Genomic DNA, 52,408 nt, shown 5'->3' on the forward strand with positions numbered 1-52,408 from the left:
GGAGTGAGATAATATGTGTTTGGAATACAAAGGAAATATTTGTGCTAGATGTATAAATCTGGGAGTTGTCAGCACAAAAGTAATGTTTAAAACCATAAAAATAAATACAGTCACCTAGGGAGAAAATGTTTCCAAAGAGTGCTCAATAAGTGGTTTTTTTTGTTTTTTGTTTTTTTGCTCAGTCATGTCGGACTCTTTGCGACCCTATGGATGGTAGCCCGCGAGGCTCCTCTGTCCACGGGATTTTCCAGGCAAGAATACTGGAGTGGGTTGCCATTTCCTTCTCCTGAATTTAGAGAGTATATACTTGTAAAAACTGTGAAACAACCATCCAAAACAGAAAACTATGTAACAACTCTGCCTTCAAAGGAATGAAAAGGAATCAACCCAAACCCCTGTAAACACTAACGCAATGAAAATCTATAATCCATCACTTTCCAAATATACTCTTAGCTATAAACTTCTATAAAAGGATAGAGGAGAGAAAATTTTGTTTTTTGTTAAGTAGTAACAAATTGTGCCATAATTTATTCAACAAGTCCCTTTTATTTTTTAAACATGTATTTCCCCAAAGTTTTGTGTAATTCATAAATAATTTTTATATCCTCCATAAATATTCAACACTTTTTTCTTCACTTTTTTTAAAGTTTTAATTTTACATTGGAGCATAGCCGATTAACAATTTGTGATAATTTCAGGTGGACAGCAAAGGGACTCAGCCATACATGTACATGTATCCATTCTCCTCCACACTGCGCTCCCATCCAGGCTGCCACATAACATTGAGCACAGTTCCCTGTGCTACACAGTAGGACCTTGTTGGCTATCCATTTTAAATATAGCAGTGTATTCCAGGGAAGAATGGGGGGAAGAAATAGTTAGGGACACTTTTTTTTTCCTAATAGAAACCAGCTTTCCAGAGAAGAGGCCTGCTCAGAATAGACTTTGATTCCCAAAGTCAAACAGAAAAAGTAACTCAGAACAGTAAAAGTGAGAAGAAGAGAAGCAGCAGGTCTAAGTGCTAGATGGGGAAGGGATCCCTGCTCAGCACTGTGGAGAAAGCAGAGATACCTAAGGAGCATTTATCAAGTTTACTGGATGTTTGTCAATCTATTTTTAAAGTCTTTTTTTCCATCTCCCCTACATAATCTTTAGCAAACTCACCATTACTAACTAAATGATTTTCATGCAGGGAGCTCTCCACAGTGAATTAAATGCCAAGTCGTGACTCAGGTGGGCTGGTGACATGAAGAGAAACTACACAGCCAGTTTCTGGGCTACATTTTTTTTTTTTTAATGGCAATGCAATGAACACTTTTGGAGTTACATCTCTGCATATGTTCGGAATTACTTCCTTGGCACAAATTTCTAGATACTGCATTAAAAAGAATAAACCATTTTTAAGGCTTTTTATACACACTGCCAAAATGTCCTCCAGAAAAACTGAACTAATGTATCACTAGCAGAATACTAGAGTGTTCGTTTCCTCACACCTACATTCTAATCTTCAAGGAATTAGTGAGAAAGGATGGTAATTCCCTGTTTTAACATGACTTTATCACCATCTACTAAATTTTTTTAACATCACCCTAACTGGTCTCCTTGTTTCTGATCTTTCTCCGTGTCAGTTCATTCTGTATGTCACCGTATGATTAATCTTTTTATAGTAGGATTCCTATGCCAGTATTCCCCTGTTCAAAAATCTTCAATGACTCCTCACTATCTACTTAATTAAGTATAAACTCATCAGTCTGTCATCTAAAATGCTGCTCAATCTGGCCTCATCACAAATTTCCAATCTTGTTTCAGTCTCAACTTTCCTACACATACCTTATGATCTGGTCAAAATCATATAGTCATTGTTTTCAGAACATGACCCATAATTTCTCATCTTCAGAGTGTAATAGTCCCGGGATGAAAATTCATATCACAAGGTCTTCAAATCTCCCCTCCCTTGCCCATGGCAGAGTTTGCTAATTACTCATCATTCTCTTTCCCATTGAGCTGGCCCAGAGTATCTCCACACAGAGCTACAGATAGTCACTACCAATGAACTGGAATCGGCACTTGATATAAAACTAACTTGCCATTCCTGTAATAGTCCTTTCACCTAGTTGGCTTTCACCCAAGCTCCTCTCTTGAACTTGTTCCTATAAATTAAGGCTCATTTCTAATGAGCCTTTCCCAAATCTACTCTCCACCTCCAATCCTCTTAACCCATTACATGGCACTTAGACTTCTTCATTTCATCTTGTTTTATTACTTGTGAGCTATCTTTTGCCCTTTTTGAATCATATGTGTCAAGGCAATAGTAGCAAAGAGTTCAGAGTCTACGACCAGACTGCCATGGTTCAAATCCTGGATCTGTCTCAACTAGCTCTGGATATTTGAGCAAGCTTTTTAACATCTTTGGGTTGTAGTGCCCTCATCTGTAAAATGGACATAATAACTGGACCAACCACAGAAACTTGTGAGGATTCAATGAGAAAATGCAAGTCAACTGCTTAGCTAAGTGCCACACACATATTAAGTCTTCAGAAATGTTATATATTTTTAAAAATTGAAATGTAGGGTTACCATGCTGCTAAGTCACTTCAGTCATGTCCGACTCTGTGCGACCCCATAGACAGCAGCCCACCAGGCTCCGCTGTCCCTGGGATTCTCTAGGCAAGAACACTGGAGTGGGTTGCCATTTCCTTCTCCAATGCATGAAAGTGAAAAGTGAAAGTGAAGTTGCTCAGTCGTGTCCGACTCTTATCGACCCCATGGACTGCAGCCTACCAGGCTCCTCCGTCCATGGGATTTTCCAGGCAAGAGTACTGGAGTGGGGTGCCATAGCCTTCTCCGAGAAGGGTTACCATATGACTTAGCAATTCCATTTCTAGGTGTAAATCCAAGAGAATTTTGTTCACATATGTTCATGTAAAAACTTATACAGTAAATGAATGTTTCTAGTAGCATTATTTTTTGAGTCAAAATTGGAAGTAGCCCAAATTCCGTCAATTGATGAATAAATAATATGTGGTATATTCACACAATGGAATATTCAGCCATAAAAGTGAATGCAGTATTGATGCAAACTACAACAGAGATGAATCTTGAAAACATGCTAAATGAAAGAAGTCAGTCACAAATGACCATATAATATTGTATGGTTCCATTTATATGAAATATCCAGAATAAGCAAACCCATAGAGACAGAAGTAGATTAGCGGTTGCCAGCAGAGGATAAGGGGGAAAGGAGAGGGATTGATTAAGTTGAGGTATGAGGCTTCTCTTTTGAGTGATGAAAATGTTCTAGAATTAGATGGTGGTGATGGCTGCACACTATTGTGATTATACTAAAACCCAAGGAATTGTGCATTTTAACATGGTTAAAATGATAAATGTTATGTGAATATCTCATTATTGAAAAATGTTGTTTATATTACTATTCATCTTTGTATCCCCTTGAGTGTCTCAGTTAAGTTCAGTCACTCAGTCGTGTCCGACTCTTTGTGACCCCACGAACCGCAGCACGCCAGGCCTCCCTGTCCATCACCGGAGTCCACCCAAACCCACGTCCATCGAGTCGATGATGCCATCCAATCATCTCATCCTCTGTCGCCCCTTCTCCTCCTGCCCTCAATCTTTCCCAGTGTCAGGGTCTTTTCCAATGAGTCAGCTCTTCGCATCAGTTGGCCAAAGTACTGGAGTTTCAGCTTCAATATCAGTCCTTCCAATGAACACCCAGGACTGATCTCCTTTAGGATGGACTGGTTGGATCTCCTTGCAGTCCAAGGGACTCTCAAGAGTCTTCTCCAACACCACAGTTCAAAAGCATCAATTCTTCAGCCCTCAGCTTTCTTTATAGTCCAACTCTCACATCCATACTCGAGTGTCTAAAGAGATATTATTAAGGACGTATGTTTTTTTAAGGTAAAGATACTTAATATGACCTTAAATGCTAAGGTGAAATGATTTGAGCAACTTCTATAAATTATATTATTATAATTTGCATGCAGAAAAAATCATAGATAGATGATCATTTATTGCTCTGTAGAAATTCCAAGAATAGACTAGGCCCAACTAAAACAAAACAGTTCCAACAATCCTGGGATTACACTCAGCTAAAATACAAGCCAGCAAAAAATATTAATGGGGAACTAAAGAAGATCTATAAATATTCACTGATTATTTTTTAAAAACTTAATTAAAACAAAAAGATTATTTTTTAAACCACTTAAAATCATTTTTTACATATTAATATACACATTGACAAGGGGAAATGATCTCGTTTGTCATTTCCCACTATATGTAGATGGGCATACACATTTATAAGCTTTCCAAAGGTTAACTTGACAATATGTTATACCATATACATGGGCCTCCCTGGTGGCTCAGTGTAAAAGAATCCTGCAAGGCAAGAGAAGCAGGTTCGAAGAAGATCCCCTGGGTTGTGAAGATACCCCAGAGAAGGAAATGGCAACCCACTCTAATATTCTTGCCTTGGAAATTTCATAGACAGTGGAGTCTGGTGGGCTGCAGTCCATGGGATCAAAAGAGTTGGAGATGACTTGGCAACTAAACCACCACCATCATACTACATACATATATTTATGGCTAGAAAAAGGTCTAGAACGATGTCCTCCAAGTGGTATACTTGGATGTAGAATGAGGCAACTTTGTCCCCTGTCCTCATCACCTAAAATTTTCTACCATAAACATAAATGTTGCTTTTGTAATAGAAAATAGTAAAAGTTTTTTGAACTTTTACTTAAGTTTTTTGAAAAGTGGAGGCAGGAGGAACCAGTTCACTTTGTTGCAGTCAACTTGTCAATTTTTTTACTTTTATGAGTAAATCAGGACACTATTAAGCTTATTAGTGGTATATCTAGAAAATTATAAATAGGTAAAATATAGAAGTAATTGAGGAGATATTAGATCTACAATTAGATGGATGATCCATGAGATATTACCTTTACAAACCAGTAATGCAAAAGTGCAATGATTAGGTTCATGAAAATAGCCAAGGCAATAATCTCTCATGATGTTTAAGAATAGAATCTCCATGATGTTTAAGAGTAGAAATAAGATTGAATTAAGAATTCAATCTTAATGAAGCAAATAACTAAATTGCTGTCTAAAATGATTATTCCAATAGTGAACAGAGACAGCCTTTTTATACCCTTCTCAGTACTGAATGTAACTAACAAAAATTTACTTTTCATCTCTTACATTATTAGTAGATTTATTTATTGCTGTTCAGATTTCTTCTTTTAACTTTAATGGTGTCTTATAAGGTCTAAAAATGTTAAATTTTATGAGGTCAAATGTATCAATCTTGTTCTTTATCATTTTTCCTTTGCTTTTATTATCAGAGAGTTCTTCACTCTAGGAGAAGATATTCTCCACCTGTCTTGTCTTCTAACTCTTTTGTGGGGTCATTTTTTTTTTTAATTCTTAAAGCCATCTGGAGTTTATTTTGGAAATAGATGTAAGAGAGACAACTCTTAAACACATTTTTAAGACATTACACATTATAACAGAGTCTGTACAAAGAAAATAATTGCAATATTAAATGTGTCCAAGGAGTCATCACTTAACAAAATTTCCTATGACATAAGCTTTTAAACAGTTTCTTCAGAGTTCACTCAAAAAGGATTGGGCTATGTGGAAACTAACTTTTAACAGTTTTCTTTCGGTACAGTTGTCTTTTTACTAATTACCTTTTATATCGTTTGGATGTTTTACAAAGAGGGCTTCCCAGGTGGTGCTAGTGGTAAAGAACCTGCTTGCCAATGCAGGAGACATAAGAGACGAAGGTTTGATTCCTGGGTCAGGAAGATCCCCTGGAGGACAGCATGGCAACCCACTCCAATATTCTTGCCTGGAGAATCCTATGGACAGAAGAGCCTAGAGGGCTAAAGTCCATGGGGTCACAAAGAGTCAGATACAACAAGCAACTCAGCAGCAGCACATATTGCTTTGCTATTAACTGGAAATTTATTTTAAAAGAAAAAAAGAAAGAAAAAGTGTGGTCTTCATTGAATGAGATGCTGGTATCACATGTCAGAGACATCTTGAATTTCACCTTTTCATGACTAAAAGAAAAGAAAAGAAACTTCATGATTCATAGGGTGTGAATCATAAACAAATTACTGAATGATGAAGTGAATTCTAATGACAATGGAGTGAAGTGGAAATCCTATTGGGTAGAAACCAGAAATCCTAGTTTCAGTGCTCCCCCTGATTCACTTGGTAAATTTCCTCAGATAAATTTCTTAAAATATCTGCACCTGTTTGCCAGTGCATGAAATAAGGATCTTAGAAAAGATGGGCTTATGAGTTAACATGTTAAATATTAAAAGCATCTTAAACTAAAAATCTTCATGAATAAGGTCAGCCATTCTAGTCATCACAGCTTAGGAAGCCTAAAATATTTCCTTATTTAATGTCTACTCTTCAAGGCTCAGCAGTTATTTCAGTGTGCATAAATTCTCAAAGGCTTATTGAGGGTTGTAGAACATTAGAGGTGAATGTTTTAGGAATAACAGATATCTCATGTTACTGCTAATGAGACTGAAACAGTATTTTAAGAAATCTAAGACTTCCCTGATAGCTCACAGGTAAACAATCCACCGGCCAATGTAGGAGACACGGGTTCAATCTCTGGTCTGGGAAGATTCCCCATGCTGTAGACTAAACCCGTGGGCCACAACAATTGAGCCTGTTAGAACCTGTGAGCCATAACAACTGAGCCCACGTGACGCAACTACTGAAGCCCGCTCTCCCTAGAGCCTGTGCTCACAACAAAAAAAGCTACTGTAATAAGAAGCCCTAGAGAGTAGCTCCCATTTACCGCAACTAGAGAAAAACCCTCATAGCAATGAAGCCCCAGCACAACCAAAATAAATAAAATTACATATATGTATAAAAGAAATCTAACCTTCCTCTCAATTTCTGCTACTTCTCTTTTAAGATATTTCACCTTTTGATTTGCTAATCACATTGTCGTTGTTCAGTCGCCAAGTCATGTCCAACTCTCCGTGACCCCATGGACTGCAGCACCCCAGGCTTCCCTGTCCTTCACTCTCTCCCAGAGTTTACCTAAGTTCATATTCATTGCATCAGTGATGCCATCCAACCATTTCATCCTCTGTTGCCCTCTTCTCCTTCTGCCTTCAATCTTTCCCATTATCAGGGTCTATTCTAAGACCCTAAACACATAGATGTCCAAAAAAGCTCACAAAAAGACATATGCTCCAGAAATTTATGTTTACTAACACTCATGCAAATATGTGTATAATAACATTATATATGTAACCACATGCTTGCTCACAAGCATATCCTCAGATTTATCTTTCACACATTAATGAAAAGAACTAATAAAACCAGGTAGTGAGCAAATCAGTAAGATTATTGATGACTAAAAACTTCTGAATCCACAACTGGTAAAACATTCTCTGCTTAATGTTATCCAGGCCCTCAGAAAAACCAATGAAAAGGAAAATTTATTTCTTAATTAATTCAGCAGATATAAATTGAGCATCTGCCAACCATTGTGCTAGACAACCACATGAAATGGCTGATAGTCAAACTTTTTTTTTTTTTTTACTTACAACAGTGGCAATTTCATGTAGTTCAACCCAAGAAAATTACAGAGGTTCCTTAGGTAGGGAAAGAAGATAAGAGAGTTGAAAATCATAAGAAAAATAGAAGTTTCCAAAATAACAGAAGAAATAAGAGGGAATGAAAGGAAAGGGAAAGAACATTGAATCAGGAAATGAGAAAAAAGGAATATATAAACAAAACAGAACAATAAAACCATATGGCAATAAAAACTTAAAAATTATTAAAAAATTTTTAAATTGAAGTATAGTTGACATACTACATTATATTAGTTTACTAGCACCACCTAGGAAGCACATAATCGACATGCAACATTACATTAGTTTCAAGTATGAGACCCAGGTTCGGTCCCTGGGTTGGGAAGATCCCCTGGAGAAGGAAATGGCAATCCACTCCAGCACTATTGCCTGGAAAATCCCACGGACAGAGGAGCCTGGTAGGCTACAGTCCATGGGGTTGCAAAGAGTTGGACACAACTGAGCGATTTCACTTCACTTCACTTCATACACATAATGATTCAATATTTGTATATACTATAGCGAAATGATTACCATTACAAATTTCATTAGCATCCATCACCATACATATTTTTTTTTAATTTTCTTATAAGGACTTTTAAGATCTACTCAGCAACTTTCAAACATGCAATACAGTATTATTAACTATAGTCGCCATGCTGTACATTACATCCCCATTACTTATTTATTTTAGAACCGGAAGTTTGCATCTTTTGACCCTCTTCACCCATTTCTCCCACTCCCCATCCCCCACCTCTAGCTACCTACTCTGTTCCCTGCATCTATGAGCTTGAGTTTCTGTTTTTCTGTTGAAAAACTAATAAATTCTTAAGAATTTAATTCACTCAATAAATATTGAGTCTCTAACACTATATAGATAATTTCAGAGTAGGTACAAAAGAAAGAGAAAACATTATTCTCCTTAGAGAAGAAAGATCAATGTGCCCCCCTGCTTTTAAATTCTAAATTTAGAGGATAAAAGAGAAAATGAAAAAAAAAAATATTGAGGCACTGGGAGAGCTAAAACAGGGAAAACGGTAGTAGAATTAAAAAAAAATAAAAAGGTATAAATTCAACCAATACAAATCCAAGAAAAAGACATCAAAGTTGGAAAGAAATAAAATAGGAGAACTGATAATAGGGAAAAGATTCTGTGTCAGTGTCACCTGTTAGCACAAGAATGAAAAGTATAAATCAAATTATCAGAGAAGCCAAAGAAAGTAAATTTTTCAAAACGTTTTAAAATCTCTTTTGCCACATAGAAAGTTATATTTACTTTCAATTTTGTATAATTAAAGGCAAACAAATAATAAAATAGATAATTTGTATATATAGGTAAATTCCAAATATGTGTAAATATAATTATTTTTGGCTCCACTACAAGGCATGGGGGAATCTTACTTCCCCAACCAAGGATGGAACCTGTACCTCCTGCATTGGAAATACAGAGTCTTAACCACTGGACCTCCAGTGAGTTCCCCTCAAGTTTTATATTTTGATGTAATGATTTCCTTTTAATAAATTACACGAAAACAAATAATCCAAGACTATCCAGATAGAAAATAAAATTAGAAAATTACTTAAATAGAGCCCTCTATAGGTGGCTCAGATGGTAAAGAATCTGCCTGCAATGCAGGAGACACAAGAAACTCGGGTTCGATCCCTGGCACGGGAAGATCCCCTGGAGTAGGAAATGACAACTCACTCCCATGTTCTTGCCTGGAGAATCCCCATGGACAGATGAGCCTGGCAGGCTACAGTCCGTGGGGTCGCAGAGTCAGACACAACTGAGTGACCAAAACTTTCACTTGCACTTTCACTTTACACTTTTATCATTAAGAATAACCTAAGACACATAACATTTTAGCACAGAAAGGAGTCAGAATTCATTCAGACCAAACCCTCAATGTCTCAGGGCTTCCTTGGTGGCTCAATTGGTAAAGAATACACCTGCAATGCAGGAGACCTGGGTTTGATCCCAGGACTGAGACAATCCCCTGGAGAACGAAATGACAATCCCCTCCAGTATGTTTGCCTGGTAAATCCCATGGACAAAGGAGCCTGGCAGGTTATAGTCCATGGAGTTGCAAGAGTTGGACATGACTTAGCAACTAAATCACCACCACCTCAGTGTCTCAAGAGGTAGAGAGAGTGATGAGAAATGATCTGTTCAAAGCTAGAGAGAAACAGACCTAGGAATAGAACTTACCCTTTTATTCACTTCATGGTCAGGAGATCCTGCCATGTGCCTTACAAAGTACAAAAACTGGTAAACTTTGCTTCTGGCTCTCAAGTTGATATCAGAATAGCAGTGCCAAGGGTGGGTAAAGGAGACCTATTTTTGTTATTGTTATTGTTTAATAACCAAGTCATGTCCGACTCTTTGTGATTTCATGGCCTGTAGCCTGTCAGGCCCTTCTGTCCATGGGATTTCCCAAGCAAGAATACTGGAGTAGGTTGCCATCTCCTCTACCAGGGGATCTTCCCAACTCAGGGATTGAACCTGCACCTCCTGCATTAGCAGGTGGATTCTTTACTGCTAAGCCACCAAGGAAGCAAAGGAGACCCATAAACTCTACTAAAGCTATTAGTGTGCATCAGTAAAATAAACAGTGTTTTAAAACCCTCAATGTATATGTCAAAACTTAGTCATTGAGAACTCTCATTTTGAGAGCTTGAAGCCAGGGTGGTACATAAAATAACAAAGGAGAATTCTACACCAATGAAGGATAAACAGGATCCTAAGTTGTGGATTTCCTAACAGGTCTTCTATACAATGTTGTGCCTTTAATCAGTACCAGCATCATCAATACTTCATTATTATCCTTCTTTGATGCAGAATAAATGAATGATTCTTAAACACGGTCAGTTGCATAGCTAAAAGTATGTGATTTGTCTAAACTCTCTCTTCAGACATTGTGCATGAAAGTATGGTTTTGAAACTGATGCCAAATAAACTTGTGTATGAAAAAAAATCTGTTTGGTTAGAACACTATGATTACCTGAACATGGATTTACAAAAAAAAAAAAAAGGTCAAAAAAACTGTGCAGCAATCAGAGAATAAGATTATGATGATAAAATGAGTCCAGTGAGGGAAAGAAATAGCTGTAAAAACGCCAAGGTCTAAACAAAGAGTGAGAGTTTTCTGACCGTGTCACAGGCCCCAGAGAGCATCTCAGAACCATACTGATTCAAGTTTCCTATGTGCTCCATTCGGACTCTAAGGATTGCTGGTTTTTTACCATGATGTGGTTCCTGTTACCACCCACAGCACGACACAAAATCAAGTGATCAGGAAGCCAGATAACCTCTCATACTGTTTTTTATTTTATCTTGTTATTAACAGTCATTATTCTTAAATGATAGAATTAAATGGGAGCTCTAGTCAAAAGCTTTAGAGAGCTTTAAGTAAATGTTTAAAACAAAGTCTTTAACCCTTCTGACTATCTGTTGAATCTGAAAATACTTGCATACAGATATATAATCAGCCTTGAAGCGTAGGAGTCTTTTATCTTCCACCTACTGATTTTACTGGGATAAATTAAAACAGGAAAAATCTGATGATGAAATACCAAGGCTAAAATGTCACCAACACCTAAGTTCCACAAAGTCATTTCTTCTGCTCCAAGTAGTCTAGTGACACAGCTATCATTGTGCCTTATAATGTGGATGTGACCCTAACATTGCAGAGCTTTGAGGCTGCAGCCTTAACACTTCCTGTCACAGTCTTTGAGTCAATCCTCATGCCCACACAATACAGCGAGTTTCCATTTCATTCTTGAGTTGACACAGGTAAGCGGATGGGTATGTGCTCAAACTCAGAGATGTTTTATCACATTAATCCAAGTCCATTAATCTCATTGCTCTACTTTTTTTCTTTCTTTTGAAATTAAACAATTCTTACCTCTTGCCCTTCACTGCTTGATAATAAAAGGCACTGGGAAGAGTCAAGAGCTGGGCTACCACTTGGTCAATGACTCTCTAAGACCCTTCAAACTTCATGCTTCAGTATTCTCTGTAAAGAGAGAATCATAATGTTTAGCCCAGTTCTGCAAATGACCAGAAAAAAAGCACTTAAAATGTTATGGGAGAAAAAGCATAAGAATACTGACTTTAAAAAAGCAAGTGGCACAAAATAAGAAATAAATAGAGCAAAGAAATAGCAGAAGAAATCAACAATCTTAAACAATGTTGTTACTATTTTCTCTCTTTGCTACCTAATTTCAAAATACCTTGCAGCTCCACAGTGGTTGAAGTCTGTGTTCATACTGCCAAGTGCTGTGATATTCTCCGGAAGCCAATATGATCACAGGGAAATGTGCAGGGCTGTCATTCACCACTGAGAAACAGAATTTTATTTCTGTATCTGACTCCCCTCTTAGACTATAAACTCTGATATTTGATGTGAACACAAAGCCACATTTGTTTTGGTCCAGATACAATGACTATTTGTATCTCCAAATACAGTGTAATGCACTTTTTCTACCTGAAAACAAATTACTTTCATCCCTCCAAAAAAAGTGTATTGAAGGAATTCCATGGTATTCCAGTGTTTAGGGCTCCATGCTTTCACAGCTGAGGGCCTGGGTTCGATTCTTGGTCAGAGAACTAAGACCCCACAAGCCACAGGGCACAGCCAAAACATAAAATAAAATAGAAAATGAAATAGTATTTTAAAAATTCAAAATAAAAATGTACTGAGCATGAACATAAAAGAACTCTGTCAGGTTCTCTGGAGGCTAAAGATGAGTAAGTCTGTTCTTTCCTTTGATAAGAACTTTACTCAGCCCACATTCTTAGATATAGCTTAGATTAAATTCTCCCCCAGAACAGAGACTGTGGTGTTTCTCTCTGTATCCTCAGGGCTAAATGAATGAATAAATAGAAGAATGAGTGTTCCAGTAGAGATGTTCCCTGTTTAAGACGTAAACTACAAGAAATCATTTCTAGCCTCTTCACAGTGTAATCAAAATTGCTTAAGAACAATAAAAGGATTGAGGAGATATCTATTATAGAAACAGTTTAAAGAACAAGGTGGACAAATGGAAATCGAGGAAAGACTGGGAGAACGAAAAAGAAAAAGCACTGTCTAGAAGGAATCAGTGGAAACAGAGGCTGACTTTATTTGGAGGGGGGGCTCCAAAATCACTGCAGATGTTGACTGTAGCCATGAAATAAAAAGACACTTACTCCTTGGAAGGAAAGTTATGACCAACTTAGACAGCATATTAAAAAGCAGAGACACTACTTTGCCAACAAAGGTCCATCTAGTCAAAGCTATGGTTTTTCCAGTAGTCATGCATGGATGTGAGAGTTGGACTATAAAGAAAGCTGAACGCCAAAGAATTGATGCTTTTGAACTGTGGTATTGGAGAAGACTCTTGAGAGTCCCTTGGACTGCAAAAAGATCCAACCAGTCCATCCTAAAGGAGATCAGTCCTGAGTGTTCATTTGAAGGACTGATGTTGAAGCTCAGATTCCAATATTTGGCCATCTGATACGAAGAGCTGACTCATTTGAAAAGACTCTGATGCTGAGAAAGATTGAAGGCAGGAGAAGGGGACACCAGAGGATGAGATGACTGGATGGCATCACCAACTCAATGGACATGAGTTTGAGTAAACTCTGGGAGTTGGTGATGGACAGGGAGGCCTGGCGTGCTGCAGTCCATGAGGTCACAAAGAGTCGAACACGACTGAGTGACTGATCTGAACTGCACTGAGAAGGAATCAGTGAAGACAAAATTTCTGCAGAAAACAGCAAGAATTCAGTTGATTCTAAATATTCAGAATAAAGTAGGCAATTACCTTTGCAGGAAAAAATAAAATTTGGTGGAAATTGAATTAATCAACGATTAGAAAGGGGGAAAAACATTTCTTCTGGCTTCTACCAAATGTTGAGCCACTTTGGCCAAAGCATGGAACCTTAAGTAATGTTCCAAAGAGTTGTTACCAGTGTTGTTTGGACAAGGCAGTGTGTGAACTCCCACTATGTGCTCTGTCCACCTGCTGCCTTCATCACTTGAGGTGGTAATTCTCAAACTCTTTGGTCTCAGGACCTCTTCACATTTTTAAACATTATTAAGGATCTCCAAAGAGCTCTTACTTACATGAATTATATCTAATGATATATACTATGCTGTGCTGTGCTAAGTCAGTCGGTGGTATCCCACTCTTTGAGATCCCATGGTCTGTAGCTCACCAGGCTCCTCTGTCCATGGGATTCTCCAGGCAAGAATACTGCAGTGGATTGCCATGCCCTCCTCCAGGGGATCTTCCCAACCCAGGGATCAAATCCAGGTCTCCCCCATTGCAGGTGGATTCTTTACTGTTTGAGCCACCAGGGAAGCCCAAAATACTGGAGAGGGTGGCCCATCCCTTCTCCAGGGAATCTTCCTGACCCAGGAATCGAACTGGGATCTCCTGAATTGCAGGTGGATTCTTTATCAGCTGAGCTACCAGGGAAGCCCTGATATTTATCATATTATCTGTTAAACTGAGAAATTTTCATATTATTTCAAATCAACAAAGTGTACTTACTTTTGGCTATATTTCTGCATAGGCTCAAGATTTCAGACGACTATTTATAAAAAAAAAAAAAAAAAAAGAGGTTATAGCTATCCTGCCAAGTATGACTAAAGCTAGCTAATAAAAGTACAGGAAAAAAAAAAAAAAACTAAGAACAGGCAAATTTTATTAATCTCTATAAAAAACGTACGTGCTGATACTTAAATCTACTACCATAGAAAATAATGGAAAACACAAAACACATGCAAGCACTCTATTAGCTGGGTGATGACATCGTTACCCGTCGAATGGCCTCTGGAAATTTCCGCTGTACATTCAGGAGGCAACGACAGCGAAAAAGGCAAATTATGTCTTTGTACCATAAAGGAAATAGTTTTGACCACGGAGACCCCTTGAAAGGATCTTGGAGACGGCCCAGACATGGCGAGCCGCGATTTGAAATCCAATGTAATCAACTGATTTTTAAGGTCACTTCCCATTTCATATGCTCTGATAAAGATTTTGTTCTCCTTCGCGGACCACCCTTTGAGACCTAAGATCTTAAGATAGAGCTCGTCGCCTAGTGAAACACAAATCGAAAATCCCTGGACGCGCCAGAGGGAGGGTTCAGCAGGTGGTTTCTGTTTAGCGCTGGGAGGTGAACTCACGCTGCCCTGAGTCGGCGGAGGACGCGGGGTCTAGAAACCAGTCCCAAACCCGCCACCCGCGCGCCAAGGCGGGGCCAGAACTGGCTGCAGGCGGCCGGACTCGCCCAGGGCTTAGCGCAGAAAGAGGTGGCGGCAGCTGCGAGGCGCGGCTCCCGGAGACGCCAGTCAACCGCCCGCCCGCCGCAGGTGCGCCGGCCCCCATGGGGAGGAGCGCGGCAGGGTGCTCCTAGGTAGCTGCTTCCTCCGGTTCTCACCGCTCTACTCTGCGGCCTCCCGGGATCCAGGCAGGACTCGCACTGAGAGTGCTGGAGCCGGCCAGGGCGCCCCCTCCGCGGACCCCAAGCTCTTCCTCGGCCCGAGCGAGGGGGCCCTTCCCGCCCTGCGGAGAGCAAGGCGCGGATTTGGGGGGCGCCGAGACCGAGGGTCTGGCGGCCACAGGGACGACCGAAGCACGGGACTCCGGCCCGGCTGCTGCTGGAACATGCGCCCGGAGCTGCAGGTGCGAGGGCCCGGAAGCTCGGCCCCGGCCGGGAATGGGTGGCTGGGAGGGGCCCTTCTCGGCGGACCGGGTCCGATTGCAACGCAGAGGGTCGAAAGGCGCCCGCTCAGCCGGCCGCAGAGTCCAGAGGGTGGGGGCTAGGGAGGTGGGGACAGGGATGGTGGGCGGGTGGATGGAGGGGAGGCGGCATTTGTCCCCCGGAGCTCTCCGGGCCGCTTTCCGGGCGCGGGTCGGACCCTGGCGACCGAAACCGCGCGCGGGGTGCAGTCACGCGATGACTTTGAACACAACAGGTCGGTGACTCGTTCCCATAGGAATTTAAACTGCTGAGCTGGGGGCACTTTTGACCTGTGTTTTTGGTTGGTTGGTTATTTTGTTTGTTTCAGTTTGTTTGACAGTTGCCGGACTATGTTTCCACTCCTGGTGCTACTCAGCCAACTGCCCGTAGTTACCTTCGCGTTTCCTCATTGCACAAGAAGTCCCTCGGAGGAGTCTAGGCATGCGAGAGAAGAAGGTGAGCCTGGCTGCAGATCCCAAGAAACCCGTGCTGAAAACTCGAGCCTGTATTCCAGGGCTCAAACGAGAAAGTGTAGTCTTTGAGGTTAAATGCCCTCATCAATCCTAGAAGCGCTAAAATGCGCTTTAATTTGTGGTTTATTTGGTAATGTTGTGGTTTGCTATGTTAACTGCAATTTTTAATTCTGAGAGTTACTTTTGTAAATATGTATTTAAGACCAGGCGGGTAGTTAACTGAATGGAAAACCTGTTTCAACTTCTGAAAATCAGTGAGTGCCGTTTTTCTAGATGAGGCTGTGTGGTAATTCTGATGAGCATAATTAATTATTCTTCCTGGAAAGATGGACCTAGTCTGGATTTGTTAGCAGACAAATCTGGCAAGTTACTTAACCCCCTTTCAGCTTTTAAAATGATGAGGGAATGAGGAGTGGAGTGATCTCTGAGGTCCTTTTTTACTTTTAAATGTCTGGTTATGTGGGTAAAGTTAGATGGTGTGAGAAGATTAGGTTTGGGGCTTGCTAACCTAGAATGGCACACCTTGTGGTCTCCAGGTCATAAACAGATTCCTGCCCACATTCTGAAAGCCTAACCTAGAAAACACAGGAAAGAAAAAAAACTTGGCTTTCTCCCTGCCAAGTCACTGTGCTTCCCTGCTACTGCTACTGCTGCTAAGTCGCTTCAGTCGTGTCCGACTCTATGCGACCCCACCAGGCTCTCCCGTTCCTGGGATTCTCCAGGCAAGAACACTGGAGTGGGTTGCCATTGCCTTCTCCAGTGCATGAAAGGAAAAGTGAAAGTGAAGTCGCTCAGTCATGTCTGACTCTTAGGGACCCCATGGACTGCAGCCTACGAGGCTCCTCTGTCCATGGGATTTTCCAGGCGAGAGTACTGGAGTGGGTTGCCATTGCCTTCTCTGTGGACTTCCCTACCTGGTGCCAATGCTTTGGATCCACCTCCCCTCACATATCTGTCCCACATTCATTCTCATCAGGTCCTACTCTCATTCTCTTTTGAGAAGGATCTGTTACACTAAAACTCCTAATCTTTACGCTAATAATAGTTAATACAGTTTAGTGTCTCAAGCCTTCTGGGAGACTGTGTGTTTGTTAAAATAGGGCAATATCTTAACCTTAAGGAATCAAACACTGACCACAGAATCCTAAGCAACTGGATAAAGTAGTTAGTGGAACAGAGATTTGCAAGGAGATCCTTCCTGGTGCCTTCCACGTTGCACCATATATGTAAGTCCATTCATATATAAGGTTGATGATCCATACTCAGCGGGACCAGATGCTGGGTCCAGAATGTTTATGAGTACATTCGTTCATTCACAAGATATAGGCATAAAAGACACTCTCCAGGACATCATAAACTGTGGAAGGAATTTAGAGATCACATTTGAGTGCAGAAGGCTGGAGATATCTGTGGGAAATGTAAATGAGGAAGAGTGTGTATTTAAAAGGCTTCTCTGGTGGTTCGATTGATAAAGAATCTGCCTGCAGGAACTCAAACAGGGGCTCTGTATCAACCTAGAAGGGTGGGATTGGGAAGGAAGCTGGGAGGGAAGTTCAAGACGGAGGGGGCATATGTATAGCTATGGCTGATTCATGTTGACGTTTGACAAAAACAAAATTCTGTAAAGCAATTATCCTTCAATTAAAAAATAAATAATTTTTTTTTTAATGAAAAAAAAAAAAAGAGTCTGCCTGCAGTTCAGGAGACCTGGGTTTAATCTCCAGGTCAGGAAGATCTGGGGAAGGAAATGGCAACCTACTCCAGTATTCTTGCCTGGAAATCTGCATAGACTGCTTCATCTAGTGGGCGAGGCAGGGTGTAAACTGATACTCTCCGTAAACTCTATGACAGAAGTAGAAACAGAGAGTTCAAGAGCAGAGGTATTGGTTAGCAGTATTAGTTAGCATTAGTTAGGTATTAGTTAGCATAGTAGCTATGTCTCTGGAGAGTACAGAAGCCAGTGCTCTCTGCAAATGAGATAACAAATGGAGATACGAAAAGTAACTAGGAAAACAAAGGACCTTCAGTTGTGTTCTGATAAAGCCAAGAGGTGGGATTTAAATGACTCAAGGGAAACTTATTTAGAAAGCATGGAGAGACAGGAGAGAGGAGAAGAATAGGATATCTCGATAGGTTTAAAACAGGGAAATAGACAGCCTCTTAGGATGGTCTCAGTCAGTTCAGTTCAGTTCAGTCGCTCAGTTGTGTCGGTGGTCTAAGTCTGGAGAAATAAAGATGAGAAGATAATCTGAGGCAGCAGATACAAAAGTGCAAAGGCCAGTGTATCCTCTGGCAATGGTCAGAGGGGAAACAGGAACCATTGCTGCAAGTTCAGGATGCTCCAGGGCATGGAAGTTTGCCTCTTTTGATTAAAAGCAAGTCCAGGCTACTTAGAACCCAAATAACAAAGGACAGTATTTCTCCTGAGATCATAAGGGAAGCAAGAAGAAGTTTGATAAGGCATTGAAAGTCTAAGATGAACCATGGACTGAATTAGAACTTTCAACCTCAGGGAAGTGGTGGACACCAGTCCCACCCAGAAGGCATGTTTTATACAGCAGTCAAGACTTTCATTGGCATAAATATCATTTCAGGAACAATAAAAGTGTTTGTGACTCACTTTTTTCCTTTTAAGTTGAAGGTCCCATTTGGAGGTTAGGGGTGTTTTGTAACTCAGATTACAAAGGAGGCTGACAATGACAAAATTTGGCACTGCTTTTCTAGCCAGTAAAATGTAAAGATCTGGGCATATCTGAGAAGTAGCAATACAAAGGCAGATTTCTAATTCTCTGCTCTGAAATCAGATTTTACATATTGTAAGTAAGTACAGTACAGCTAAGTTAAGCAGACTCAAAGTTACTTCATCACTGGTTTAGTATTATAAACCTGTGCCAAGATGAATAACAGACCATACCTCTGAATTGCCTCAACTCTGAGAATTCAGGTCCAAGAGGAAAGTCAAGTTCATTCATTTATTATTGTAAGTAATTTGGGGGGCACCTCTATGTGTCAACATCCCTGCTTTAATGGAATTTTCCTTCTAGCTGGGGGAACAGAGTGGTAACAGATAAGTAAATAAAGCATATAGAACACTAGATGGAAAGTGCCATGAAAAAACACAGTGTGGGATGGGGATTGCCAGAGGTGAGTAGGGATGGGGTTCAAGGTAACACTGAACAAAATGTGGAAGCAAGTGAGAATGCAGACTGAAAGAGGAAAGTTCTATTCAGTGGAAAGCAAGTTCAAAGGCAGGAGAGATCCAGGCACATTGGCAATGTGCTGTCACTGTCGTGGACAGGGAGATGACTTCGAGGGCCATTATAAGAATCCCAATGAGAAATGATGGCGACTTGGAAAATTTTTCATTCTGTTTCATGGTTGTGTAAAATCCACAAGAACAAAGAAGAGGAAAGAACAAACATTTTGTCACAGGACAGAATGGTCTACCTTTTTAGAATATTTCTCAAAACAACTAGCACTAATGAACCCATTCTGTCTCCCCTCCTTGGTTTAAATAGCTCATAAATCTTATTTATAACTTAGAAATGAAGATGCTAGAATAGTACTGGCCAGTAGAAATAGAATATGCACCACATAAATAATTTAAAATTTTCTAGCAGCCACATTTTAAAAAGTAAAAAGAAATAGGTGCAACTAATTTTGATAAAGTAATTTAACCCAATATATTCCAAATATTTAACCTAACATTATAAATATAAGCAATATAAAACATTGAGATACTTTACATTTTTCTTAACCATGTCTTTGAAGTCCCTTTCTACACTTAGTGTGCAGTTCAGTTCAATTGCTCAGTCATATCTGAGTCTTTGTGACCCTGTGGACCACAGCACGCCTCCCTGTCGATCACCAACTCCCAGAGTCTACTCAAACTCATCTCCATTGAGTCTGAGATGCCAACCAACCATCTCATCCTCTGTCGTCCCCTTCTCCTCCTGCCTTCAGTCTTTCCCAGCATCAGGGTCTTTTCAAGTGAGTCAGCTCTTCACATCAGGTGGCCTAAAAGTATTGGAGTTTGAGCTTCAACATCAGTCCTTCCAATGAACACTCAGGACTGATCTCCTTTAGGATGGACTGGTTGGATCTCTTTGCAGTCCAAGGGACTCTCAAGAGTCTTCTCCAACACCACAGTTCAAAAGCATCAATTCTTCAGCACTCAGCTTTCTTTATAGTCCAATTCTCCCATCCATACGTGACTACTGGAAAAACCATAGCCTTGACTAGATGGACCTTTGTTGGCAAAGTAATGTCTCTGCTTTCTAATATCCTATTTAGGTTGGTCATAACTTTCCTTCCAGGGAGCAAGCGTCTTTTAATTTCATGGCTGCAATCACCATCTGGAGTGATTATGGAGCCCCCAAAAATAAAGTCAGCCACTGTTTGCCCATCTATTTGCCATGAAGTGATGGGACCAGATGCCATTATCTTCATTTTCTGAATGTAGAGCTTTAAGCCAACTTTTTCACTCTCCTCTTTCACTTTCATCAAGAGGCTCTTTAGTTCTTCACTTTCTTCCATAAAAGTGGTGTCATCTGCTTATCTGAGGTTATTGATATTTCTCCTGGCAATCTTGATTCCAGCTTGTGCTTCTTCCAGCCCAGCGTTTCTCATGATGTACTCTGCATGTAAGTTAAATAAGCAGGGCAACAATATACAGCCTTGATGTACTCCTTTTCCTATTTGGAAGCAGTCTGTTGTTCCATGTCCAGTTCTAACTTGCTTCCTGACTTGCATATAGGTCTCTCAAGAGGCAGGTCAGGTGGTCTGGTATTCCCATCTCTTTCAGAATTTTCCACAGTTTATTGTGATCCACACAGTCAAAGGCTTTGGCATAGTCAATTAATCAGAAATAGATGTTTTTCTGGAACTCTCTTGCTTTTTTGATGATCCAGCGGATGTTGGCAATTTGATCTCTGGTTCCTCTGCCTTTTCTAAAACCAGCTTGAACCTCTGGAAGTTCACGGTTCATGTACTGCTGAAGACTGGCTTGGAGAATTTTAAGCATTACTTTACTAGCGTGTGAGATGAGTGCAATTGTACGGTAGTTTGAGCATTCTTTGGCATTGCCTTTCTTTGGGATTGGAATGAAAACTGACCTTTTCCAGTCCTGTGGCCACTGCTGAGTTTTCCAAATTTGCTGGCATATTGAGTGCAGCCCTTTCACAGCATCATCTTTCAGGATTTGAAATAGCTCAACTGGAATTCCATCAACTCCACTAATTTTGTTCATAGTGGTGCTTCCTAAGGCCCACTTGACTTCACATTCCAGGATGTCTGGCTCTAGGTGAGTGATCACACCATCGTGATTATCTTGGTCATGAAGATCTTTTTTGTACAGTTCTTCTGTGCATTCTTGCCACCTCTTCTTAATATCTTCTGCTTCTGTTAGGTCCATACCATTTCTGTCCTTTATCGAGCCCATCTTTGCATGAAATGTTCCCTTGGTATCTCTAATTTTCTTGAAGGGATCTCTAGTCTTTCCCATTCTGTTGTTTTCCTCTATTTCTTTGCACTGATCACTGAGGAAGGCTTTGTTATCTCTCCTTGCTATTCTTTGGAACTCTGCATTCAGATGGGCATATCTTTCCTTTTCTCCTTAGCTTTTCACTTCTCTTCTTTTCACAGCTATTTGTAAGGCCTCCTCAGACAGCCATTTTGCTTTTTTCCATTTCTTTTTCTTGGGGATGGTCTTGATCCCTGTCTCCAATACGATGTTAATGAACCTCTGTCCATTGTTCATCGGGCACTCTGTCTATCAGATCTAGTCCCTTAAATCTATTTCTCACTTCCACTGTATAATCATAAGGGATTTGATTTAGGTCATAGTCTAGTGGTTTTCCCCACTGTCTTCAATTTAAGTCTGAATTCTACACTTACAGCACATTCAATTCACACTAGCCACATTTCAGGTTCTCTGTGCCACATGTGACTAGTGGCTGCTATATTGGACAAAACAGCTGTGTGAAGACTCACACCTGGGACTTCCTTGGTGGTCCGGCAGCCTTGGTCAGGACTCTGCTACTAATGCAGGGGGCATGGGTTTGGTCCTGGTTGGGAACTAAGATCCTGCATGCCACACAGCGCTGCCGAAAAAAAAAGTGATTTAGGAAATGGCAACCCAGAGATGTAAATGACTTATCCCGGGATATACAGCTGATAGCTAAGCCAAATCAGTAAAGAAAAATCTGTGTCTTCTGTGTCTAACACTCTGCCACTACACCAGACTAATTTTTCTCAGTCAAAATAATAGGAAACCAGTGCTTTAGAAATAGCGTAGTCTGGCCTGTCGTTTATTGGAAAAATAACTGTCTAGAGGAAAAAAATGAAACTCAATTTTTTTTCACTTATGCTGAGAACTTTGGACATAATCTACTCAAGTATGTCCTGGAATTGATTAATATCTGTATTGCATCTTTGGCAGGAATTATTTTTACTGATGATATTTCTTTTTGTCAGATTTTAAAACCACAGAAGAAAGTTGGGCATAATTTAACCACATCAAAGGAACTATGTGCTCTTCTCATAATTAAAACAGGAATTTTCTGCCTTATTTTTATCAATGTTTGAAATCTTTCTGTTTCTTTGTTAGTTTTTACATCAAAAGAAGAAGCAAACCTGTTCATACATAGACACCTCCTATATAATAGATTTGATTTGGAGCTCTTCACTCCCGGTGACCTAGAAAGAGAATGCATAGAAGAACTTTGTAATTATGAGGAAGCCAGAGAGATTTTTGTGGATGAAGATAAAACGGTAATTTTGTTGATGATGTTAATTGGCTAGACATTTATTAAATTGTACTTTAAAAAGTGATACTTTTCAGGCATTAGAAATTATATGCCTTAAATAAATTTAGGATTGTATACCTGTTATCTCTTTCTACTTTCTTAAAATGCTAATTAACCCATTTAGATTTTACTTTATACTTTCCTGGGTTTACAGTAATTAGAAAATTATCAATTATGTTATAATTTTGTGTTTAACATTTATGATATTCAAAGACAGTCTTAAAGCACATTGAATTAAACTTCAGGATATTGAGTTAGTTCTCTGACTCAGGCTTCAATCAGTCAAAACTCAGAGAAATTTTTCCTATCAAGACTTAGCTTTTTGATGACTATATTTATATTTCAAGTACTTATTGATAATCTACTATGTGTCATATGCTCCCCTAGAAACTGAGGATAAAATATATATTCCCTGCATTCAGGAGTTTATTGCTTGGCAATAAACTTTTAGAATTTCTCCCTTAAAATATAATTAACTTCTGTCTGTTAATCCTGAAAAATACAAAGCAAAGAGCCAGCACTGTCCCTGTAATAATCTGGCATATTCTTTAAGAATATCAAGTGACCCAGATTCTTTACTTTTGTAAATAACCCCAAGGTTAAATAACCCCAGCTCTTTTTCCCCTTCCTCAAGAATCCCATTTTACTCTTTAGTCAATAAGAACCTCTTTAGGTGTTCTTCAAATGAAGGCGTTACTGAAACTCAGCTCTTTTTCTTCCCAAATTCTCCCCGGCCTCCCATTGCCTGCTATTATCTGGTGCATCAATTAGAGAAAGGAAGCAAAGACTGCTCCGCCTTGGAGTTGTGTCTGTTGAAATTCTATTCTGTTTCTCACAAATCCATTTTCTACTTTTATCACAGTTCCTTAAAAACAGCTTCCACTCTCTCAAGTAACACTGAACTTAAAAAGTCTCAGGGATGTCTTTCCAAATCAATAAATACCTTTTAATAAAATCTCTGAGCAAGGGCTTCCTTGGTGGTCCAGTGGTTGAAAGCCTGCCTCCAATGCAGAGGACACGGGTTAGATCCCTGGCCCCGGAAGATCCCATGTGCCTCGGGGCAAGTGCACGGAGGCCACAACTTCTGAGTCCACGCTCCACAGCAAGAAAAGACTCCACAATGGAAAGCCCTTGCACTGCAACTAGAAAGCAGCTGCCGATTGCCACACCTAGAGAAAACCTACCTGCAAACATAGACCCAGCACAACCAAAAATAAATTAATTTTTTAAAAAACCTATAAAAATGTCCTAGCAAACTGAAGGCTCACCTAGTGTAGAAAAAAGTCAGACTCCGATCATGAGTCCTCTGCTTCAACTTCCACCTCTGCTGTTTTCATCAACTCTCTAATTCGATAGTGTCCCTGGATACCTGAGTGAGGGCCCTGGGCCAATGAAGGAAGAATATCAGGGTCCAGTGGTGAAGAGCTGGCACTAGCATAAATCCCTGGCCAATTTCAGAGTTGGAAGAAACGGTGGTGGGTGGCAATACGTTAATTATTTAATAGAGTGAGTCACTTGCTCCAGCGTGAATGAACTGGTTGTCCTATCTGTGGCCCATGCCAAGCGTTTATCACCCCCTAGTCTAGGTCCTTGAGACCAAATGAAATGATGTTAAAGAAATTAAATAAACTTGGACATTTTTACCTTTCTCTTAGATGAAATTTTGGCAAGAATATTCAGTTAGAGGACCAACCACAAAATCAGGTAAGGCGATCAATTTTAATGTTTTTTTTTCCCAACCTCTATCATAGTAAATTTTAATTTCATTGTTTGAGTTTGGTTGTTGCACAACATACATATCTTGTAAATCCGGGAAAGATTTCTCAATTATACACAGGGCTATCTAAGACAGAGAAGGCCGTGTTCGTCTATTTACACACTGAAAATCAAGTTTGGTGAGATACTAGGGAAATGAGATAATAGGCTTAATTCGCTCTTTTAAACAGCTCAGCTAAGTCAGGACTTGCACAGAATAAAAGTAAGACTGTTACTTTCAAGCAGTAAGCTATTTTAATTTTTTTTCTTTTTTACCATTACAAGTGAATGGAATACTTGTGCTACTAAGTAAATTAAGATTGTTAGAATTAAGTAACTTCTAGAGAGGGGAGATCCTTCGTCTTATCTGCATTGATCATCTCTAGCTGCTCTTTAGTCAGGTTTGTTTTGTTTTTGCCAGTGATTTTTTTATTCCTCCTAGGCAGGGCTCCAGCTGTAAGGAGACTGTATTACATAGCACTCTGGAGTTGCTTAGTAAATTTCTCTCAGTAGCTAGTATCAAAATGTGTATAGTTGAACAAAGAATATGTTTATCCTGCTTAGTCTTGACTTTTATTCATTTAAGAAGACATTTAAAATAAATCAGGGACTTCCTCTGGTGGTCCAGTGGCTAAGTCTCTGAACTCCCAGTGCAGGGAACCTGGGTTCCACCCCTGGCCAGGGATCTAGAACCCACATGCCACGACTAAGACCCAGCACAGCCAAAATGAATAAATAATTTTAATTAAAATAATAAAAATAAATGAAGCCATACCTAGGGCTTTTAGAAGTATATCTTTTTTTTGGTCATGTCTCTGGCACAGACTTTTAAAAATAACCAATATTAATTATTAGATGCTTAATAATGTGCTTACACTCAATGTTAAATTTATTGAAATCATAGGTGGTGCTTTTCAGTTGTTATATTTATGTTAGTTTAATGATTTCTCTTAAGATGCTAACAGAGAGAAAATCGACGTTATGGGCCTTCTGACTGGATTAATTGCTGCTGGAGTATTTTTGGTTATTTTGGGATTAGTTGGTTACTATCTTTGTATCACCAAGTGTCACAGGCAACAATATCCAGGGTAAGTATCAAGTGAAAATATTGAATTCACGATTATACTTTCTATACTATTATTTTTAAATGGCTAAAAAAATGACTGCCTATGTTTTGAAGTACATTTTTTATTTTGGAATCATTTCAGCTATACAGGAAAGTTACAAAGAAAGCACAGAGAGTTCCTATGTGTCCTTCGCCAGTTCCCTCATTGCTAACCTCTTATATTACCATATTACATTTGTAAAACTAACAAGCCAACTTTGGGCTTCCCTGGTGGCTCAGATGGTAAAGATGTCAGCAACGCAGGAAACCTGGGTTCAATCCCTAGTTTAGGAAGATTCCCCTGGAGAAGGGAAGGGGTAGCCACTTCAGTATTCTTGCCTGGAGGATTCAATGTTCAGAAAAGACTGGTGGGCTCCCATCCGTGGGGTCACAAAGAGTCGGACATGACTGAGCGACTAACACAAGCCGATGTTAATACATTGCTATTAACTGAATTCCAGCATATTAGTAAAGCTTCCTAAAGCCCATAATTGTTTGCATAATAAATCTCAACATCGTTAGAATAAAGAGTTATTATCATTCATATTCTTATCTGTGCTACTGCTACTGCTGCTAAGTCATTTCAGTCGTGTCCGACTCTGTGCGACCCCATAGACGGCAGCCCACCAGGCTCCTCTGTCCCTGGGATTCTCCAGGCAAGAACACTGGAGCGGGTTGCCATTTCCTTCTCCAATGCATGAAAGTGAAAAGTGAAAGTGAAGTCGCTCAGTCGAGTCCGACTTTTAGTGACCCCATGGACTGCAGCCTACCAGGCTCCTCTGTCCCTGGGATTTTCCAGGCAAGAGTACTGGAGTGGGGTGCCATCTTATCTGTAAGTATAGATAAAAGTGTAGAACTACCTTATTTTTAAAAAAAGCAACACATGCAAAACAGGCAATCAGAATTATTTCTTGTATATCCTTATTTACCCTATTTGCGGTTCCAAATTCTATAAAGATGCTCATTATTGACCAGGTGATAAAACGATTATGGAAATAGATAGTGGTGATGGCTGTACAACATTGTGAATATAATTAATACTATTAATTGTACACCTAAAAATGGTTATAATGACAAATTTTACGTTATGCATATTTTACCATAATAAAAATTTTTTCTTTATTGTTAAGGTAAGAGTTTAGGGCAATAGAGGTGGAATTAGGATGAATCCATTGGAAGATAAAAGCTGAAGCCAAGTTTTCTGAGTGTGATGAAAGGACAGAGGCAAGGGCAGAGGCAAGTCTGAAAGGATGCCCGTAGTAAGAGTGCAGAGGAAGTTGGTTGTTGCTGTTGTTTTAGTCTCTTAGTTGTATCCAGCTCTTTTGTGATCCCATGGACTGTAGCCCACCAGGCTCCACTGTCCATGGAATTTCTCTAGCAGGCATAGTGGAGTGAGTTGCCATTTCCTTCTCCAGGGAATCCTTCCAACCCAGGGATTGAACTTGTGTCCTCTGCATTGCAGGCAAATTGTTTACCACTGCTTCCTGGGAAGCCCCTGCAGAGGAGGACATGCCAGCAAAGGGGGCAGAGGACGAGGGCAAAGTAAAGTGTAATTCTATCCACCAGCTGGAATTCCTAAGCAGTCCCCTGAGGCATTATGTGATCACGGGCAGGAACTAAGGAGATTGTCTGAGAGTTCTATAAATCCTCTAAAAGTTTGAAAAGTGAAAGAAAGTAAGGAAAAATTTGTGCAATTGTTCTTAAACCACTATCTTTAATGTGAGGTTTCTATTAATTTCACCTACTTAACAGAGAATCAGCAAGTTCTCCCCATTTTCAAGGGCTTACTAAGATCTTATTTAATATGGCTTTCTCCACAAGCTGCAGGATACCTGGAAATTCATGGGTTAATGAAGAAATTGGAATATTTATCTTTAAAGACTCTCCTTGTCTTTTATCTTTCCTTCTTTTCTATCCCATTTACAATATTTTCCCCTAAAGTCCATGTGTATGCTCTCAGTATTTAATAATTTCCCTGAAGATCTGTGAAGACAGTCATTATTCAGTGTCATGCTCAACATCGTTCTCTTCTCTTTCCTGTTTTTTTCCATTTCTCTGCTTTTCTACACTACTACACCTTCTTACCTTATGCCTTTTTTTCTCTGAAGCCTTCTAGCTTCTTTCCTGCATAAGTTCAGAAGCAGAATTCAAAGACACAAGGAGTAAAGAGGTGCCATTATTATACATGTTTTCTGTGTATGTTATTATTAAATTTTGAAAACCCAGATATCTCCTATTTTAAAAGTAAGATTAGTTATCCTTAGTACAGTAGAATGCTGTCCCATTTACAGGTCATTTTTACATCTACTGTCTCACTTTGATTCTCAGAGCAACCCTTTATAGGGCACATTTCAAACTAGGTTAACCAGACATTCCTTTGTGTTAAGATTAACTTTTAAATACTTACTGACTAAAGTACTTTTTATCAATTGTCCCAAGAAATTCTTCCAACAGAGTTACATGTTCTCTTTCTACATTTTGCAAGTCTGAAAGTGGGGGAAGGGTGAGGAATATTTTGAAAAAGAAAGGAGTAAAAAATGAGATCATTGTTAGAATAGTTTGTGTCATTCTTTTGTAAAAACATGCCAAGAAATGGGAAACAAGATCTTTTCATTTCTTAGTCCCTATATTTTATGGAGGAAAATAGGCATAATATAATGTTGTCAGCTTATCTGAGATGTTCTTGGTGTGTACTTTCTGATTTCAGTCATGTAAGGTTGTATGTAAGAAATCACTGTGAAAACACTTAATGATTTTAGTATCATTATACTGTTCCTGTAACAGATTTTGAAGGTCAACATGGAAAAATTTCTTTGTTCAAGTAAAACATCTGTCTCTCCTGTTTCCTATAAGCAAGCAAGTAGTACTTTTCATCACAAGCTAATGAATGTGGCAAGTGACAAGCCTACCATGCATACATTCCAGATTTCCCACAGAGGAGGAATTATATTGAGCCCTGTAAGTAAACTTCTGAGGCTCTCAGGCACCTCTCAACTATTGAAGAGCAGATTATCCAATTCCTCGATTTACATAGACCTTTTTCTCTTCTTCTCTCTCTGCTATTTTCCTCTCTCTTTCCTTTCAATTTCAGATCTCATTATAACTTCCAACAGAAAAGGTATTCTAAGAGTCAAGTTGATATTAATTTAGTTTGCAAAGGTGTACAGTATTTTGGGTCTGCTAAACTCTCTTATTAGGAAGAATACTATTATAAATATTGACTATAGGTTCAGGATCATCTATATATTTTAATTATCTTATTAACCATACTATAGGAGGTTAATTTCTGCATAGATGCTTCATAGACAGCCAACCTCACAGTCTAAGTGGATCAATTTCTTATGTTTAAATTATAATTTGTAATTTACAAGTGAGAAGGGGAAATGTAGTTTTGGAACACCAGACCAGTATTGCATTTCAGTTTTCATTGGCTGGTGTAGGTGACAAAACTTTGTGAAAAATGGTGGAACTTGAACTAAGCCATTTTTTTTTAATTAAAAAAAATTTTTTTTTTCCTAATTGTTAGGCTTGCATCCATGGAGATCAATGGGGAGTAAAGACGCTGCCTTGGCAAGGGCAGAGAGCTATAAAATAAAGCAAGGCTAGATGAAGGGAGGCCTTGAAAAGTAGGCACAGGAGTTGGAAGTTGATTCAGTAGAAAGTAGACTTCAAGTTAGACTTTTGTGGAGAAGAATGATGGGATGGAAGTCCTGCTGAGGAGGGATGGACCAGCCAGCAGGCTGCTGGGGTAACAGAGGAAAGAGATGGGCATCCACTGATGTTATTACCTCTGTGGCATCAATTTCTTTAGCTTTGAGTTGTAGCGCCTTTCAACAAAGCCTGGATTTGGTTTAACACTATACTTTGAGGAAATTTTAATTCAGGAATAGGAGAAAAAAAGAATTCATGTGTTTTGAGTCCTTGTTACAGTATTCCAGACTCTGCTTAGATGCCTTACATAATCTTTCTCAATCCATAAAGAAAATCTCTGTTGATGTAGCTATTATTATTCCCATTTTACAGAGGAAGAAACCTGAGTTAGGGTACCTTGCCTTTGGTCACATTGCTATGAAATGATAGGATCCTGTTTCATACCCATGACTGACTTCAAAGCTCTTGGTCTTCCCACTAAACCAAGACTCATTCAGAGTTTATGGGTAAAATAAAACTTGTTATATTAATAAAGAAGGTTCAGCTTTGATCTAAATAGTTGGATTCTTAATATTGCTGTCTTAACCTAAAATATTGCCTTTCCTAAACCTCAATGCTCTATTTAGTTCTTCAGACATCTGTGTAAGAAGGGGCAGACATACTCCTTCCATCATCTTCAGAAGACCAGAGGAGGCTGTCTTGTCTCCATCGCCACCTTCATTGGAAGATACAGGATTACCTTCTTATGAACAGGCAGTGGCATTGACCAGAAAACAGAGTGTTTCACCACCACCACCTTATCCTGGGCCAGCAAATGATTTTAGGGTATTTAAAAAGTCTATGTCACTCCCATCTCACTAAGCCCTCATTGTCTTGGTGATATAGGACATTCACATTATTTAAGTGGTTCTTTTCCCTGAACCAAAAAAGACAGGTCAATTCAGCCATTTATGGCAAACTGTAGAGAATAAAGGAGAAATAAGCATATGTTCTCTGCCACGGGAGTTCTGTCAGCATCTTTAACCTGAATTTTATCATTATCAGCTGGATAAGGAATTTCGTATCTTGCAGTTAAGAAGAGAGCACTGTTCTGTTCAAAAGAATCTGTTACGGATGTCACAGCTAGAACTGGTGAACTGTCTGTATCCTTTGTACAGAAAAGGTTGTAGATTTGTTGTTGTTGTTGTGTTAGTCGCTCAGTTATGTCCGATTCTTTGTGACCCTATGCACTGTAGTTCGCCAGGCTTCTCTGTCCATGGAATTCTCCAGGCAAGAATACTGGAGTGGGTAACCATTCCTTTCTCTAGGGGATCTTCCGGATCCAGGGATCGACCCAGGGTCTCCTGCATTGCAGTCAGATTCTTTACTGTCTGAGCCACCAGGGAAGCCCCATAGACTTTTTGTATTGAACACTAAAAAAAAAGAAAAAGAATTTCTAATTGTTAGATTATTCCAAGTTATAATATTGGACCTACTCTTTTTTAGGATTTCTTTTTGGTTGGAAATAATTCACAGAATCTGACATGTATATATCATAAATCATGTTATAAATCATAACCTTAATAAAATCAGTTTATCTTTATTGCATAGCATTCACTATATTTTGCACATTTTAGTCATGAACTGTTCTATCAGTCATACTTTATTATGGGGGGCAGTCAATAGTTTTCTTTAAAAAATAAACACTAGGGAGTTACTTCTTCAGAGAGAACATGGTTGCAATGGAAAGGATTTGCAAGGGTTATTATACCACGAAGTAGATTATAGGCTTCAAATCTAGGAGTGGAGCTTGATAAATTTGTGCATGTTACCGACGAGTAGACATACCCATTTTCATTGCTAAGTTATCTGTATCTGACTATGCATAACTATTAATCTGGAAAAATTTTCAAAGTTTATAAATAATAGTTTGAGAACCTAGAAGTAACTTACTTTTCTGCTATCAAAATAATATTGATTAAAGTTACCAGCAATCCCTTGCATCTTTTAATGTCTGGATACAGAAGATCATAGGTAATAATTTTGACCTATAGTTTGTATCTTCTTCTAATTCTGTATGTGACCAATCTCCCCTTACAAACATAATAGAGTATAAGCTATAAACTTCTGGAATGAATGTGTGTGCACAAATTTATTTAAGTGTATGTGTATGTGAATTTGTTTCCTCTTTGCAGGAACTCAAAAAATAACATACTCCTGAGAAATAGAAAATTCTGTTCTTTAAGCTTTTGCCAGGCATTGCTTTTTTCTATGTAATACCATTTATAAAATTGTATTTTGTTTTATAATTTTTAGAGAGATGAGATTAAAACTCACATGCATTTTGTAGTTCCTTCCAAATTAAATGTTTAAAAAGTATAAATCATATTACACTGTTTGAGTGTATATCTGTCTTTTAAGACTGTGATCTTAATGCAGATGAAAGAAAGATCTTAATCATTACAGACTGCTAAAGACTTTATGTTTGATATTTTCAGAGTCTCTTTGGTTACTTGTTGCAAAGAAATCATCTGGCAAAATTTTTTGTTGTTTGATATTTCATTTTGTTTTAAATTAGTTTTTATTGGAGTATAGTTGCTTTACATTGTTGTTTCAGCTTCCGCTGTGCAGCAAAATGAATCAGCCATACATACATACAGACAGACAGACATACATACATACATACATACATACATATCCCTTCTCTCTTGAACTTCTTTCCCATTCAGGTCACCATAGTACCTTAAGTAGAGTTCTCTTACAGTGTTCTCATTAGTTATCTAAGTGGCAACCCACTCCAGTGTTCTTGCCTGGAGAATCCCAGGGATGACGGAGCCCGGTGGGCTGCCGTCTATGGGGTCGCACAGAGTCGGACACGACTGAAGCGACTTAGCAGCAACATTTAGATATAATTAGAAAAAGTGGTCTTTTTAATGCCACCTACATAACCTATAAAAATTTTACTATTAGTCATATATTGGGTTTACATAAGCACTTTTCCTCATATAACTTTGCCCTTATTTTAATCCTCTTTAAAAGATCAGAGGCAGGACTTCCCTGGTGATCTAGGGCAGGGAACTAAGATTCCACGTGTCACACAGCCAATAAATAAATAAAGCAAGCAAGTACCTAATGCTGGTTCTGAGGCTAATTAGGAAACATAAAAAAAAAAAGATTGGAAGCAAACTCTATCATTTTAGCAATCACTCTAAGGCATGCAAGGATAACTTGCCCCAAATCTAACATGTTGGTAAGAGCTAGGTTTAGAATGAGCAAGCACACTTTTCTCAACCCCATCTTATACCTATAGAATTACACTGTCTCAAATTATAAAGTATAGACAATTCTAAGTCTGTATGAGAAATGTATAGACATTTGTCATTTATACATAAATGTATATAAGAGCATATATTGCATATCTATGTTTTCTCACACATTTTTTTCTTAGGATGGATAAAAATATAAGATACAATTTATCTTTTATTGAATCACAATCTAAAATATTCCATGAAAAATAAATAAATAAAATAAAATATTCCATGAACTTGTTTACTCCAATTGACTCACAGAAATCTTACTGTAAATCCAGCTTCAGGGTCTGTGACAACCCATCACCCAGCAGCAGCAGAGATTTGTCATATGCCATCACTTACTGTAAAACTATTGCTCTAACCTGAACAAATCTGGAATTCATCAAGATTATGAAATAACTGGTGTTTGTAGAGAATCCAGTGTTGAGAATCTAATCCATAATACTTTAAATATAAAACAGAAAATGTGATAGAATCATAACCAAAAATGATAATTAAAAGGAAAATATTAATATAAAATTATTGACATGTATTTCTGTCCCATTCTCCCTTTTCTATTCCTGTTGTATTTTTGGTAGTGGGTTTTTTGGTTTGGTTAATTTGTTTTTGTTTGTGCTTCTTCCCTGAGTAACTGATTAGTGTTAACCATTAAATCTATCTTGACACAAACTTTATAGTTAATTAGACAGTTTTCCCCTCTATTACAATCAGGAAATGAATGTAATATGGGTATGAAAAGGGAAAGCCACACAGTCGTGTCCAACTCTTTGTGACCCCGATTGTAGCCTGCCAGGCTTCTCGGTTCATGGAATTTTCCAAACAAGAATACTGGAGTGGATTGCCATTTCCTTCTCCAAGGGATCTTCCCAACCCAGGGATCAAACCAGGTCTTCCACATTGCAGGCAGATTCTTTATCATCCGAGAATAAGACTAGAAAAAGACAAAAAAACATTTATAGGGTTCTGCCTTCAATAGGATAGATAATTCTACACAGAATATTCTCTTTTTAAGAAGAAAAAAATCAAAAAGAGCACAAACTGTGTGTCAGAGTTTTGCATCTATTAATATTATGCCCTCTGAGTAAATACACAGAGTTCAGTGAAAATTCTCAGAACAATTAAAAACTAGAGCAATAGTGTTCTCTGTATCTGGGTTCCTGTTTGCCTATAAAATTCTAAGAGTTTTTTTCTATTTCTCAGATAAGTCATGTGTATGAGTACTTTTCCTATACGTACAAGTGAATTTTTTAATGAGAAGAAGTTTGTCAGTGCTGTTTGAAAGCTTAATTTCATGTTATTCGTACTGTTTTTATTCTAACTGAATGTGAAATGTTTGTATTAGTTACTGGTTGATTTGAAATATTGTATGTGGCATTTATACTACTAGAAGAATGTCTAGAATTTCTGTAATTTTTTAAAAACTAGATTCTTTTGTAAATCCTGCCTGTGTAGCATTTTGGAACATGTATGACATATATTGATACCTTTAACCTTCCGTATTGTGTTTCCTTCAGCATTTTTTTGTTGTTTAAAAATGTTTCCCTAACAGTTAAAAGTTTAAGGCAATTCAGTACTTATCAGCATTTTCGTTCATCTGGAAAAAGCAACTCACTTTTGAATGCATTTTTTCCTACATGCTTGATTATATTTTGGCTTTAATGGATTTCCTATTACAGATATTTTTTATAAATGTGAATAAACTTTATGCTAAGTAAATATTTGTTGCTTGTTTCACTGTTTATTTGAAGAATGTTTAATTCTTATTCTTCATATAATGGCATTTAATTATGTGAACAATGCATTGTATGTTTTCAAAACAGTGTTTACAGCATGGTATTGCTGTATCTGTCTTTCACCTGGGGGTGGTAACTTTCTATTTAAACAGTTTAATTGCAATTGTGAAAGTGCTATTTTCCTTAACACAGTTTTAATATTTAATATATTGTTTGAGGCAAATTTATAATATATTACTGCTTAAAACTGAATTTACTTCTGTGACCTTTATCTATACATAAATTGTAAAAAATTTAATATAGTAAGGTTATACTAAATTATAGGAGTAACAGTACCTCCAAAATAAGAGAAACACATTAAGTAATACTATGTATCATACAGATAAATGAACTCTGTTTTTTATTAAATATTACATTATGTTCAACATTTAGTCCTCCTTAAATTTTTTATCCAGTTGATTAATACATAAATGTTAATACATTTACTCCTTAAAATTACTTTAGTCAAAGGAATGAGAAGCCGAGCCAGTGACTAGGAGAAAACATTTGCAAAAGATACATCTGATAAAAGACTGTTATCCAAGTTATACAAAGAACCCTCAGAATTCAACAACAAGAAAAGGAACAACCTGATTTAAAATATGGGCAAAAGACTTGAACAGATACCTCACCAAAAAAGATGATTAGGTAACAAGCATATGAAAACATGTCCAACAGCATATCATTAAACACTTGCAAGTCAAAACAACAAAGAGATACACACCTATTAAAATGGCCCAAATCCAGAACTCTGACAACATTAAATGTTGGTTAGGATGTGGAGCGAAATGAACTCTCATTTACTGCTCATTGGAATGCAAGATGGTGCAGCCACTTTGGAAGACAGTTTGGCAGTTCCTCGTAAAACTAAACGTATTTTTACCGTTTGATCCAGCAGTCATGCTCCCTGGTACTTACCCAAATGGGTTGGAAACTTAGGTTCACACAGAAACCTGCATATGGAGGTTTATAACAGCCTTACTTATAATAGCCAGAACTTGAAAGCAACCAAGTTGTCCTTCAGAAAGGAAATAGATAAATAGGGGTAAATTTAGATAATGGAATATTATTCACCACTAAAAAGAAATGAGCTATCAAACCATAAAAAGACATAATGGAAACTTAAATGAACATTACTAAGCCAAAAGAGCCAATCTCAAAAGGCTACAAGCTGTATGATTACAACTATATGACTTTCTGGAAATGGCAAAATTAGGAAGATGTAAGAAGATCAGGGATTGGGTGAGTGAATGGGTGTGGAGGAGGAATAGATGGAGAATAGAAGATTTTTAGAGCAGTGAAAGTACTCTATATGACATGGTCGTGGTGGATACAAATCATTATACATTTGTTAAAATGCACAGACAACTCCAAGAGTGAACCATAATATAATAGACTATGGACTTCAGGTAATAAAGATGTATTAATGTCAGTTTATCAGTTATAATGATCGTGTACCTCTATGACATGGGACATTGTTAGTGGGTGAGGTTGTTCATTTGTGAGGATGGGTTATATATGAGCTTTCTATATTTCCCATTCAATTTTGCTCCAAACTGCTCTAAAAAGAAAGATTATTAATTTAAAAAATACTTTTAAGACTAAAAGTTTCCTTAGGACTACTTGAAAGTTTTTTTTTAAAACACTTCCTTATATTCTGTTGAAGAGTAGCAGGAAAAAGTGAATTATTTTACTTAACGCTTTTATGTTATAATTAACGGTGAAATCTATAAGTAAAATTTCAAGGAATTAAAAAAATATACCCTAGACTTGACTGCTGTGACAAGATAGTGAAACAGACACAAACTCTAAAAAACAAGGTGAAATAGCCACATTTCATCTAAAGATAGAAACTTTCCTAACAGCTTAAGAAAGAGGACTTTGAGGGCCAAGATCATAGAGATTTGGAAGGTAAGGGTGATTAGAAATGCCCTTACAAAGTTAATGCAGGATTGTCAAGTCCATTGCTGACTCAGCATATTTTTCTCACTCTTGGGCAAACTCCGGGAGACGGTGAGGGACAGGGAGGCCTGGAGTGCTGTAGTCCATGGGGTTGCAAAGAGTCGGATACGAGTTGGCAAGTGAACAACACGATAACAAAATGAGCTGGAGGTTAGAGGCCAACCTCAGCAGCAGGAGTCACTTGCAGCTCCTAGAAGCAGCCCACAATTCCTAGAAGCTGCCTGCAGTTCTGGCCACATGGGATTGTTGCTTACTTCATCAAGCCAACAGAGAGATCTATAGAGGGTGTCTGCTAGCAAATAAAGCCTTATATAATGTAACATAAACACAAGAGAGACATCCCATTATCTTTGCTACATTCTGTGGGTTAGAACAAAGTCACAGTTTCCACCTGCACTCAAAGGAAAGAGATTCTACAAAGATGTGAATACCAGGAGAGGTCACTGCGGATCACTTTAGGGTCTTTCCACCATAAGCACCTATCAAACACCAATTCCTAGGCCAAACGCTTTCTCTACAATCTTTCATTTTGTACAACCACGTTAAAAGTCTCTCAGTTATAAAGTGTTAGGTTAACATGAGTTAACATCTAATCGGCTTCCCTGATAGCTCAGTTGGTAAAGAATACTCCTGCAATGCAGGAGACCCTGGTTTGATTCCTGCAGAAGGGAAGGCTACCCACTCCAGTATTCTTGGGCTTCCCTTGTGGCTCAGCTGGTAAAGAATCTACCTGCAATGAGGGAGACCTGGGTTCGATCCCCTGAGACCCTCTGGAGAAGGGAACAGCTACCTACTCCAGTATTGTGGCCTGGAGAATTCCATGGACTGTATAGTCCATGGGGTCGCAAAGAGTTGGACACGACTGAGTGACTTCCACTTTCACTTCCACTGATTTTATTCTTGCTTTTGAAAACTTTGTAACATCTCATTATTTACCATTTTCATTGATCTTTTTCATTTTCCAACAATTCCTAGCATTATATAGTTTTAAACAAATTATCAAAGGTAATAAGAATGAGAACAATTTGAGAAATTGGTCCTATTCCTCTTAGCAGGTTAAGATACAGCCAAAGGAAAAGTAGCTGAAAAGAGCAGACCAAAAAAAAAAAAAAAGAGTGGATCAAAACCTTCATCCTTACATGCCTTTGAATGTTTACTCTCACATATGATTTATAATTTAGCTAATTGTGGGTCAAAAAAATCATTTTTCTTGGCATATTGTGGATATTGCTCCAACATCTTCTGGCATCTAATTGCTGTTAAGAATTACAATAATGCTCTGATTCCATTCCTTGACATATGATCACTTATTTCTTTTTTTCTCCCCTTAAACATTGGAAATATATTTTCTTACAATTCTGGAGGCTAGAAGTCTGAGATTAAAGTGTCAGCAGAATTGATTTCTTTGGCAGCCTCTCCAGCTGGCTTGTGGGTTAGACATCTCTGCTTTTACTGATACATGGTCTTCCCTATTCTGTGTCCTAATCTCCTCTTCCTGTAAGGATACCAGTTATATTGGAGTAGGGCCCATCCTAAAGACATTGTTTTAACTTAATTACCTCTTTGAAGTCCCTATTTCCAAATTCTATCACCTTCTGAGATATAATACAAAGGGTTAGCATTAAAAGTACAAAATTTTAACATCTGACATTTTAGGAGGACACAGTTCAGCTCCTAACACTGCTCTCCCTGCTTTTGTCCTTGTTTCCTAAAGTCTAGTTTCCATCCTCTGGAAACTTTCAAATTTTCTTTTTATCCCTGGTGATCTCAAATTCACAATTCTGGGTCTTTTCATTTATTGTTCATGGCATCCAATGCCTTCTTTTAATTTGAAGATCTATGCCCCCGAATTCTAGAGAATTTTCTTGTGCAATATTTTGCTTTCTTCTCATTTCTCTACTTTTTGTGTGATTCCTAATGGTTGAATATTGGACTCTCTGGACCGATTCACTATTTTCAATTTCTTTCTGCAAGCTATTCTTTCTGCATAAGTTCTTTTAATTCTATTAAATTTAATTTTTAATTTTAGATTGTCATGTTTTTAATCTCCAAGAGCATTGTTGGGGTTTTTTTACAATTTTTTTTTACAGTTATAACAACTTCAATGGTGTATAATTTACATGCCATAAAATGGTGCCCTCTTCACCTGAGCAGTTCCATGAGTTTTAACAAATGAAGACATCCATGTAACCATCATCCCAACTGCAGAAAGTTTCCGTGCATCCCTTTACTGTCAATTTCTTGACTTTTCTGCCTCAGGCTACCACCAATCTACTTTGTAGATTAATTTTGCCTATACTATAATTTTATATACTAAATCAAATAATATGACATGTATTCCTTAGTGTCTGGTTTTTTCTACTTAGCAGAATATTGTTGCATAAGCCAGTAGGTTATTCCTACTTATTGCTGAATAATATTTCATTGTACTGGTATATCACAATTTCTTTATTCACTTGTTGATAAGTATTTGTGAATAAAGCTACTGTGAACATTCATCTGCAAATCTTTGTGTGGACATATAATTTCAGTTCTTTTGGGTAAATACCTTGGAGTAATACTGCTGGTAATAGGTGGGTGTATGTTTAACTTTATAAGAAACAACCAAATTGCTTTTCAAAGTGATTGAACCATTTCACATTCCCAACAGGAATATATGAAAGTTCTGATGGCTCCACATCCTTGCCAACACTGGCTCTTCACAGTCTTAATTTTACCCACTCTGGTGGGTACACCATGTTATCTCATAGTGGGTTTTTTTAATGTTCTTTTTTTTTTTAATGGAGGATAATTGCTTTACAATGTTGTGTGTTCATTGTGTTTTTAATTTGCAGTTCCCTGATGACTGATGATATTGGGTATCTTTTGAAATTTGTGTGTGTGATTATCTTTTTATATGCTTATTAGCCATTCATATGGGCTTCCCAGGTGGCTCAGTAAAGAATCCACCTGCCAATGCAGAGGCGAGTTCAGTCCCTGGGTGGGGAAGATATCGTGGAAAAGGAAATGGCAACCAACTCCAGTATTATTTTTTTTTTTAATTTTGAATTGGAGGATAATTGCTTTACAATATTGTGCTGGTTTTTGCCATACATCAACATAATCAGCCATAGGTATACATATGTCCCCTCCCTCCTACACCGTTTGACTCCTCTAGGTTGTCACAGAGCACCTGTTTTGAGCTGCCTGCATACAGCAAATTTCCACTGGCTATCCATTTTACATATGGCAATTCATATGCTTCCATGCTACTCTCTCCCTTCATCCCACACTCTCCTTCTGCCACCTGGGTCCACAAGTCTGTTCTCTGTGTCTGGGGTCTCCATTGCTGCCCTGCAAAGAGGCTCATCAGTACCATCTTTCTAGACTCCATATATAGCATTCTCTAGGATCATCAATTCTCTAGAATCAAGAACTTCAGCATATAAAGTATGAAATGCTATTCACCACACATACAGTACTTGTCCTGGAAAGCAGCCGCCCATGTGCCTGCGCTCAGTTGCGTCCGACTCTTTTGCAACCCCATGGACTGTAACGCACCAGGCTCCACTGTCCACAGAAGTTTCTGGGCAAGAATACTGGGGTGGCTTGTCATTTCCTACTCCGGGGGATCTTCCTGACCCAGGGATCGAACCCACGTCTCTTGCGTCTCCTGCACTGGCAGACAGATTCTTTACCATTGGAGCCACCTGGGAAACCTTAGTGTTAATAAGCAATATTTGTTTCTCTCTTTCTGACTTTACTCTGTATAACAGGCTCTAGGTTCATCCACCTCATTAGGACTGACTTCAATGTATCCTTTTTAAGGCTGGGTAATACTCCATTGTGGGCTTCCTGGTGGCTCAGTGGTAAAGAATCTGCCTGCAATGCAGGAGACAATGCAAGAGATGTAGATTCAATCCCTAGGTTGGGAAAATCCCCTGGAGGAGGGCATGACAACCCACTCCAGTATTCTTGCCTGGAGAATCCCACGGACAGAAGAGCCTGCCAGGCTACATCCGTAGGGTCACAAAGAGTCAGACACAACTGAAGTGACTTAGCACGCATGCAGTATTCCACTGTATATATGTACCACAACTTCTTTATTGATTCATCTGCTGATGGACATCTAGGTAGCTTCCATGTCCTAACTACTGTAAATAGTGCTGACATTAGGGTACATGTGTCTTTTTCAGTTATGGTTTTCTCAGGGTATATGCCCAGTAGTGGGATGGTGGGGTCATATGGTAGTTTTATTCCTAGTTTTTTTGAGGAATTTCCATACTATTTTCCATAGTTGCTCTATCAATTTACATTCCCACCAACAGTGCAAGAGGGTTCCCTTTACTCCACACCCTCTCTGGAATTTATTGTTTGTAAGATTTTTTTATGATGGCCATTTTGATCAGTATAAGGTAATTTTGATTTGCATTTCTCTAATAATGAGTGATGTCAAGCATCTTTTCATGGGTTTATTAGCCATCTGTGTATCCCACTCCAGTATTCTTACCTGGGAAATCCCATGGACAGAGAAGCCTGGTGGGCTATAGTCCATGGGGTCGCAAAGAGTCAGCCATGACTTAGTGACTAAAAGCATTCAGGTCTTCTTTTATGAAGTATTCATTCAAATCTGCATCCATTTTTCAATTGGTTTGTTTTCTTCTTCCTTGTGAATTACAAGGATTCTTTCTACAGTCTTAATGTAAATCCTTTATCAGATATGTATTGGGAAATATTTTGTCCTGGTCATAGCTTGTCTTTTCATGTTCTTAAGAGTGTCTTTCAAAAAGCAGAAGTTTAAAATTTTGATGCAGTCTAATTTATGTTTTTCTTTTATGTTATTTCATATGTCCTGTCAATAAATCATTGTCTGTGCCAAAACTGTAAAGATTTTCCTCTGTTTTCTTCTAGACATTTTATAGTTTCAACTTTTACAGGTAAGTCTAATTTTTATGTAGGTATGAAGTTAGGATTGACATTCATTTTCCTCCATTCAACTATGCAATTGTTTTAGCAATTGTTTATTTAAAAGGTTGTCCTTTCCCCACTTAATTATCTGAATTATCTTGGAATCTTTGTTGAAATCAATGGATATATTTGGGGCCCTCTATTAGGTTTCATTCACCTCTGTCTATCCCTGTGCCAATACTGTACTGTTTTGCTCACTATAGCTTTGTAGTCAGTCTTAAAAAGAAGTAGTATAAGTTAAGTCCTCCAACTTTATTCTTTCCCAAAATTACTTTGGCATTTTCATGTATATTTTACTTATTTATTTATTGGCTGTGCTGGGTCTTTGTTGCTGCGCTGGCTTTTCTCCAGTTGCCAGGAGAGGGGGCTTCTCTCTAGTTGTGGTGCACGGGCTTCTCACTGCAGTGGCTTCTCTCTTTGCAGAGCACAGGTTCCAGAGCATGCAGGTTTCAGTAGCTGTAGCGCTCGGGCTCGGTAGTCATGGTTCCTGGGCTCTAGAGCATAGGCTCAATAGTTGTGGCACACGGGCTTAGTAGCTCTGAGGCATGTGGTATCTTTTTGGACCAGGGATCGAACCTGTGTCTCCTGCATCGGCAGATGGATTCTTTACCACTGAGCCACCAGGGAAGGCCCACTATGTATATCTTAGAATTAACCTGTCAACTTCTAAATCAAAGTACTTCTGGGAATTTAGGATTGCATTAAATATATAGAAAATTTTGAAAAGAATCACCAGCAATGATTATGAGTCCTCCAATCCACAGTATATTTTTCAAGCTATTGGAAATATCTCTCAGCAACATTCATAGATTTCAGCATGCAAGGGTTGCATATGTTTTGTTAAATTCATCCTTAAGCAGTTCATGTCTTTTTACGCTATTCAAAATGCTATTTCTAAAATTTAATCTTTCAACTTCTAGGTATGTATCCAACAGAATTAAAAGCATATTCACATAAAAACTTGTATACAAATATTGATTGCAGCACTTTTCATAATAACCAAAAAGTGGAAACACTCAAGTGTCTACTGAACTATGAATGAATATGCAAAATGTGGCATATCCATGTAATCCACTATTCAACTATAAAAAGGAATGAAATACTGATCGATGCTACGACACGGGCGAACCTTGAAAACATTATGCTAAGTGAAAGAAGTCAGACACAAAAGACCATACATATCACATGATTCCATTTATATGAAAAAGCCCAGAACAGGCAAATTCATAGACAGAAAGTAGATTAATGGTTGTCAAAGGCTAGGGGGAGGAGGGAATGAGAAGAGTTTGCTATTAGACATGAGATTTCTTTTTGAGGTGATATAAATGTTCTAGAATTAGATAGTGGCATTGGTTGTACAACTTATGAATATACTAAAATCCATTGAATTGAATACTTTGAAATAATGAATTTGTGAATTATACCTCAATTTTTGGAAACTGTATTTTCCAACTGTTTATTGTTACTGTATAAATATATGATTATTTTTCATTTATTGACCTTGTATCCTGTAATCTTGTTAAATTCAATTATTCTACTATTTCTTAGAATTTTCTATGACAGAATCATGACATTCGCAAACAAAGAGAGTTTTAACTTTCTTTTTTTTCCTCACCTTACTGTGCTGGGCTGAACTACCAGTATGCTGTTAAGAATGATGTGTTTGAGAGTTTGAAAGTAAATGTAATAAACGTTAGCGTGATATAGCGTATTCGTTGTACAATTCTTTAATCTACTTCACGTCAAAAAAGCTAAAACAAAACAAAACTGAAAACTATGTTCCCAACACAGTTCTAGGCATATATTGTTATTTAATTCTCTCATTACCTCCCTGAGGCAGGCATTGTTACCTAAGTAATAATTTACAGGCAAATATTTTACAAAAGAGGAGACTGAGGCACAGAAAGGTTAAGTAGCCTACTCAAGTTCACACAGTAAGCAGCAGAAGCAGTAACTGAGAGAAGGCAGCCTGGCTTCGGTCTATGCTCTTAGAAGAAATGGAGTAGCCATCATGGTCAACAAAAGAGTCCAAAAGGCAGTACTTGGATGCAATTGCAAAAAAGACAGAATGATCTCTGTTCGTTTCCAAGGCAAACCATTCAATATCACAGTAATCCAAGTCTATGCCCCAACCAGTAACGCTGAAGAAGCTGAAGTTGAACGGTTCTATGAAGACCTACAAGACCTTTTAGAACTAACACCCAAAAAAGATGTCCTTTTCATTATAGGGGACTGGAATGCAAAAGTAGGAAGTCAAGAAACACCTGAAGTAACAGGCAAATTTGGCCTTGGAATACGGAATGAAGCAGGGCAAAGACTAATAGAGTTTTGCCAAGAAAATGCACTGGTCATAGCAAACACCCTCTCCCAACAACACAAGAGAAGACGCTATACATGGACATCACCAGATGGTCAACACCGAAATCAGATTGATTGTATTCGTTGCAGCCAAAGATGGAGAAGCTCTATACAGTCAGCAAAAATAAGACCAGGAGCTGACTGTGGCTCAGACCATGAACTCCTTATTTCCAAATTCAGACTTAAATTGAAGAAAGTAGGGAAAACCACTAGACCATTCAGGTATGACCTAAACCAAATCCCTTATGACTATACAGTGGAATTGAGAAATAGATTTAAGGGCCTAGATCTGATAGATAGAGTGCCTGATGAGCTATGGAATGAGGTTTATAGCATTGTACAGAGACAGGGATCAAGACCATCCCCATAGAAAAGAACTGCAAAAAAGCAAAATGGCTGTCTGGGGAGGCCTTACAAATAGCTGTGAAAAGAAGAGAAGCGAAAAGCAAAGGAGAAAAGGAAAGATATAAACATCTGAATGCAGAGTTCCAAAGAATAGCAAGAAGAGATAAGAAAGCCTTCTTCAGTGCTCAGTGCAAAAAAATAGAGGAAAACAACAGAATGGGAAAGACTAGAGATCCCTTCAAGAAAATCAGAGATACCAAAGGAACATTTCATGCAAAGATGGGCTCGATAAAGGACAGAAATGGTATAGACCTAACAGAAGCAGAAGATATTAAGAAGAAATGGCAAGAATACACAGAAGAACTGTACAAAAAGATCTTCACGACCCAGATAATCACGATGGTGTGATCACTCACCTAGAGCCAGACATCCTGGAATGTGAAGTCAAGTGGGCCTTAGGAAGCACCACTACGAACAAAGCTAGTGGAGGTGATGGAATTCCAGTTGAGCTATTTCAAATCCTGAAAGATGATGCTGTGAAAGGGCTGCACTCAATATGCCAGCAAATTTGGAAAACTCAGCAGTGGCCACTGGACTGGAAAAGGTCAGTTTTCATTCCAATCCCAAAGAAAGGCAATGCCAAAGAACGCTCAAACTACCGCACAATTGCACTCATCTCACACGCTAGTAAAGTAATGCTCAAAATTCTCCAAGTCAGGCTTCAGCAATATGTGAACCATGAACTTCCTGATGTTCAAGCTGGTTTTAGAAAAGGCAGAGGAACCAGAGATCAAATTGCCAACATCCGCTGGATCATGGAAAAAGCAAGAGAGTTCCAGAAAAACATCTATTTCTGCTTTATTGACTATGCCAAAGCCTTTGACCGTGTGGATCACAATAAACTGTGGAAAATTCTGAAAGAGATGGGAATACCAGACCACCTGATCTGCGTCTTGAGAAATTTGTATGCAGGTCAGGAAGCAACAGTTAGAACTAGACATGGAACAACAGACTGGTTCCAAATAGGAAAAGGAGTACGTCAAGGCTGTATATTGTCACCTTGCTTATTTAACTTCTATGCAGAGTACACCATGAGAAAAGCTGGGCTGGAAGAAGCACAAGCTGGAATCAAGATTGCCGGGAGAAATATCAATAACCTCAGATATGCAGATGACACCACCCTTATGGCAGAAAGTGAAGAGGAACTCAAAAGCCTCTTGATGAAAGTGGAAGTGGAGAGTGAAAAAGTTGGCTTAAAGCTCAACATTCAGAAAACGAAGATCATGGCATCCGGTCCCATCACTTCATGGGAAATAGATGGGGAAACAGTGCAAACAGTGTCAGACTTTATTTTTCTGGGCTCCAAAATCACTGCAGATGGTGATTGCAGCCATGAAATTAAAAGACGCTTACTCCTTGGAAGGAAAGTTATGACCAACCTAGATAGCATATTCAAAAGCAGACATTACTTTGCCAACAAAGGTCCATCTAGTCAAGGCTATGGTTTTTCCTGTGGTCATGTATGGATGCGAGAGTTGGACTGTGAAGAAGACTGAGCGCTGAAGAATTGATGCTTTTGAACTGTGGTGTTGGAGAAGACTCTTGAGAGTCCCTTGGACTGCAAGGAGATCCAACCAGTCCATTCTGAAGGAGATCAGCCCTGGAATTTCTTTGGAAGGAATGATGCTAAAGCTGAAACTCCAGTACTTTGGCCATCTCATGCGAAGAGTTGACTCATTGGAAAAGACTCTGATGCTGGGAGGGATTGGGGGCAAGAGGAGACGGGGACAACAGAGGATGTGATGGCTGGATGGCATCACTGACTGGATGGAAGTGAGTCTCAGTGAACTCTGGGAGTTTGTGATGGACAGGGAGGCCTGGCGTGCTGTGATTCATGGGGTCGCAGGGAGTCAGACACGACTGAGCGACTGATCTGATCTGATCTGATCTGATTCTGTCTCTTCATAGAGTGTATTTTTAGCTTTTGTTTCAAGGTTGGAGGGTGGGGGAGGGCATGTAAGCTTTTGTTTGGAAGGATCACAGTTTTATTTTTTTTTTCTTAAGCCCCAGCCCTTGTTTTACCCTTGCATTGGTGACTTTGGGATTGTCCCAGTTCTGATCTCTTGAACATGTTTTCAAGATGTAGCTTCACTTCTAGCACTTTTAGCAACATTCCTTCACCCTGCCTTGTCCCCTTAACCAATTCATAGTTAATGAGAAGACTGAATAACTAAGACTTGGGGACAGTCACTTATCAAAGGACATACAGTCATGTATGGATGTGAGAGTTGGACCATAAAGAAAGGTCAGGGCTGAAAAATTGTTGCTTTTGAACTGTGGTGCTGGAGAAGACTCTTGAGAGTCCCTGGGTTAGCAAGGAGATCAAACCAGTCCATCCTAAAGGAAATCAACCCTGAATACTCTTGGAAGGACTGATGCTGAAGCTCCAATACTTTGGCCACCTGATGCAAAGAGCCAATTCATTAGAAAAGACCCTGATATTGGGGAAGATTCAAAGCAGGAGGAGAAGGGGGCAAGAGAGGATGAGATGGTTGAATGGCATCACCAGCTCAATGGACATGAGTTTGAGCAAGCTCCAGGGGATGGTGAAGGACAGGAAAGCATGGCATGCTGCAGTCCATGGGGTCACAAAGAGTTAGACACAACAGTGATTGAACTGAACTGAACTGATAAAAACTCAAATTACAGCACTAAAATTAAGTAGTTATATCAAACAAGAATAAGAATGTTCCCCCAAAGTGGAACAATTTGGGTGTAGGTAGTTTAATTGGGAGGCAGCAAGAAAGACAGAAAAGGGAGAAAGGTAGGACAGGAGGACAAATCAATGGCATATTATCAACAGGAAACAGGGGTCATTCGTGTAAAGACCACTCTCAGAAGAATGCAAAATACCTCCCATAGCAGTACTCATGGAAGCTAGGAGGCTGGAGTACTTACCAGTGATTCCATTCTTCACTGATTGAAGGTTTCTCCTGATGGGGAAATGCAAATTCCTCTACATTCTAGGGAGCTCCAGGAAGGCCTAAGAAAGCCGAATGTAGAAAGACACGTGGCTGTGTCCTAGGTTAGGCTGCTCTGTGCACAGCGTAAGTCAGCACTGTCTCAGAGGTGAGCCAGGGGACTGCGATGCGGGCACCAGAGGAGTCTGCTACAACTTGTCATGACCCATGGTTTCCCTATGAGTTTCTGAAGTTGTGAGCAAGCAGCCATGTTACATGACTAGCCAAAAAAAAAAAGAAATGAGTATGCATAAATACAATAAAATAAGTATATTGAATAGTCTGTCCTGACTTTTTAAATTACAAAAATGTTCTCTGAGTAGAGTGTGTGTGTGTGTCTACATGTATAAATCTATGAAGGTACTGTGTTTCTTTTTTTATTGTTATTCTTTTTCCTTTTAATTCTTTAATTTTTTTTTTTTTTTTTTTGCCACTCCATGCAGTTTGTGGTGGAGAAGGCAACGGCAACCCACTCCAGTACTCTTGCCTGGAAAATCCCATGGACAGAGGAGCCTGATGGGCTGCAGTCCATGGGGTCGCAAGAAGTCGGACACGACTGGGTGACTTCACTTTCACTTTTCACTTTCCTGCATTGGAGAAGGAAATGGCAACCCACTCCAGTGTTCTTGCTTGGAGAATCCCAGGGATGGGGGAGCCTGGTGGGCTGCCGTCTATGGGGTCGCACAGAGTCGGACATGACTGAAGCGACTTAGCAGCAGCAGCAGCAGTTTGTGGGATCTTAGCTCCCCGACTAGGGATTGAACCTGCGCCAGTACCGTGGAATCCAAGATCCTAACCACTAGGCCATCAGGGGACTCCCAGGACTGTACTTCTCATGTTCTTTGTTTGTTTGCTTGTTATTTAATTAATTTTTCTTGAAGTATAGCTGCTTTACAACACTGTTAGTTTCCACTGTATAGCAAAGTGAATCAGCTATATCTATACATATATCCCATCCTTTTGGGATTTCTTTCCCATTTAGGTCACCACACAGCACTGGGTTCCCTTAGTTATACAGTAGGTTCTCATTACTTATCTATTTTATACACAGTATTAATGGTATATGTATGTCAGTCCCAATCCCTCAGTTCATCCAGATGTTCTTATTTGCAGAACAGATATAGAGACACAGACGTACTTCTTGTGTTGATACATTGATGTCCCGTTCTGGCAGATGTGGGTGGAATGGGGTAGGACATTACGAAGGACAAGGGAATGTTTTCTGTGACTTTGGTCATTTACTCCCTGCTTCAGATTTTTGTGGCTCCTTATTGTGAGGAAGTATACTAAAGTAATTAAATGTTTGGGTATTGGGTCAGTTTTGGGACTATTTGAACATCAAAATAGATGAATATGGTAATGGACTATAATTTTGTGTTCTAGGACTCCCAAGATCATCCTTATATTCAATGATTTGCTGCAAGAACTCACAAGGCAGTGAAGTTGCTACACTGATGGTTACAGTCAGTTAAGATGAAAGGATATAGATTAAAATCAGCAATGGCAAAAGGCACATAGAACAGATATAAGCAAGGGAGATGAGGTAGAGCTTGAAGTTGTGCTCTCCCAATGGGGTCCTGGCGGACATTCGTCACATGAAGTACTGCCAATTAGGGAAGCTCACTTGAGTCTTGATGTCCTGGGTTTTGCGGGGAGGTTGTTCACATAGGTGTGGCTGACTCCCTGGTGACTGATCTTAATTCCCTAAACCTTCAGGAGGTCAAGCTGATACTGTGTGGTCCAAAGCCCTCACCATAAATCACACTGTTAGCATTACTCACTGGTGTGGTCCAAGACCTAAAACCACTCTTAACAGGCAGGACATTCCAAGTGCTTAGAAGTTATGGCTCTGGAACCTGGATGCTAAGTGGCTTCAGTTGTGTTCCATTCTTCGTGATCCTGTGGACTGTAGCCTGTCAGGCTCCACTGTCCATGGGATTGTCCAGGCAAGAATACTGGAGTGGGTTGCAATGTCCTCCTCCAGGGGATCTTCCCAACTCAGGGATGGATCAAACCTGCATCTCTTATATCTCTTGCGTTGCAGACCGATTCTTTATTGCTGAGCCACCAGGGAAGCCCCTGGAGCCTGGTGAGGGCCAAACCTTTCTTTGGAATATACAACATTTGGACAACGTGAACCTGCTGAGTTCATTCTGCACAATTCAAATCCACTGAGTAAAAAATAATTCATGAATTTATACTGAAATGGATAAACAGATAGATGGGTTGATAAACAGGAGATAAGGAAAAGTTCCTTTTTATAGAAGAATGATAACTAATGATTATGAAAGAAAAGATGGATTTAGAAAAATCGCAATTCAGTAACCATAATAATAATTGCTTCAATCAAGAATCATCAGGTGGACTTCCCTGGTGGTCCAGTAGTTAAGACGGCATGCTTTCAAAGCATGCCGTCTTAACTACTGCAACGATCCCTGGTTGGGAAAGTTCTGCATGCATGCCATGTGGCTAAATAAATAAAGGTCAACAAAATTGAATGTATCACTTTAAAAAAATGACTGTAGAAGTGTGTGCATGTGTGATTACATTTTTAAAAAGTCACCAGTGGATGCTATGGTGAGTTGATTGGTGGTTCCCCCAAAGATGTGTCCCTCTACTAATCCACAGAACATGTGAATGAGACCTTATTTGGGAAAAGGGTCTTTGGTGATGTCATTAAGTTAAGGATCTTGAAATGAGATCACGCTGGATTAACCAGGTGGGCCCTAAATCCAAAAATAAGTGTTCTTATAAAGGACGGAGGAGAAGACAGACATAGAGAATGTGAAGACAGAGGCAGAAATTAGAATGAGGGAGCCAACCTAAGGAATGCCCCAGAAGCTGAAAGAGGCAAGGAAGAATTCTCCCCGAGAGCCTCCAGGGGAAGCACACAGCCCTGTAGACAGCATGATTTGGGGCTTCCAGAATAGTGACACAAAAATACCTATGGCTTTAAGCCACCCAGTTTGTGATAATATGTTTCCGCTCTCATAGGAAACTAATAGAGATGCTGAAACCAGCGGTGAAGGAATGATGCTTTGGGAGTTTACAGCCTTAAAGTACCAACAAAATATTACTATTAAAGAAAATATAGCCACTCTTTAGTGGAGATAGGAGCCCCTCGTGGCTTAGACAGTAAAGAGTCTGCCTGCAGTGCGGGAGACCTGGGTTCGATCCCTGTGTTGGGAAGATACCCTGGAGAAGGAAATGGCAACCCATTCCAGTATTCTTGCCTGGAGAATCCCATGGATGAAGGAGCCTAGCAGGCTACAGTCCACGGGGTCCAAAGAGCGACTTCACTTTCCCTTCACTTTCACTTTAGTGGAGATACCTGGCAGTAGCACTTTAACCAAGCTTATTGGGTTCAGCAGTCAAATATAGCTGGTTTGAAGCTCCACTTGTATTAGCGTCAATTTATATTAGTTTACATGATTTGGGCAGTTAACTTCATTAAGCCTCAATTTCCTGTAAAATGGAAATAATAATAATCAATACCCACAGTGTAAGAATATTTTGAGGATTAAATATAGTTATAGATATACTATAGTTTATAGATAAACTATAAAAAGCCCATAGCACAGGACCCAGCACATTCATATTTAGTACATATTGGCTACACTTTTTTTTCTTCCCCAGCAGAAGCAGCTGGACTTTATTGCAGGAGAGCTCCAGAGGAGCAGGGTAAGTGAGGGTCTCTGCAGAACTCCATTGGCTGAGCAGGACTGACAGGTCTTAGATCTGTGTGGAAGACAGGAGAGGATCTATTCTGCAGGTTGGACACCCAGGCCCCCTTTACTTGGGACCAAGGTAGGAAACAGCCTTTCCTGTTTTCCCCAGGGTCTCCAGCAGAGTGTCCACACTATGCTCAGAGGTGATGCAAAGCGTCTTGTTGGACAGGTCAATGTCAAACTGAACTCCTCCTAGCTCGTTAAGGATATGAGTGACGCATTAGCGCAGGCTTCACAGGTCATGTCCCCGGAGAACTCATGCTTTGTTGGAACTGAAGAGGTGGCGGCAGTGGCATTGGTTTTCTGGCTCTCTATATTGGTTATTCTGATGAAAGTAAAAGTGCAAGTGTTAGTTTCTCAGTCTTGTCTGACTCTTTGAGACCCCATGGGCTGTAGCCTGCCAGGCTCCTCTGTCCATGGAATTCTCCAGGCAAGGATACTGGAGTAGGTTGCCATTCTCTTCTCCAGGAGATCTTCTGCTCTAATTTACAGAATGAGGTTTAAATTTCCTGTAACCTATTCAGGGAGATAAAAGATATCATTCAATGATCGACTTGATCAGACCACACCCCTGTCTTTCCAGCCCATACTTAAAGTGGGCTCTAACCCCCCGACCTCTTGGTCTCCAATTATTCAACCTGGCTTCTTCCAGACCCCTATCAGCTAAACTATAGTCACAGAGCTCAAGAGATCATCTAATTCATAGCTCAGACCACTTCCTCTACCTGCAAAACTGATGATCAAGTAGGCTTCCTGAAACTCTGCTCACTGGAAGGAATGTGACTCATCGCTGTCTTTCAATGACATCTGTGGCTTCCAAAGAAGCAGGTATAAATGCAGCTTTTCTGACCCCATTGCTGTTTCCCTGGAGCGTAAGACAAGCAACAGAGATAGCACCCAAGGATGGTTGATAGGATCTAAGCCTCAGAGAAAATGACAGTGGGGCTCACTTCATTTCTGATTGTTTTTTTTTTTTTTTTTTTTCTCTTTTTTTTCTGCAGGATCTTAGTTCCTTGACCGGGGGCTGTGGCCACGAAAGTACCAAGTCCAAACCACTGGACCATCAGGGAACTCCCTCATTTCTGATGTCGTAATTTAATTTCTGATGTTGACCTAAGAGAGTGAAATCAGTTCTCCCCCAGCAAAAACAGGATTATAGTTCCCCCTCCCTATGCCAGAAGAGAAAGGAAAATTGGAAGATTAAGACCCCTCCCCTAATCAATCCAACTTGACCACAAAACTTGACCTTCTTGTATCTTTCTAAATAATGGTTAGTCTTTTTGTAACATTAGAATATATGGACTTACTGACTACATTTCAAATATGTCAACCCCCAACACTGCATTTCCCCACAAGCTAAAAAAACAAGGCTGCCTCAGTGGAGATACAGTTTCATTACTTCCTCCCGCAACTGAATGCCTCTATTAACCTAAAACAATCTGAACCCTGGGCTTCAGCCTCAACAGCAGAATGAAGGTGATGAACTACTCTAAGCTTCCTACCAGTTTAAATACATGGCGATTTTCTAATGGGATGGGAGGAAGGTGGGAAATGTGAGGAGAGTGTCCATGGACACTTTTTTCTTTGGGCATGCCTTGCAGCATGTGGGATTTTAGTTCCCTGACCAGGGATTGAATCCTAATGCCCTGCATTGGGAGCACAAAGTCTTAACCACTGGACCACCAGATAAGTCCATCATGGACAGTTTCTGAGACATCACTAACTTATAGACAATAGAACTCAGAAGGAATTGAAGACGTGGGTGGGAGAGGAGGAAAGACTTTTAAGTGTAGGATCTTAATTCATCTTGCAACCAAGTTGCCTTTGTTTCCAGAA

The 52,408-nt window shown here is 39.2% G+C and overlaps 1 protein-coding gene and 1 pseudogene across 2 annotated transcripts; one reads left to right on the forward strand and one right to left on the reverse strand.

The window, feature by feature from the left end:
* The first annotated feature begins 15,055 nt into the window (after positions 1-15,055).
* Positions 15,056-34,156, forward strand: PRRG4 (proline rich and Gla domain 4). 2 transcript variants are annotated; one of them, XM_005216320.4, is made up of 6 exons: positions 15,056-15,302; positions 15,689-15,816; positions 22,441-22,604; positions 24,295-24,343; positions 25,350-25,482; positions 29,777-34,156. In XM_005216320.4, exons 2-6 carry the CDS (start codon positions 15,711-15,713, stop codon positions 30,009-30,011), a joined length of 687 nt encoding a protein of 228 aa, XP_005216377.1. In that variant the 5' UTR covers positions 15,056-15,302; positions 15,689-15,710; the 3' UTR covers positions 30,012-34,156. The 2 variants fall into 2 exon arrangements, with proteins under 2 accessions (XP_005216377.1, NP_001180054.1); NM_001193125.1 differs by lacking the exon at positions 15,056-15,302 and having other exon boundaries at positions 15,711-15,816; positions 29,777-30,569.
* Positions 34,157-50,053: 15,897 nt separating this feature from the next.
* LOC112441585 (copper transport protein ATOX1-like) lies at positions 50,054-51,427 on the reverse strand (annotated as a pseudogene).
* Between the last annotated feature and the right edge of the window lie 981 nt (positions 51,428-52,408).

This window comes from Bos taurus, chromosome 15 (genome assembly GCF_002263795.3).
Source record: "Bos taurus isolate L1 Dominette 01449 registration number 42190680 breed Hereford chromosome 15, ARS-UCD2.0, whole genome shotgun sequence".
Lineage (NCBI taxonomy): Eukaryota > Metazoa > Chordata > Mammalia > Artiodactyla > Bovidae > Bos > Bos taurus.

Coding starts and splice junctions, on each gene's coding strand:
- PRRG4 (XM_005216320.4), top strand. CDS start 15,711: ATGTTTCCACTCCTGGTGCTACTCAGCCAACTGCCCGTAGTTACCTTC. Junction 15,817..22,440: donor TAGGCATGCGAGAGAAGAAG/GTGAGCCTGGCT, acceptor TTTCTTTGTTAG/TTTTTACATCAAAAGAAGAA. Junction 22,605..24,294: donor TTGTGGATGAAGATAAAACG/GTAATTTTGTTG, acceptor CCTTTCTCTTAG/ATGAAATTTTGGCAAGAATA.